This window comes from Panicum virgatum, chromosome 1N (genome assembly GCF_016808335.1).
Source record: "Panicum virgatum strain AP13 chromosome 1N, P.virgatum_v5, whole genome shotgun sequence".
Lineage (NCBI taxonomy): Eukaryota > Viridiplantae > Streptophyta > Magnoliopsida > Poales > Poaceae > Panicum > Panicum virgatum.
Window position 1 is genome coordinate 63441791 of NC_053145.1, and position 68774 is coordinate 63510564.

General features: G+C 46.8%; 5 protein-coding genes across 9 annotated transcripts in view; 4 read left to right on the forward strand and 1 right to left on the reverse strand.

Moving 5' to 3' along the window:
- The first annotated feature begins 4328 nt into the window (after nt 1-4328).
- On the forward strand, nt 4329-11706 carry LOC120657363 (LRR receptor-like serine/threonine-protein kinase ER2). The gene is made up of 27 exons (XM_039935663.1): nt 4329-4560; nt 5177-5318; nt 5405-5476; nt 5571-5642; nt 5858-5929; nt 6022-6093; nt 6160-6231; nt 6448-6519; nt 6604-6675; nt 6756-6824; nt 6914-6985; nt 7090-7161; nt 7315-7386; nt 7474-7545; nt 7626-7697; nt 7775-7846; nt 7989-8060; nt 8142-8213; nt 8289-8360; nt 8452-8523; nt 8675-8743; nt 8829-8900; nt 8971-9062; nt 9149-9277; nt 9491-9856; nt 10165-10538; nt 11079-11706. Exons 1-27 carry the CDS (start codon nt 4494-4496, stop codon nt 11445-11447), a joined length of 2973 nt encoding a protein of 990 aa, XP_039791597.1. The 5' UTR covers nt 4329-4493; the 3' UTR covers nt 11448-11706.
- Nucleotides 11707-17790: 6084 nt separating this feature from the next.
- Nucleotides 17791-48362, forward strand: LOC120657364 (protein OPAQUE1). 3 transcript variants are annotated; one of them, XM_039935665.1, is made up of 39 exons: nt 17791-18204; nt 19451-19600; nt 20250-20395; nt 20482-20638; nt 20784-20842; nt 20989-21145; nt 22508-22657; nt 22789-22925; nt 23375-23521; nt 25889-25990; nt 26408-26465; nt 26551-26652; nt 27867-27904; nt 27994-28120; nt 28192-28365; nt 28533-28664; nt 29332-29441; nt 29750-29810; nt 30334-30511; nt 36879-37084; nt 37172-37291; nt 37605-37703; nt 38331-38552; nt 39090-39229; nt 39309-39420; nt 39614-39664; nt 39756-39845; nt 39995-40165; nt 40264-40413; nt 45917-46093; nt 46185-46322; nt 46437-46507; nt 46877-46976; nt 47131-47187; nt 47281-47337; nt 47418-47498; nt 47570-47652; nt 47768-47913; nt 48072-48362. In XM_039935665.1, the coding sequence occupies exons 1-38, from the start codon at nt 18085-18087 to the stop codon at nt 47904-47906; spliced, it is 4569 nt and encodes a 1522-aa protein (XP_039791599.1). In that variant the 5' UTR covers nt 17791-18084; the 3' UTR covers nt 47907-47913; nt 48072-48362. The 3 variants fall into 3 exon arrangements, 2 of the variants coding, with proteins under 2 accessions (XP_039791599.1, XP_039791598.1); XM_039935664.1 differs by having other exon boundaries at nt 47768-48362; XR_005668145.1 differs by lacking the exons at nt 46437-46507; nt 47131-47187; nt 47281-47337; ... (2 more) ...; nt 47768-47913; nt 48072-48362 and having other exon boundaries at nt 46185-46410.
- A 1235-nt stretch (nt 48363-49597) lies between these two features.
- LOC120657366 (anamorsin homolog) lies at nt 49598-52504 on the forward strand. 3 transcript variants are annotated; one of them, XM_039935669.1, is made up of 8 exons: nt 49598-49739; nt 49866-50007; nt 51133-51293; nt 51367-51429; nt 51476-51635; nt 51728-51864; nt 51970-52044; nt 52173-52499. In XM_039935669.1, the coding sequence occupies exons 2-8, from the start codon at nt 49884-49886 to the stop codon at nt 52209-52211; spliced, it is 759 nt and encodes a 252-aa protein (XP_039791603.1). In that variant the 5' UTR covers nt 49598-49739; nt 49866-49883; the 3' UTR covers nt 52212-52499. The 3 variants fall into 3 exon arrangements, with proteins under 3 accessions (XP_039791603.1, XP_039791601.1, XP_039791602.1); XM_039935667.1 differs by lacking the exon at nt 51367-51429 and having other exon boundaries at nt 52173-52504; XM_039935668.1 differs by lacking the exons at nt 49598-49739; nt 51367-51429 and having other exon boundaries at nt 49746-50007; nt 52173-52504.
- Nucleotides 52464-55855, reverse strand: LOC120657365 (serine/threonine-protein kinase RIPK-like). The gene is made up of 4 exons (XM_039935666.1): nt 55126-55855; nt 54881-55017; nt 53476-53599; nt 52464-53320 (listed from the first exon to the last, which is right to left on the reverse strand). Exons 1-4 carry the CDS (start codon nt 55634-55636, stop codon nt 52800-52802), a joined length of 1293 nt encoding a protein of 430 aa, XP_039791600.1. The 5' UTR covers nt 55637-55855; the 3' UTR covers nt 52464-52799.
- An 8614-nt stretch (nt 55856-64469) lies between these two features.
- Nucleotides 64470-68774, forward strand: part of LOC120657368 (isoleucine--tRNA ligase, chloroplastic/mitochondrial-like) — a 9938-nt gene continuing 5633 nt past the window's right edge. Inside the window, exons 1-11 of the mRNA XM_039935670.1 lie at nt 64470-64729; nt 64831-64990; nt 65591-65745; nt 65835-65936; nt 66020-66089; nt 66242-66354; nt 66584-66652; nt 66955-67062; nt 67618-67762; nt 68290-68521; nt 68621-68774. The exon at nt 68621-68774 is cut by the window's right edge and continues 133 nt beyond it. Of these exons, the coding sequence (XP_039791604.1) occupies nt 64706-64729; nt 64831-64990; nt 65591-65745; nt 65835-65936; nt 66020-66089; nt 66242-66354; nt 66584-66652; nt 66955-67062; nt 67618-67762; nt 68290-68521; nt 68621-68774 (1332 nt within the window). The 5' untranslated portion in view covers nt 64470-64705. The remainder of the gene's footprint in view (nt 64730-64830; nt 64991-65590; nt 65746-65834; nt 65937-66019; nt 66090-66241; nt 66355-66583; nt 66653-66954; nt 67063-67617; nt 67763-68289; nt 68522-68620) is intronic.

Consider the following 68774-nt stretch of genomic DNA (forward strand, 5'->3'; position numbering starts at 1 on the left):
TATAAAGCTAAGTAAGATAGAGCTAAGTTATGATGTCTAGGGTCAAGCACATGAATAAATTACATGAAAGTAAGTGCTTGAATGTAAAAAGTTGGCAAGAGACGACCGGATTTTTCCCCGTGGTGTCGATGTGTTGGCACACACCCCTAATCCACGTTGTGACACTCACTAAGAGTCTTGTCACCTCCCATGTCACCAAGACGAGGGTGCACACTAAGAGTCTCCGTTCACCATCCCGCGCGTGGTGGAGCTCAAGCCACGTATAATTTTCTTCGGGCTCCCACAAGGCCACAATCAACTTGGCAAGCTCCGCAAGAAGCACCTCAATCACCAAGATCGCCTAGGTGATGCCAATCACCAAGAGTAACAAGTTAGGGCCTTCACTTGAGCAAGAACCGATCACCAAGAACGGATGCACACAAGCTTCTCTCTACTCAAGTCCTTAGCCTTGCTTCCTGGATGATTGAATGATCAAATGAATGGAATGTGAAGCTCAAGGTGGTTCTCAACAAGAGAATGAGTGTATGAGTGTTGTCTGGTGTCAAGAGTCTTCAAAATGACCCATTGGAGGAGTATATATAGGCAGCTCACGCGGATAGAGACATTGGAGAAAAACTGCTAGAAAAAGTACTCAACGCCGGTTAATCCGACGGTCCTCCAAAAGTCATCGTCGGTTCAACCGATGAATGTAAACTGCCCATTTGAAATACTAGCCGTTACAGCTCGGGTAATTTAACCGACGTATCATCGGTTTAACCGGTGAGTGTAGTTGTCCACTGATCAACTGAAAAACCAATCTCTGAACAACTGCACCGGCGCTAACTCAAATCCTTCGTCGGTTTAACCGGTGAGTGTAAGCCTGAAAACCCCTGAAAAACCGACTCTCTGGAAAACTGAACCGACGTTAATTTTAAACATCGTCGGTTAATCCGGTGAACACTGTGTCCAGACTTCAGCAACTGCGTTTAACCGACGTATAGAAAATTGGTGTCGTCGGTTAAACCGGTGATAAGACTTTTTCTTAATTTTGCTTTTTCTAATCTGAGTCTTGAGTGAAATCCAAATATTCTCGAGCTATGAGCTGAATAGCAATTGTTTGAGCTTCCAAGAACCTGAGTGACCAATGTGTGCATCCATTTTTTTATGGAAACATATATGGTGAACTTTCTAATTACGCAGCATTACTGTAGCATTACTGTAGCAATTTAGCGTCTAATTATGGTCTAATTAGGTTCATTAGATTCATCTCGCGATTTACAGGCAAACTGTGCAATGCGTTTTTTATTTCGTCTAGATTTAATTCTCCATGTAAGTATCGGAAAAAAATTAGAATTTTAAATTTTCCAACAAAACAAGGATAGGACGACAGAGAATCGGGACCACTGCTACTCGGGGCCTTGATTGATTCCAAAGCTGTGCCTGGCGAGGCAGATCTCTGATGAAGCGTGGAGAATCACAGGTCCGGGCATGGTGGCCTGCCGGACCAGATAGACACTGTTCCGCGCGAGATGAGAGGAGAGAGTGTGTGTGGGTGTGGGTGTGGGTGTGGGCAAGGATTACATTACCGGTGATACAACATTTATCAGTGAGCTCGGTAACGATAATCGATTGAAAATCGGTGAAAAATCGTCAAAACCGATTGGTAAAGGGACCCAAATTCAAAAAATGAAAATCGACAATTTATCGTCGATAATCGATGCAAACCGAACGATTTATCGCTTCGCCTACTGAAAATGTGTTTTGGCAGTGGAAAAAATATAAAGGTTTGATAGCATTTAATTTTTTAGGTTATGTATTATATTATATTAGATAAATTATACATACATGCATAATTTTGCATATGGGATTGTCTAAGAAATAAACATGTTTACATATTTTGCCCATGAAATTGCATAAAGCACATGAATTTGCACATGTATACAAACCACGAAGTGCATAGTTCATATAAATAAACGAGTGCATAGTCCATACAAACTTCATAGTTCACAGGATAACCACTCCCTCCATCATCATTGTCATCATCATCGTCATCGTCATCGTCATCGTCATCATCGGTGTTGCCTTCATCACCACCACCACTAGGCTCAGGTGTTGTCTCATTGCTCGCAAGCTCTTCCTCTTGAGGGCTCCTAATCATTTTTCCCTTCTTTTCTGGTGGCCCAGGTCGGAGAACTTTTGTCTTCCTCTTGCCAAGATGTGTATCACCAACATTCTCACCTGCCCATTGCTCTAAATTTTCATTGTCCTCTGCCAAAGAAGTGAACATTGGATTAGGATGGGGAACATCACTAATATCAGAGTCCTCATCCAATGTTGGAGGGGCATTGGATCTGCCGTGCTCCATCCAATCTTGAATAGCACTTCGTTGGCGATAGAATGAAAGATCCATCATTCTACTCACAGGATCAAAGTCACTAGGCTCAACTGTGCTTCCTGCTCGCTGGATACGAAGTCGAAGGTTGTAGTTCGCAAAAACCAACTGATGCAACTTCTTGTGTCCCAACCGATTTCGCAATTTTGTGTGGATGAAGGCAAAAGTACCCAATTCCTCTCACATCCACTTGATGAGGCACATTGAGAGAGAAGCTTCATTGTAAGGCGTTGAAGTGTTGGAGTATCATTACCAAACATAGACCACCAACTAGCCGGTGAAGTAGCATGATCAGTGGCCATCCTCCTAGCTAGCTCTCCAGCAAAATCTCCTCGCTTTTGCTTAAAAAACACAGCTTCCTGAAGTGCAGCAGCCGTTGTGTTTGTATCACACATCCTTAAAAAAACATTTGCGAAGATTTGTCATTAAGAAATCTGTTGTCCTCAGGGGCGGAGCCAGGATGGCGTTTTTTTCATTGTTAGGGGGGGCCAACCATATAAATTTATCTAAAAATTTAATCAAAATTTAAATTTGTAGTGTAAATTTGAGGATGATAGGGGGCCAGGCCCCTGCCCGCCCCCTGTCTCCGCCCCTGGTTGTCCCCATGGTATAATTCACCATCGGATTCAAAACACAAGCACCTTGCACATAAGTCCGTAGCATGACAGTGGACATCCTCCTATCTATTATCTCCATGATATGTTCAAAACGAGTCGGATTTTTCTGACTTAAGTTGGCAGCATATGTTTGACTTAAGTTAGATAAAAATATTTTTTTCCTGAGCAAACAATTGTTCCTTTCAACATGTGACAACATTCTGGAATCAAGAGAAGGTCTAGTTTTTTTTATAAAAATAAGTTCTCTACTTTTTATGAATTTTTTTAAATTTTTGAATTTTCCATTGAAATCCAGCGAAATTTCAATCGGTTTACGTTTTCAGTTAGCATCGATAACGATAAATTTTACCGATAATCGCGATTATCGAGCGGTTTTGTTTTCCATAGGTGTGGGTGTCAGCTACGCCGCCGAGGCTCTGGGCCCTGCGGCCGTCTGGGCCTTCGTTGCCCTCGGCGTAGTGCCTCTTGAAAATATAGTTAAATGGAGAATATGTATGGAACATTAAATACAGTTGAAAAAATAATTAATTATATAGTCTAACGGATTCCTACGAGATGAATCTAATGATACTAACTAATTCATAATTTGATATTAATTGTCAAATAATAACAAAATGTGCTACAATAGTCAAACCAAAACTTTTTCACCAACTAAACACCCCATGAAGATAAATCCAGATTCCAGAAGACCAAAATCAAAATAGGTAATTGTAGAGGAGAGAGAGGGATAAAGGGAGAGAGAGTGACGACCAATGCGGCAATGAACCACATGGACGTGGCCCCCGGCTCCCCCGCGCCGTGTCTATTTATCACGCGCGCGGGTGGGAGCCGTCGCGTCGCAGAAGGCGCCAGCGCCCCCTGTTCATCTTCTTCCTCGAGCAGGGGGTTGGGGGACGGCCGCCGGCGGGGTTGCAAGTTAGGGAAGGGGGAGGGTTGGCCGGGGAGGGGTGGTAGGTGGGCGGAGCGGCCGCCGGCGTCTGGGGTGCTGTAGGGCGACGGCGGCCTTTAGGTTTCGAGTTGCCGGAGCTCCAATGGCCACCGAATCTAGAGGAGGGGGCCGGGGGTGGCGGCGGCTCGGCGGTGGAGGCGGTTCGGCCAGCGGATGGCGCGGCGGCACTCCTGCGCTGCCGGCCGGGCGGAGCCGGACCTCCGGTGGGCGGTGCCGGTCGCGGGGGCGAAGAGAAGACGACGCAGCGGTGGCTAGGCGGCGCGGTGGCGGGATCGGTTAGCGTGGGTGCGGTGGAGAGCGGCGGCGGGGCGGCGCTCAATTATGCAATTAGACGTCTTCCAATCACAATCACAGAAGTCAACGAATAGACGCCCCTCCCCCGTCTTCACACGAAATCCCCTCCCCCTCGCCTGTCGCCAGCTCGACGCTCCCCTCGAGGAGCGAGCGAGGCGCAACAGAACCCGAGAAACCAACGAAAACCCCGAGCCCATTGAACCACGCCTCCTCGCGAACGCCACTGCTGCTGCCCCAACGCGGCTCAACAGCACCACCGGCCATGAACCGCCTCCTCCGGGCCCTCGCCGCCCTCCTCCTCCTCGCGGCCGTCGCCGTCGCCGACGACGGTTGGTGCCCTGCCTAGCTCCTGTGCTCCATTTCGCGCAGAGGTTTTACCGGCGGAGGGTTTAGCGCTGCTGGAGAGCGGAGAGATTCCGCGGGGGCTGCCGTTGCTTGCTCGTGCGGCGTTGCTATTTTATTATCGCTGCCGCTGATGCTAGGACGCGGCGGCTTTTAGTTTTAGCATCAGGGGAGCGTGGGTCTTTGTTTATAGCTGGTCCTTTTCCTATTTGTAAAGTACTTGATTAATCTAATCCTGGCTCCCTGTTAGTAGTAGCATCTTCTGTTCTCCGCTGTCCTTGGGGATCAGTTGCTGCAGTGCCGTGGTGCGCCAACGCGAACTAGCAAGCACACTACCCCTATCCTAGAATGCGGCCTAGTGTGATTCTGTTTTTTGTTTGGTCTCTGTCTGATTTCCCGTCTGTAAAAATGCGTTCTTACTGCCATTTCTGTAGTTGGAGATTCATTTCTTCATGTTTTGGCCTTTACATCAATTTGTAAGCCATGGTGTTAGCATTTTCTTTCGGAGTTTTTCATTTGTCTTGCATAACTGATCCGGTTTTTCCTTAATCTCTTGTGTTGATTCTTCTTCTTCTGCTGCTGCTGCTGCTTTTACTAATCCAGGGGCAACACTGCTGGAGATCAAGAAGTCCTTCCGCAACGGAGGCAACGCGCTGCACGATTGGTCCGGCGACGGCGCGTCGCTGGGCTACTGCTCTTGGCGCAGCGTGCTATGCGACAACGTCACCTTCGCTGTTCGGGCGCTGTAAGAAGTTTCCTGTAGCCAAACTACTATCCTCTTTTGCTTGTTCCGATGTGCGGTTTCTGACGCCGTTCTTGTATACGATGCAGCAACCTCTCGGGGCTCAATCTCGAGGGTGAAATCTCACCAGCTATTGGGAGCCTGAAACGTGTTGTCTCAATGTATGATGGTGCATTGTACATATCCTGCTATGATGGTGCATTATACGCTGAACTGTGATTGATATTTTTCCCCTGAATGTTGGGTTATGTTTAGAGATTTGAAGTCGAATGGACTTTCCGGGCAGATCCCTGATGAGATTGGCGATTGTTCGTTGCTTGAAACTCTGTGAGTGGGTTCCAGTTTTGGATATGCCATTTTCTTTTTTTTTATAAATGCTTTAGTTCAAATTTCCCCTAAATAGTGGATTTTCCACCTCCTAGCACCCGCTTTTTTTTATACATATTTTTACTTGTTAAATTCACTTTTTTATGCCCTTGATTACCGTTTTATCACCCCTGTTTATGTTTATGATTTCTAACAGCACCCCTCTTTTGATGCAGGGACTTGTCCTCTAACCATCTAGAAGGAGACATACCATTCTCCGTATCTAAGCTGAAGCACCTTGAGAACTTGTAAGTTTTATTCTTTGCTCCGGATCTGGGTAAAATAAAGTGATCCATGGTGCCTGTTTCATTGCGTGTGCTGCTGTTTCCTGTATTTATAGGATCTTGAAGAACAACCAGCTGGTTGGGGTGATACCATCTACACTCTCTCAACTTCCGAATTTGAAGATATTGTAAGTTACAAATAAAGTTTTCTGTTGTTTTAACTGGATTTTAATCAAATGCGATATGCACAATAGGGACTTGGCTCAGAACAAGCTAAGTGGTGAAATTCCAAACCTAATATATTGGAATGAGGTTCTTCAATACTTGTAAGTACTTTGTTTCCTTTGAAAGACAAAATTTGTTTTTGTGTAGTACCTCAGCTGCCTTGTTTAAGAATCTAGTAACTTATTACAATGTAAACTTTTACAGTAAGAGCCTAGTAACTTTTACACCTTGTATGCACATTATGTATAGCTTAGGTCATCTTTTGGTGTTTCAAGCTCACTTGTTTGCATCTAAATTAAATTTCGCATGCGCATCAGGGGATTGCGAAGCAATAATTTAGAAGGAAGCCTCTCTCCCGATATGTGCCAATTGACTGGCCTGTGGTACTTGTGAGTGCATTGCCACCCTTAGGTTATCATTAGTGCTGTAAGTTATGCTCTTTACTATTCACATAGTTACTTTTTTTATCTCAGTGATGTGAAGAACAATAGCTTGGTGGGTACGATACCAGAAACCATAGGGAACTGTATGAGCTTTCAGGTCTTGTATGTATATATATTCTATTCTTTTGAACACACTTAACAAAATTTCAATTGTACAGTATCACTAAACTTTTGTTTTCTAGGGATTTGTCAAACAATCAGCTTACTGGAGAAATCCCATTCAACATTGGCTTCCTGCAAGTGGCTACTTTGTATGTGATACTAATTCTTTATCTCAGAAGAAATACTTTTGGTTTAATTATTGCAAGCAATGACTTGGAACATGTAAACTATGTACCAGGTCTTTGCAAGGGAACAAGTTCTCTGGCCCCATACCATCAGTGATTGGACTTATGCAGGCGCTTGCAGTGCTGTAAGTTATCTAACGTTTCCTGAATTTTGAAAAGAGGCATTGGCACTTAAATGTAAAGAAAAGACAGAGCTGAAATATACTTTTTTTATCATGTAATTATCCAGGGATCTAAGTTTCAACGAGCTATCTGGACCCATACCATCTATACTGGGCAACTTGACATACACTGAGAAACTGTAAGCTCTCTGTTTTTTTCACTTTTTTTTTGCACATTTGTTTCATAGTTGATTGATAAGTGATGCTCTTGATCTTTTTCTGCCAGAAAATTTGAGCTTTCATTTATCTTTTTTCTGATCATAAGGACGACTGACAGTATTTTTTGGTGGTAGATATCTGCAAGGCAATAGGCTAACTGGATCGATACCGCCAGAGCTTGGTAACATGTCGACACTGCATTACCTGTAAGGGTGTATTTTGTATGTTACTTTGCTTCTTGGTCGTTTATTAATTAGAATTCTTCCCAATTTTTACACATCATCTGTTTTCAGGGAACTGAATGACAATCTATTGACTGGGTTCATTCCTCCTGATCTTGGAAAGCTCACAGAATTGTTTGACTTGTAAGTAATTCTGCCCATGATTTGTTATGTATGATGCTTACTGGAATGCTAATCGAGATGGTGATCCATTTCGCTTGCAGGAACCTTGCAAACAACAACCTAGGAGGACCTATCCCTGATAATATAAGTTCATGCATAAATCTCATTAGTTTGTAAGTTCCATCTGTTCTCCTGAAGTTTTATGGCATCTCTGGTGGTCAGATACTTAACCTTCTAGCACTTGTAACAGGAATGCTTATGGCAACAAATTAAATGGAACCATTCCACATTCATTTCACAAGCTCGAGAGTCTGACTTATCTGTAAGGGGTTTGCTGATTCCTATTTTTTGTATCGTTCAGATTGTATTTTTAGTAAGCTGATTCTTCAGCCAGGCTGCTACAATAATAACAGTACACATCTGATCATATTGCCTAATAATTTGTATTTATTCATACCTTTTAGGAATCTGTCATCGAATCATCTCAGTGGAGCACTTCCAATTGAGGTAGCGAGAATGAGAAATTTAGACACACTGTAAGTTCCAGCAGCTCATTGGTAATTGTTTTCAGGTAATTGCTTTGGATGCTACAATATGTTAAACTAAGATATATGTAGGGACTTGTCCTGTAACATGATCACTGGTTTGATTCCCTCAGCTATTGGAAGACTAGAGCATCTTCTGAGGCTGTAAGTCTTATAACCTATCATATTAACATAAATGTTTGTATGATGTCATGATATGATATTACCTTATTCCTGTAGCAACCTGAGCAAAAATGGTCTGGTTGGACACATTCCTGCTGAGTTTGGGAACTTGAGGAGCATCATGGAGATGTAATCACCTTTTGACCTACCATTGCTCAAATCTCTACTATGTTGATCTCTTCTTATGCATGTAGTGTTGACTCATTCCATTTTATTTCAGCGATTTGTCCAATAACCACCTTCGTGGCCTGATCCCACAAGAGGTTGGGATGCTACAAAATCTGATACTGTTGTAAGTATACATGTTTCCTCTTGTATCCTTTCAAAACTGATAAATTGTTAAGGTACAGTTAAAAAGGCATCGGCCAATGGACTGCATATTAATTCTGTATTCTGCATCCAATTACAACAGGCTGATTTGTCTATTTTTTTTGTTCTTTCAGAAAATTAGAAAATAATAGTATTACTGGAGATATCTTGCCACTTACTAACTGCTTCAGTCTCAATATCTTGTAAGTTAACAGCCAAAAAAGCTATTTTAAACTGTTTGTGTCTGGTTTTCACTAATATCGACTTTATTCTTGAGCGCTTTTGCAGAAATGTGTCATACAACGACCTTGCTGGTATTGTACCTACAGACAACAACTTCACCCGATTTTCACCTGACAGGTGGTACTCTCTGGTATTAACTGGTCCCTTCAGAATAATATTCTTACCAATCCTTGTCTTATCTTTCCAGCTTCTTGGGTAACCCTGGACTTTGTGGCTATTGGCCTGGTTCTCGTACTTCATGCTCTCCTTTATCATCCAGTCTTGAACAGAAAAAGAGATGTATGCACAATGTTACCTTCATTAAGTTGTACTCTGGAGCATAATTCATCACTTGATCAACCCTACCCTTTCATATTTGTTTGCAGCCTCTATTTCAAAGGCTGCATTTCTTGGTATTGGTGTCGGTGGGCTTGTTATCCTGCTCGTTATCCTAGTAGCTGCTTGCTGGCCGCACAGCTCACCGGTTCTCAAAGATGTCTCTGTAGGCAAACCAGGTGATACATCTATTAGCTTTCCTCTCTGTTGCTTTAACATATAGATAGCTATTTTGTAACTGTTGTCTTGTCATACTAGTAGTTTGAAATCTATAATTATTTGTCTCAATTAGATTTCCTTTTTGTGTCTCCCCAGTTCATAATTCAAATTTGCTGGTTGTTTATTAACTTGTATAGCTGTAAATTAAATAATATTACTTTTTACTGTGACAGACAACCTTGGTGCAGCGTCAAGCAATGTTCCTCCCAAGCTTGTGATCCTCCACATGAACATGGCTCTCTATGTATACGATGATATAATGAGGATGACTAAAAATTTGAGTGAAAAATACATTATTGGATATGGAGCATCAAGTACTGTCTATAGATGTGATCTGAAGAACTGCAAGTCAGTTGCGATAAAAAAGCTATATGCTCACTACCCACAGAGCTTGAAGGAATTTGAGACCGAACTTGAGACTGTTGGAAGCATCAAGCACCGAAATCTCGTCAGCCTTCAGGGGTACTCCCTGTCACCTGCTGGGAATCTTCTCTTCTATGATTACATGGAAAATGGCAGCCTCTGGGACGTTTTGCATGGTGAGTGCAGATTGCTAGAACCTTCTACACATAATGCATTTGGGAGTTGGGCTAGTGCTATGAACAGTATGGTATAATACTTTTTTTATGCAACATGCATAATATTTAGAATGACTACTCTCATTCACTTGTGTTAGCATTCACCTATTCATCTGTCAGCAAGCACCTACTGGTACCTTTCCTATAAAGAATGTCTGCATGATTTCACTGTTATTTTGGTTAGGGTATTTCCAATTTCCCATAGATTGACAAAAAAATTGTGAACATTCTGTAACCGTTCATAATTTGTGTGTTTCTGTTGATTTTAGTATCATCGTCCAAGAAGAAAAAACTTGATTGGGAAGCTCGCCTCAAGATCGCTCTTGGTGCTGCTCAAGGCCTGGCTTATCTTCACCATGAGTGCAGTCCGCGAATAATTCACAGGGATGTAAAGTCAAAGAATATCCTTCTAGACAAAGACTATGAAGCTCATCTTGCTGACTTTGGTATCGCCAAGAGCTTGTGTGTGTCGAAGACACACACATCAACTTACGTGATGGGTACCATTGGTTACATTGACCCTGAGTATGCACGCACATCCCGGCTCAATGAGAAATCAGATGTATACAGCTATGGCATCGTCTTGCTGGAGTTGCTTACTGGCAAAAAGCCTGTCGACGATGAGTGCAATCTTCATCACTTGGTAACTATTTAGCCTTTTTTTTTCTTGTTTGCATAATTTATTTGATTTTTTTTCCTATTTCCCTTCACTTACACCTTTAGATTTTTTGTATTGATATGTACTCAATCATGTGCGCTAGATCTATGTTCCTTCGAGGGGACCAGCAACATGAAACCCATCATGTGATAGATCTGTGCTCACTGTGGTGGTGCCATTCATTGTATGGCTGGTGAAAGTTCAATTATAACTTGCCAGTGCCCTATAAAGCCTGCCATATTTGTCCCCTACTTTCAATTATGTGTCTAAAACTTTTTACATGCTGCATACTATTGTAAAATCTGGTAGCTGATTTTTTACTTTTCAACAGATCATTGATAGATTGGTTAAATAGCGCTTCTGTGAATGCTTCTGTAAATAGCGCTATTGTGAATCCCAAAGTTGAATTAAACCTGCTGTTCTTGGATGTCCCTGTGCAGGGGCATAGCACTTCTGTGAATGCTTGTATTCATAACTTGCTGATTTGAATCATAGTTGTCCTCATTGGCAATCTGCTACCTGCAGATCCTATCCAAAGCCGCAGACAACACGGTCATGGAGATGGTTGACCCAGACATCACCGACACATGCAAAGATCTCGGCGAGGTCAAGAAGGTTTTCCAGTTGGCACTTCTTTGCAGCAAGAGGCAACCGTCGGATCGACCGACGATGCATGAGGTCGTGCGTGTCCTGGACAGCCTAGTCTGCCCAGACCCACCCCCGATGCAGGCACAGCCACAGGAATCGGGGCAGTCAGCCGCAGCTCCGAGCTACATCAGTGAGTATGTTAGCCTTCGAGGTGGCAGCTCGCTCTCCTGCGCCAATTCATCTAGTGCGTCGGACGCAGAGCTCTTCATGAAGTTTAGCGAGGCAATATCGCGGAACACAGAATAGATCGATCACCTGTCTGTGAGGTCTCAAGAGTCAGTTCAGCCTGCAGTGCAGCATTTTGGTTACAACCTACAAGAGGGTATCTGGCGCCCAGTGAGTCTGTAGATATGTTGGGACATCGCCGGCTATTTTTTTCTCCGTTTTTCCACTTTTTTTCCTTGTGCTTTGGGACAATGCTAAGTGTACTAAATATGTTGGTGGAAAAAACGAAGCTCAACCAAAGGAAAAATGGAGTTTGGTGCAGGCAGCTTTTAGTCTTTTACTGACCTGTTCTGTTGTTCAGCTGGGACAATTCTGCTCTGCTCAATCAGAGCACTGTGTTAATGCTGAAGAATCATTCTGGGCAGTGTTACTGTTACATTATCCCGGGCCTCCTATTACTGGATCATGCTACTGTGATTCCCTGGCGACCGCAGTACTGCTTGTATGGTTAGTTATGTTGCCGGTAACTAGCGCTGCTGTAACCTGCTCGAATTGAAATCCAGGTTGTGTTTAGTTTCGCGAAAAGTTTCCAAAATTTTTCACTAACGCACATCACATTGAATTTTACGATATATGCATGGAATATTAAATGTAGTTAAAAAATATAACTAATTGTACAGTTTGGTTGTAAATGACGAGACGAATCTTTTAAGACTAATTATTTCATAGTTGGACAATAGTTGCCAAATAAAATTGAAACATGCGACATTAACTTTTCGCAAACTAAACATACCCCCAGGCTACCGTTCCTGCCACTGCATGGAGGACGTGTATTTAGATGCCCAAAAACCCCCCAAAATTTAAACTTTCCGTCACATCTCCATCACATCGAAACATTAAATATAGCAAATAACTCATGTATGGAGTACTAAATGTAGGTAAATAAAAAAACTAATTGCATAATTTTGATGTACGTTGTGAGATGAATCTTTTAAGCCTAGTTAGGTCATAGTAAGATAATATTTACCACAAACAAACGAAAAGTACTACAGTATGCTATAGTGCCCGATGCGACTTTTCACATCTCTTTTCCCTCCATCTAAACACAGCGCTTGTCTCTGGAGTGTCGGGATGACTGCAATTTACTCCGTAGGGCTAGGGCCGCCCGTGTCCGTGCCGTGCGAATGATTGATGGGGACAACCGCGCAACAGGGCGGTGATGGCATGTTGGCATGGGCCAAAGCCTCTGCCGACTCGCCTGCCCTGATTGATACGGGAAGATACCTAAAATGATGGTAAAAATAGTTAGATCGGATATTATAATATACTATAATATCTTTTTTGTTTGTTTGTGGTAATTATTGTTTTACCATGATCTAATTAGACTCAAAAAATAAGTTTCGTCGTGTACATCAAAACTATACAATTAATTTTTTTGTTTACCTACATTTAATGCTCTATGTATGAGACAAAAAATTTGACATGATATATGAATAGTGAAGTTTGGAGAGAGAAATTTTGGAAATAAACACAACCAACAGCCAACAGGCGAGCGAGTTCCTCGTGACCCGCGGCGCGGACGCCACGACACGAGGGTGGAGCTGGAGCGGAGGGAGCGCGGGCGAGCGGGGAGCGCTCTGGCGCGCTACGTTCCGCACTCCCCGCCCGTGTCGTGTCGAGGGAAAGGGGCCTGGCGCACGCAGCTTTTCATGCGTTTTCGTGGTGATTTTGATGGTGGTCAGGGTCAGTGGTGAGTGGTGAGTGGTGACCGGTGAGACTTGAGAGAGCGCCAGGCACGAGTGGCCGACGGTGCAGAGGCTTTTGCTTGCTTCCTGCGCGGCGCGGCGCGGCGCGGCGTGCCCCGGTACTGTCGCGTTGCCTTGCCGAGCCGAGGTCCCGGCCACTGGAAAGAGGGCGCTGTTGAACCTTCTGGCTGCCGCCTTCGCTGAGCTCTCTCTTTTGGAGTTTTGTCAAAGACTAAAGAGCTAGGTGAACCGCTGATCAGCTTTAAGCTCTTGGTAAGCGAGCACTAGGCTTATTTCTTCAAAAAGAAAAAGCGAGCACTAGGCTTAGGAATTAGGATACACTTAGACTGAAAATGAAAAAAAAAAAGCGACTGGACATAGACTCCCGGGAGGCCGGGACGTCAGCAGGATCTTTTTTTTTTATTTCGACGTCAGCAGGATCGGGGAAATAGCAAAGTGAAGCACAGAAGCTCACGGCCGGGTAAAAAAATCATTGGCGGGTCCGTTTAGAATTGGCCGTATTTTGAACTGGGCTGCTACAAGAGCCCACTATTGCTGCTGCACAGGCTGTTTTTTTTCTTCTTGGGCTAAAGTTCCGGGCCCGTGTTACAACGTCGCGGATCTCCTCTCTCTCGTTTTCTTTTTTCTGAAGCGTGTCTGTAAATCCGGACGCCCGCTAGGTAAAATCCACTTTTTTTTCTTAGCGTCAGTCTTGACTTTTATGCCACGTATGACGTATCCATCTTCTTATTAGGTTGTGATTATCTCTAGGGACCCACGCTATTTTCGAAGTACACGTCATGATGGTCGGTGCGAAAAAGGACTCGATAGGAAATGTTTACCAGCAAGCGAAGAAATCGCGACGCTAAAAAGATAGTACTAGACTAGTAACAGTCGATGAGAGAGCAACAAGAAAAAAAGCTTTCCGTAGCGTGCACAGCTTCCCCCAATACCCCTCCCCTGCACGTACCCCGCTAGGCGAACGAGTCGACCGCCCGGTCCGCCCGCAAGCCCGCGAGCCCGTGGACCGATCGGCCATGACACCGTCACGGAACGCGACGTGGAGGCCGACATCTGCATGTGGGGCCCGGCCTCAGTGACACGACGCGTCGCAGGAACCAGCCGCGGCCCAGTTCCCTGCGTCCAACGTGGCTCGCGGAGCTCGCCGCCTCGCCGGCCAGGACAAAGTCGCGCCACGTGAGAGGACGCTGCCTTGCTTGGGGATGGCTCTCAAGGGCAAGACCGTAATTGCTGGAACGAGGATAAAAAGAATAAGCGTCGGCCTCCGACGGTCTCGTAAAAGCCGCAGCCCGGTGACTGCTGGAGCGAATCGGCGGCTTTTTTTATTTTTATATTTTTTTAAAATATTTTTAACAGAAATATATTTTCGATTTCATATTTTACAGTTTTATACCCCTACCGTCCGACACCTACCGCCCAGCACGAGGCGGCAAGGACCTACATGTAAATAAACATAATTTTTTTTTGCACGGAGACCCCTAGCAGGAGCCTGCCGATTCGGCAGGGCTTCACCGGTGGAATTACTTCCCTCACCCCTCCTCTCTCCCTCTCCCCTTTCTGGATCTCGTGGACAGAAAATGAGGGTGCGAGGAAAGGGGCTCAGCTTTTATATTTGGGGGGGAGCCTGCCGCCCCCCTGCCGGGCGGGCGGGGAGCCCTGCCGGATTTTGAATCCGAACCGCAAGTAACCAATATTTCTCAATTATTATAGACTTGTTTCTAAAATAATTATAAATTAGAATATATTTAGTTTTTGGATAGTGAAATATAGAATAGTAAACTTAGAATGACAGTATCTTATTGCTATTGCAGCATAAGGCAATGGTTGCCTCCAATTCTGTTGGATTTTCATGGATCGAAGAAAAATCTAGTATAATTCTTGAGATCATGACACATCTTGTAATCAGTAAGAAGTTGGATCCATTAGCGGATGGTACGATAGAGATGGTGTTGTCCAAATTAGTAGAGTTTAAAGATTTCACATTGTTTCGAGGTATTACAACGCAAGATGTAAATGGACACCTGCTAGAACGCCGTAAGATGTATATGAGGGTATGTGAACTAGCTAATCATCCTAATGTTATTGGTTTCGTACAAAGTACTTCTACGATATGGATGCGGTCAGAGGTGTATGAGATGCACATTAAGGAAACTATCGTTCGGATCTAATATCTATAGTCATTTGTAATCCATATTCCGTAAATTTTAAAATTGTTGTGTAATTATATGTAAGGATTACACCGAGGACACGGAGGTGATTAACAAATCAATACCAAATTTTCGTAAATTAGTATGTATCTTCGGTGAACTCATGCCGCAAACAAGACGAAGGAGGCGTGGAAGATCTTCCATCTCTTCATTCCAGTCAGATCTTGTGTGTGTTGACCCTTCACCTAAATTAACAGGCTTCTGGTGAATCTGAATTACCATTGCGAGAGGCCACCCACTTTCAAGAGCTGCGTGCATGTAATATTGCCATTCTTTCGTACTACTTATAAACGTCAATTCCCAGAAATCTCCATTAGTTTCCCAAGAAGTCAAGGTATGAACCGTAAGCAAATGGGTCTTTGGATTCACATTGAACTTCCTATGAAGACATTTCTGTAAGGATTCAAAACTCCTCTCTAGGGGTTTATCTAGACTGCACTGTCTTCTTTCCCATGCTGATAGATTTACTCTATAGGAATCATGAGTAATTCTATAGAAGTCACTGTAATGAACTTGAAACGGCACCTTGCTCGACATATCTGGCCATCCAAAGATTTTATTTTAATTAATCCAATATCTTGAAACATGGTATGTCTTCAATTATAACCACTAATCCGAACCCTAAGTGTTTGCAATAATAAAAATAATAATCATAGAATTAAACATACAAAAAAATTTCAATGAGAAAGTTGAGAAATATTGGTTACCTGCGGTTCGTATCCAAAATCCGGCAGGGCTTCGCCGGTGGAATTACCTCTCTCACCCCTCCTCTCCCCCTCTCCCCTCTCTGGATCTCGTGGGCAGAAAATGAGGGTGCGAAGAAAGGAGCTCAGCTTTTATATTTGGGGGAGCCTGCCGCCCTCCTGCCGGCCGGCCGGGCTACCTGCCGCCCCTCCACCCGGCAGAGGGGCAGCAGGCTCCCGCCAGGGGCCTCCGCGCAAATTTTTTTATATTTATTTACATATAGGTTTCTGCCGCCCCCTGCCGGGCGGTAGGGGTATAAAGATGTAAAATGTGAAACCGAAAATATATTTCTGTAAAAAATATTTTTTAAAAATATAAAAATAAAAAAGCCGCAGCGAATCGCGGCGCGTACGCTGGGCCCTGGTTTTGAACTCGGCCTCTGTCTTTGGCGCATCTGGGCCGACGATCCGTTGTGATCCATAGGACGTGCGAGGCACGTGCTCTTTGCAGCGTAGAAAAAAACAAAACGGGGTGAATTCTTGAGGCATGTGGCACAACATCCTGTTTGAAATTTGAATCAGGAGCACTCGTATATTTATTTCTCCATTGTTACGGGTTTTGATCTGGACCACGTAAATAGATATGCTTTTCCGTGCCTATGGATGGGTTTCTTCTAAAGGAAAAGATATTTTAAAAAAAATGTTAAGCAAAAGATATTTCTAGCTTAGTGGAGGTTAAAGTTCTACTTGGAACAATGTCCATTATCTCTAAGCAAATTCTCACAATATATAATCTCCTAACAGTTTGCTAATGCCATTCTAGTTATTTTGAGATAGAAATCATTGTTCTATACAATGTTGAACTATTGACTCTTCATTCGTATTCTAGTTAGGACATATAAAAATGATAAATGAATACGTATACTCTATATATAAACGACATAACTTATTTCATTTCAATTGGTTGTGGAATTTTACACCCTAGCTTAGACTTTGATCAAGACATCTTCGATTAATCTCTACAAAATGGGAGCTAAAACCAAATGGATTGCCTTGCTTTCCCATTATGTTTGATCGACAACCATATATCAACTACAACCCATGATAGCATGTGTGCCCCTTTCTTTAACCAGGATAATTTTTTTTCTTTTAAGGTGCCATTTTGTCAATGTTTCAAGCAAACCCAAACTCATCATGACAAAGACATTGAAATGTTTTTCTTATGCTATAATTCATTGAGAACCAAAATTTGCGTTTTACATGGTCGGCTACATGCGTACCATAACGCGAAAACATGCTCGCCATCAAATAATTGCTTCGTATTCTTGCCTTTTGTCTTTTGAAAACAACTATTTAGAACAATCCACTCATTACAAGAGTTGGAGCATTTTGGACAAAACTGTCTTTTTAAAAAACGAATTGAAAGAGAGGCTGAGGCTTGCAGAGTTGCAGACTGGGCATTTCCAACGGTCCCATAACAATCCCAAATGGCGGATTTTGAAAATACTGATGACCTTAGGGACCTAACTGAGCAGAGCACCCCATATTCAAACGATTAAAGTAAGCTAGTTCCTCCGATTTGAACAGACCAGACTTCCCGGTGGGGCCACCACAATTCCTCCCCCAAGAAAGACGCCTCTGCCCCAGGCCCAGTCACCTGCGCACCGGCTTGATACTCGCGGGTCCCGTGCCCGCCACGGAGCCTGAAATGACGCATCCACCCCTCGGCCGTTCAAATTCTGGTGCCACCTCTGCGGGAATTTTGCACTCACAACCCTGCACACATCGAGATTTGCCCCTTTGAATCCCCCCACTGGATGCTTTCCGGGCCACTGAAAGGAGCACGGGAGAAGAAGCGCCAAGCCAAAGCAAAAATTTCGCCATGAGTCCACCACGACTTGAACCAGCAGCGGCCGCGCCGCTCTAATCGGAACTCCGATAAGACGCCGCCGCTTCCCCCGCTGAGCGCCTGAATCCGCCGCGCTCGCCCTGCTCGCGGCCACTAGTTTCCGTTGCGGGACTAGGGTTCGGAGAGGCGGCGGGGGGCTAGGGTTTCGGCGGGATGAGCTACCGCAAGGGGTCGAAGGTGTGGGTGGAGGAGAAGGGGGAGGGGTGGGTGGAGGCGGAGGTGACGGAGGCGAAGGAGCGCGCCGTCCTCGTGCTCACGAGCCAGCGGAAGAAGGTTCAGCATTCTATCCTCCCTTCCTGTCGCTGTCGCCTCATTCCGTGCGGTGGTTCGAAGCTTTGAATTTTGATGGATTACAATTTTGATTCTTATATTTGATAACTTTTGAACTCACTCTATGTGTTCTGCAAGTTGCTTTGTACCGCTGCTGAGGAATTTAACGTACAAGCGGTCAAACCGAGAACTCATGTTATTGCTGTCTTCCTGACACTAGTTAGTGTCTCTTTCAAAAAAAAAAAGAGATGTCTTCCTGGACCACTCTGTCAAGTTAGCAATCCTTGTGCCCTTAGTTCACATTCTTACTGTAAACGTTACTTGTGCAATCTAATCATTTTGTTTTATGTTATGATCTTTAATGTTTGAACTTGGGTCTTGTTGAGTTATTCAAGTGCAAGCAACACTCTACTTGAAAGTGTTAGAACTTCTGAGTGGATAGCACAAATAGCACATGATAGAAATTGGCAACCTTTTTTTTCTTCTTGTTACACCCATTGAGATCCTTGGGAGTTGATATTATATTAGATCAATTTACCGACGAAAGCACATTTACAACAACAACATAGCCTTTTTCCCCAAGCAAGTTGGGGTAGGCTAGAGATGAAATCCGAAAGAAATAAGTTCAAGGTTCAGGCACATTGATAGCTAGTTTCCAAGCGCTCCTATCCAAAGCTATCTCTTTAGAGATATTCCAATCCTTAAGGTCTCTCTTAACCGACTCATCCCACGTCAGTTTAGGTCTACCTCTACCCCTCTTTACATTATCGACCCGCTCAAGAACCCCATTACGCACCGGCGCCTCAGGAGGCCTTCGTTGGACATATCCAAACCATCTCAGCCGATGCTGGGTAAGTTTCTCCTCAATTGGTGCCACCCTGACCCTATCCCGAATAACTTCGTTCCGGACTCTATCCCCCCTTGTGTGCCCACAAAACCACCGCAACATCCGCATCTCTGCTACACTCAGTTGCTAGACATGTCGCCTTTTTGTAGGCCAACATTCAGCACCGTATAACGTCGCCGGACGAATTGCTATCATATAGAATTTGCCTTTTAGCTTTTTGTGGCACTCTCTTGTCACAAAGCACATTTGTCCAGCACATTTGTGTTTGACTTTTTTTTTGTATCACGAGTGCTAAATTTGTTTCCCATCATAACCAATTATAACAGGTTTATTAAGACAAAGTTTCATTTGTCATGTTGGAAACCTGATTGATTAGCTGATGCTTTCCCTTGTTGATTTCAGATTACAGTTTCGCCAGAGAAATTATTGCCCAGGGATACAGATGAAGATCTGGGTGGGGGTCATGTCGACGACATGACCAAACTGACGTATCTGAATGAACCAGGTGTTCTTTACAATCTGAAGAAAAGATATGCACTGAATGAGATATATGTAAGTGGTTTACCAGCACTGTTTTGTTTATAATATAGTTGTAGCTATTTTTTAAATTTGATATCTATATTGAATATGGACATAATCAGTGACATATGAGTTAGAACGCCCCACCTAGCCAACCCGACCATAAAACCCAGGTGTTATAGTGGGAGGGGTGGGGGCTTTTATCCTCAGTCCAACATTCCCCCTACGGCGTGCGAGCCCGGCGTAGCCCGCAGCAGGTCTCAGCACACGAGAGACGCAGGGGAAATCGCGCAGCGGAAATTGCGTGGCCGGGAGGGATCGAACCCAGGACCTCGGCTCTGGTACCAAGTTAGAACGCCCCACCTAGCCAACCCGACCATAAAACCCAGGTGTTATAGTGGGAGGGGTGGGGGCTTTTATCCTCAGTCCAACAATATGTAGTATCATGACTGTTCTTTTTGTATTATTGTTTCTTTCGCGTATACTATTACTTTCGAAAATTTGTGTTGTCAATGTGAGTATGGAATGAGTTCTTTTTGTAAGAATTTTAGTAACTCGTTAATAATCATTAATGATCTAATTGCACCATTGAGCGGCATGGCTTAATGGTTACATGTAATTTACTTTTGGCATTTCAGTTCTGTACTGCTTTTTATAATGCCTTTCACCTTTATTGCGACAGACGTACACCGGAAGCATCTTGATTGCTGTTAATCCTTTCACGAGGCTACCTCACCTGTACAACGAGTACATGATGGAGCAATATAAGGGTGTCCGATTGGGGGAGTTGAGTCCACATGTTTTTGCAGTAGCTGATGCATCGTACAGGTAGGGCCGTAGGGGTTATAGATTGAATTGCAAAGCTCTGTTTCTATACAATTTATTTATTTTGTTGGCATTGGCTGAATGATTAGGGCTATGGTGAATGAATCCCGAAGCCAGTCCATCCTTGTTAGTGGTGAAAGTGGTGCTGGCAAAACTGAAACGACTAAGCTTATTATGCAGTATCTCACCTTTGTTGGTGGTAGAGCTGCTCTTGATGATCGAACAGTCGAACAACAGGTTCTAGAAGTAAGTGTCTACCACTGTTTCTCTACTATAATTTATGGAAACTAAGAGTTCTCTCTATATTTTTTTTTGCTGAGTATGCATTTTTTTGTCACTATTGCTGATGATAGCATTATCTTAATATTTCTTAATTTGTTCCCTCCACCAGTCCAACCCTCTTTTGGAGGCATTTGGCAACGCGAAAACAATACGGAATGACAACTCAAGGTGCGCTTTCACTCAGTGTTGATCAGTATTGTGCGATTTTCGCGTGTCTTCTTCATCCAGATATTTCTTCTTTAATTTGTAAAAGCGAACCTTTTTGACCACCTTTTCTTTTTGCATAATTACCCTAAATGCTTTCTTGGTTGCAGCCGATTTGGAAAATTCGTGGAGATACAGTTTGATGCAAGTGGTAGGATATCTGGAGCAGCTATTAGGACCTATCTTTTGGAAAGGTCCCGTGTTGTGCAAATTACTGATCCTGAAAGGAATTTTCATTGCTTCTACCAATTGTGTGCTTCTGGAAAGGTACATCCACCAACTATTACTATTTTGATTGAATTATTTATCATGCGAGTGCACCCCATATGAGTTAGATTACTTCATGACATAATTCGCCTTTTCATGTGAGGTTGATAGTGTCCAAATGAACTTGTGGAGGACATTCTTGAACTTAATTTGAAAGCCATGCTCGTTTTGCAACTTACAGCTCTACAAAATCCCATTTGCAAGCTATTAATTTGACTTGTATGTACTTATAAATGCTTTCTGTTACTATTAAGTTGCTTGCATTTTCTTTGGTATTTGTCCTGAGGTTCTAGTGTTACTGAAATGTGTATACATCTTTCTATCTACTATTGTATTCGTAAAGGAAATCACTGTAGTGTTGTATGCTGCTCAAATGCTCATGATGTGGCATCAATTCCTTAAAAGTACTCGAGCTTATTTATAGCATGATATGATTGTTATCACTAAATAGTCAAAAAGTACCATCAGTAGCATATTTTGAAGCTTAATTTGTTTAGATGCACACAAGCGTAAGCAGCACAAGGGGGACACATCCATTATAAATGTAAATGACTTTATTCTATTACCCTGTGACCCATGCAATTCAAGGGAAGTAGAATGTGACATGAAAGGAAGAAAGGAACAAGCATCTAATACCTATTTATTTCTTCATTTGCTGTAATTACAACAGAGATTAAGTGCATAGGCAAGCTTGCATCAAACATAGGCATGCATGATGAAGAATCAAACAATTTACAATAGGGTTATTTTGTTAGTTGGGAATCATTCAAGACATATTGGTGCATTATTTCTTTTAGCCATTGTTAGATTAGAAGGGCGGGCCTGGTGCAGTGGTAGAGCCTACTATCTGTAACCAGAAGGTCCCTGGTTCGAGCCAGTCTCTGCACATTTGTGCGGGAAAGGCTTGGTGCTTAAAACAACCCTTCCCCACACCCCGCGCAGTGTAGGAAGCCTACGGCACTGGGTACGCCCTTTTTTTTTTTAAGATTTAACTTTGATTCTTTCCTGACATGTTTCAGGCGCATTTCCGACGCATATTGGCATATATGGATACTTGTATCCTGCCTTTCCTAAATCTATGCAAAATTGGAATAATATGAAAACATTTCTAGCCACAACTGATAATTACGTGGCTATTATTTTTTTTTGAAAAAACTACCAGTCAAAATTTCCTTTATTTTATCTTGCATATTAAATTATACTTATTAATGAGGATGCACTATTCCAGGGGTTTGTGTGCGTTAATTAGGGGTGCTGCATTTTATTACCTTCCAATTTAATCTTTTCAACTATATATTTAGCTGTAAAATAAATGATGATGTGGTAAGGTTAATTTTGATATCGCATTGTTTGTCTTTAAAGGATGCAGAGCTGTACAAGCTTGGGCATGCAAGCCATTTTCATTACTTGAACCAAAGCAAGACTTATGATTTGGAAGGGACAAACAATGAAGACGAGTACTGGAAGACGAAAAGAGCAATGGACATTGTTGGGATTAGCAGAAAAGATCAGGTTCTAACAGGATGCTAACACACCTAGATGTATCTTGGAAAATATCTTCCTAGGGAATCATTGCGTTGTACTTTCATGTAGTTCTGTTTCCGTATTTCAGAAAATGAAACTGCATTTTGTATTTTCTTCAGGATGCTATATTTCGGACATTGGCAGCCATTCTTCATCTTGGCAATATTGAGTTTGCTCCAGGAAAAGATTCTGATTCGTCAAAAATTAAGGATTCAACTTCACATTTTCACCTCCAAACAGCAGCTAACTTATTTATGTATGTTTTTCTTTGCTTCATGCATCATGACGTTTTTAGGGGAAATTATCCCCCCCCCCTACATGAATTGGTATTTAATCTGTTCTAGACGAAGACGAGCAAAGGATAACCATATCCACCCAAAAAATAGTTAATTTCCAGACTGCACCTTGAACCTGCACCGTAGAGAATTAAAACTATGGTTCCTATGGTCACTTTTCATGCTGCCTATTTATAGGCAGAGAAGATCAGTGGAACTCTAAATCTGGTGCACATGTTGAAAATGCGCATTAATGATTAATGTACGTGCACCTACAGGCCAAATTGTGTTTCCATGTATAAAGTATCATGGACTGTTGTTAGGACTCCTGTTTTCTTGTAGTTTCCATTTATTGAAACTGAAAGATAATACTGTTCCTTACCTAATTTTATTTTGCTGCTTATAATTTCATTTTTGGTTCTTGAAACAGGTGCGACGCAGATTTATTGGTCTCAACATTGTGTAGTCGGTCTATACATACTCGTGAAGGAATAATTATTAAAGCATTAGACTGTGCTGCTGCCGCAGCTAATCGTGATGCTCTAGCGAAGACTGTATATGCCAGATTATTTGACTGGTATTTTCTTCTTCAATATTATATTTCACATGTGATGCCCTATTTTAAAGGGTTGATTATATCCATTATAGTTTTTCGGTTTTTTAAAAATATCAGTACAAAGGTTGAAATGGGGTCAGTACGATTGTAATTTGCCTCTTGTTTGAAACATGCCATTATGTAAAAATTTGGAAAAGAATGCTCACGACTTTTCTCCAGCACACACATGTTCTCAATCCTTTCCCTCCATTTTTTTTATTGGAAAACTCCAAGGGAAACCCCTGAAGCATAAAGGTGCGGCACCCAGAATTCTGGGCGGGAGCATTTCCGGCCACTGGCCTTTGCCATTGCACCGTCAGCCCCTTAGCATCCTTTCGCTCCTTGGCCGCACCAGCCAAGCTCTTGCTCCAGTAACTCCATCCGCTCAACCCCTCACCCTGTCTTCTCCATACAATCTGCACCGCCTTGAGGTCAGCAACAGCCCGGCAGAGCCCTCATGATAGAGTGTATAGCTGTGTGCGTATACTTGAGGCCCATATTGGGCGTGTAGGCCCATATTGGGCGGCCCATGTCGGGCATGTACATCTTCTTGTATTGCAAGTCACATTGGCTATATAATGAGAGGTCACCCCCCCGCATAGGGTGTGCGGTGTTTTCCTATTCCCTCTATCTCTCTACATGGTATCAAGAGAAGGCAACGATCGGCCTTCCGCTTCCGCTCCCCCCTGCGCTAGGGTTCCCCCCTTGCGCTCCACCTCTCTGCCCTAGGGCGCCGCCTCCTGGCGCCGCATCTCTCCCTTCTCTGCGCCCTACCCTAGGGCGCAGCCCTCCCCTCCCTGCGCGCCCTACCCTAGGGCGCCGCTCCTTCCCTCGCGCCGCGATCCCCTCGCGTCGCGCCCACCAGCAGGCCGCCGCCCCTGGATCAATCTGATCCAGAGCCACCACCATGAGCCTCTCCTCCTCCTCCGGGGCCGCCAGATCGGACGCCTCCGCGCCTGTGCTCCCTACCGCACCAACACAGGCCATCGTCGTCCACCCTTACACCACCGTCAACGTCAAGGCTCACGTTCCCGTGACCCTAGACATGAAGAGCGGCAACTACTCCAAGTGGGCGTTGTTCTTCACGGCGTTGTGCGGCAAGTTCAGCCTCCGCCGCCACATCGACGGCACCGCAGCGCAGCCCGACAACCCAGATTGGGACGTCGCGGAGTGCTGCGTGCGCAGCTGGATCTTCGGCACCGTCGACGACTCCGTCCTCGACCTCGCCATCACCGACGAGAACCAGACCGCGCGCCAACTCTGGGTCGCGATCGAGGCCCTGTTCCGCACCAACACGGCCTCCCGCGCTGTCTTCCTGCTCGAGGAGTTCCACACCCTCAAGCAGGGCGACTCCACCATCGACGAGTACTGCCAGCGCCTCAAGTCGAAGGCTGCTGCCCTTCGACAGGTCGGCAACCCCATCACCGACTCCCAGCTCGTTCTCAGTCTTCTGCGCGGCCTCAACCCTCGCTTCGACTCCACTGCCGACGACATCGCCAACGCCACGGTTCTTCCGCCCTTCACGCGTGCCCTATCTCTCTACACCTCAGTTTGCTGCGTAGGTGACTGATGCCTGGGTAGGCCCTGTTACATAACGCCCATGGGAAGTAGCTGCATCTGGGAACCGCTAAGCTTCCACATGGTCACCACTGAGCTGAGCCTTGAGGAACTAGATCTATAGTGGTGACGGCAACACCATGGCTGCTCAAGTTTGAGCCCTGACGTTTGTCTTATTGTCACCATCGACACGCCAAAGCTCAACTCTGGCTGGAGCGCTATGGACTTAGCCTTCTCGTGAAGTCCACAAGATAGAGCCAGAGCTTGGAATCCTCATCAATAGAGATGATTACACCGAATCTGGCCTCACTCGTGCTGTTTGAGGTGCTGCAAGTTGGGAATGCTTGAATGGACCAAGGATGAAGACAGGATGGAATACACATCTGCAGGTTGAGAGCATGCACATGAGGGGAGCAGAGGCGATGACGGCAGTTGGGTGGGCTATAGCAGCTATGAGCGAGAGATGACTAGGTTGAATATAAGAGCATTTATTTCCAATACATGCAAAGTGCAAGTAAATTATGTATATCAGTGGCTTGTTTCAAACAAGAGGCAAATTGTAACGGCATTGGCCCGATTTCAACCTTTGTGGTGGTATTTTTCTAAAACGAGAAAGTTGTAATGGATGGATCTATGAGTACATAACAGCCCGTGCTCTGGTCCAGGCAGGGCGCCGTTGTTTTTGGACCAATCCTCTCTCTTAATATAAAGATACACAGCTCTCCTGCGTGTTCGAGAAAAAAAAAGTAATGGTATGGATCTATGTGAACCCTGTTTTAAAACTATTTTCAGGCTTGTCGAGAATATTAATAAGTCAATTGGTCAAGATGTTGATTCCAAGGTACAAATTGGTGTCTTGGATATCTACGGCTTTGAAAGCTTCAAAAACAACAGGTATACAGCTAGCCTGTCATTTATTTCATTTCATTTCATTTCATTTATAGCAATGCACTAATGTTTTGTAGCAGTGTGCCTATTAATTCTTTTGTCCAAACTCCGAACGAAGTGTGCCATTAGCAAGTAAAGAGCCTAGTTAACTGTTTACTTACAGCATTCCTTTGGCAATATAACCCCACCCCACCTCCACAACAAAAGCCTTTTGAGTCCCAAGCAAGTTGGGGTAGGCTATTTATTGGTGATATACTTGAATTACTTGAAATATGTCATTGCGCGCAGGCATGCATTTGGCACATTATAACAAAAATTCTGGTGAAACGTTTGTGAATGCTGCTAGTACTAGCCATCACATTGAAATATTAATTTTGCATTTCTAGCTTGTTTTTAACGACACTACTTGATGTACCTGTGCAGCTTTGAGCAGTTCTGCATTAACTTTGCAAATGAAAAACTACAGCAACACTTTAATGAGGCATGTACTATATTTTTCCGTTTGATTTAGAAGGATGTGTTCTTTACTTCTCTTAACACTGGATGCTGCAAATGTCTTCCCTCAGCATGTATTCAAGATGGAACAGGAGGAGTACAAAAGTGAGGAAATTAATTGGAGTTACATTGAGTTCATTGACAACCAGGATGTGCTGGATTTGATTGAAAAGGTTGTTTCTTTAACTTTACTTATTGACATAAGCTGAATGATATGTGATCTGTCTCAGTGACCTTGATTCATTTTAGTGTGGTAACTTGTAAACAACTGTGTTTATCTTTTTATGAACTATGTTCTCATATATGATTATTTTGCAGTATTTATATTACCATCACCTTAAATTTGACGCTTTGCGCATGCATTAAATTGTGCCCAATGTCTTGATTCTTCATTCAAACTTTGAACCTGTATTGGTGCTTGTTGTGGACCAGCAGTGCTGGGATCGGTTGCCACTCTTTAGCCTTGAGCATTACTTGTATGATGGAATCACCACATGTTGAGATTGTTTGGAACACTTTTGCCAGCGCCGATATGACTTTTGCGGTGTCTATTGAAGTATAAGTGAATTGCCCACCACTCCGCATAAGCTTAAGCTTTTGGGCTGAATTGGTTGGTGCATGCAACTCAATATGATATCAAACCCAGAGGTCTCGAATTCGAATCCTGGCAGGTGCGATTAAATAAAATAATTGCAGCCGACTTCTATTTTCAACGTTTGAGGCCTGAGGGAGCTTGCACATGAGGGGGAGTGTTTATATAATTGAATTGCCCACCTCTTCCCACAAGCTTAAGCTTTTGGGCTGAATTGGTTGGTGCATGCAACTCAACACTTCGAGTTCTGTACTTCTGTTTAACCCGACTGATGGTGCATGTGCATCAGTTTTTGGCTTTTGCATAGCTAGAAAGTTCAGGAAATAATCATCTAGCTTGTGGTGTCTCCATTCGTGGTATGGTTTTTGTTTCTTGTGGTCATTTGTGGTATAGGTTTGAACTGTATAGGATGTATTTGCTTGCAAGGCATATATTTTTGATCAAAGTCTACCTTTCTTTTATGATTATAAAACTATACGCTTTAGAACTATTTGTGTGTACAATTGTTGGTAGTACTCTGGTTTCTGTAAGTGGGTGCAACATGTTGCCGTTTCGTTAAAGCAAGGTTCTTAAGGTGGTGAGGCATTCTGTGGCTACTTGGGTATTCCTTAAAAACCTTGCCTAAAAGCGTTTAGAGAATATATGCTTACAGTGGAGACATATGGGCAGGAATTTCATTTCAGCTTGCTGTTAAAATCTGCAATATCAGCACCTGTACTTACCAAGTCTGTTACTTGACGCTATAAAAATTGTTTTGTAGACTGGTATTAATTGTATTCTATGTCCTCGAAACAGAAACCGATTGGAATTATTGCACTGCTGGATGAAGCTTGGTAAGCTGCTGGTTTGTTTCTCCTGGAATATAACATTTATATAGTAATATAGAATGAATCACTGTCAGCTAAGATTTGCTCATTTACAGCATGTTTCCAAAATCTACTCATGAGACCTTCGCAACAAAGATGTTCAGAAACTTCTCTTCCCATCCTAGGCTTGAGAAGACAAAATTCTCAGAAACAGATTTTACCATCTCACACTATGCTGGGAAGGTAAGCCAGGATCGCCAGCTATGCCATTAATTATTACTGTTTTTATACTAATAGCATCCAGCTATCTGCAGGTTACATATCAAACTGATTCTTTTCTGGAAAAGAATCGAGATTATATTGTTGCAGAGCACTGCAATCTTCTATCATCTTCAAGGTGCCCATTTGTTTCTGGACTTTTCACTTCATTGCCGGAAGAATCTATAAGATCCTCCTACAAGTTTTCGTCTGTTGCTTCCAGATTTAAGGTATCAATAAAAAGACCCTTGCCATTTTTCTACAGCTTTGAATATTTATATCTGTTTCATTCTTAGATTGTACATACAACGAAGACACTGATTATTGCCGTTCTAATCATTTTTCTCAATTCTTCTGATTCAATGATTCATATGTCGCTTTATTGCTTTCTTTGAAGCTGCAACTCCAAGCCCTCATGGAAACCCTAAACTCAACGGAACCTCACTATATACGCTGTGTGAAGCCTAACTCTGCTAATCGACCTCAGCTTTTTGAAAATCAAAGCGTCTTGCATCAACTGCGTTGTGGAGTAAGAACTTTCACTGAAGCATGGAATACTAAAGCAATATTATAATTTTTCTCATTGTTTTAGTAGTCAGCAAATCTGCCGACGTAGCAGTTTGTTGCTGACCGTCTTGTTTGCTGCTTGCACTAAGCATTGGATATTGTAATTTATTCTTTTTTTTTCTTCGACTTGTACTTTCGTCATTAGATCAATAGGATTATGTGAAACGATTTGTGGTTCTATGCTGACTTAGCCAAATGTTATTGTTGTAATGTTCAATGTCCTACTGATCTTAAACCACCCCAACATTTGATTGGGGTGGGCAGTTTTGGGAAGTAACTAGACCATATTTATGAGATTGCTTGAGATCTATTTATCATGTTTCCACCATTTGTTCTCTAATACCTATAAATTATTATCAAGCTGTTCATCATATACTCCAGAACTAACATACATAGTTTGACCACTAGTTTCTGCTGTTCAGATTTGTAAAATCAAATAAAATGTGTATTTAGATATTCGTAGAAATATTGTTGTAAAAAAATCAAGCTTCCTAGGTTTATACTTATCTTTTGGCTGGTGAGAATTTGTACTTGACTGATGCTTCATTGTTTCTGGTTCTGCATTTTTGGTACATTCATGTTTTTCTAATTGACATTTTCATTGAAATTTTCAATTGGTGGCATGACAGGGTGTCTTAGAGGCTGTCCGTATTAGTCTTGCTGGCTATCCTACCAGAAGGACTTACGCTGAATTTGTTGATCGGTTTGCTGTTCTAGTTCCAGAGTTGATGATTGGAAGGTATCTCCTATATCCCAAATGAAACTAGTTAAGTAGTTATATAAAGAGATGGAAATTTATATAAGTAGTTTGTGCTTGAAATAAGGCTTTTCTGCTAAAAAACTTATTACACTGCGCAGTGCCGTGCAGTGTGGAAAACTGTTCGCATCATCTGACGATTTGTAAATGTTTAATTGAGCAGCACATCGTAGTAATTTCATTTATGATAATAAGTTTGGAGTCTATAAAGACTGTTTATTAAAAAAAAAGAACGATCGTTTATTAATTGCATCACCTTTCTTGATATCATTTTTGTTTTACTTTTGCAGTTATGACGAAAGAACGCTGACAAAGGGAATTCTCGAAAAGATGAAGCTTGATAATTTTCAAGTAATCTGCTCAGCTGAGATTCTATTGTTTCAATGTACTGTGATGATTAGATGACCTAAATGAATCAAACCTGTTTACACAACTGAATCTTTGTATATATCTCCCAAGCCACTGTATAAGGTTTAGGTCTTTTATTTGGAAAAAAATAGCATTGCTCTATTATATAAAACATCCAATTATCCAGAAACCAGAACATGCTATAATTATATTAGGATTTGTTAGTGCTCCATTACTGCCGCTGCTGGGCTATGAACATGTGGAACCTGTTTGCCAGGAGGTTTAGATCTCTTCGTCCTAGTCTTTCCGTTGGTCGTCTTACTATTTGCACTGTGGCATGTGTTCTAGTACTTTGTGTTTTGTTTTGTTATTTAATTTTATTCTGTTCTTCTTAATGAAATGATGCTCAGCTCTCCTGTATGCTTGTGAATTTTTTTCGAAACTGAAGCAATTGATTTGATAATAAGCTTGAGTTGATTGAGAAAGATATTAAAATCATATATTGACATTTTGTTTTACATGATAGCTTGGTAGAACGAAGGTATTCCTTAGGGCTGGTCAAATTGCCATATTAGATCTGTGTCGTGCTGAGGTTTTGGAAAATGCTGCGCGGCACATTCAAGGCCGTTTCAGAACATTTGTCGCACGAAAAGAATTCGTGAAAACAAGGGAGGCATCAATTTCTGTACAAGCATATTGCAGAGGTGAACAAGTGGGCCTATCATATTGCTTTATTGTTTTGTTCTAAAAGTGACATACACAGTCAAATGATGACAGAGAACACTAAAGAGAGTGATTCTTTGCCCTCCAAATGAACTGGAATGGAATATATCATTTTCAATGTCTCAATATAACTGAAAAAATAATGAATGGCCAAGTATAAAAAATGTTAGACTGCAGGCTTCAACAGTACATAAATACAGTCATCCCTATGTCATCCAAATACGTTATCTTCATGATTCAACGTAACTGGGAAATATTAATGGCCAAGTATCAGAAATTTTGACTGCATGCTTCAAACATAACCTATCTTTTGCCACCAGAGATATTTATTGTTAAATGCGGTTGATGGTTGTTAGATTGTTGTAATTCTTGAGAGGTTTGGTTGCATAGAGTGCCAATTATCCCCAAACCCTTGCTACCAAGATAGAATTTCTTTCTCACTGTGGACAATTAATTTCATTTTGTTACTCATGCGTGCAATTTGCATGACTGGCAAACTTATCCTCTGGTTCTTGTAAGCATCCATCATGAATCACAATGAATTTTATAGCTACCCAAAAACTACCAATCTTTGGCCACTAGTGTAGCTTAAGTTAAATGTTTTTTACTATAGTGTTGACTAAGGATAAAAGCCCCCACCCCTCCCACTATAACACCTGGGTTTTATGGTCGGGTTGGCTAACACCCCCCCTCGCAGTCTGAACAACCGACGCAGCGGTGTTCAAGACTGGACAAGATGAGAGTACAAGTAGAGCACAAAAGGGCTAAAACCCCCCCGCAGCTACAACTAGCCACCGGCTACGTTGAGGCTGGATCGAAACTCCGAGAAGGTCGACGAGGGCAGCCCCTTCGTGAAGATGTCAGCAAACTGGGAGGTAGTCGGGACATGGAGTACCCGAACATCGCCGATGGCGACTCTGTCACGCACGAAGTGTAGGTCGATCTCCACGTGCTTCGTCCGCTGATACTGGACGGGGTTGGTGGAGAGATACACGGCGCTGACGTTGTCACAGTAGACGAGCGTGCTCTTGACGAGCGGGCCGTGGAGCTCCGCCAAGAGCTGTCGCAGCCAGGACGCATCCGCCACGCCGTTAGCGACAGCCCGGTACTCCGCCTCGGCACTGGAGCGGGAGACAACCGGCTGCCGCTTGGACGACCAGGAGACCAGGTTGCCGCCCAGGAAGACGGCGTAGCCGGAGGTGGAGCGACGAGTGTCCGGGCAGCCAGCTCAGTCAGCGTCTGTGTAGACCACCAGCTCAGCAGAGGTCGAGCGGTGAAGTACCAGGCCGAGGTCCACAGTGCCACGGACGTATCGGAGGAGACGCTTCAGCGCAGCAAGGTGTGACTCCCGGGGATCATGCATGTAGAGACAGACCTGCTGAACAGCGTAGGTGAGGTCCGGCCTGGTGAAGGTGAGGTACTGCAAAGCGCCGGCCAGACTCCTGTAGGCTGTAGGGTCAGCCACCGGATCACCCAGATCAGCAGACAGCTTCGCCTGAGTGTCGACTGGAGTGGAGCAGGGCTTGCAATCAGTCATCCCAGCCCGCTCCAGAATATCGAGGGCGTATTGCCGCTGGTGCAGAAGAAGACCAGACGGGCGAGGCTCAACAGTGACGCCCAAGAAGTGGAGCTGACCAAGATCCTTTATAGCAAACTCCTTCTGCAGAGAGGAGATGACACTCTGAAGCAACTGCTGACTGGAAGCTGTGAGCACAATGTCATCGACATATAGCAGCAGGTATGCCGTCTCATCTCCACGGCGGTAGATGAAGAGAGACGTGTCAGACTTGGCCTCGGTGAACCCCAGTGTCAGCAAGAACGTGGCGAACCGAGAGTACCAAGCCCGTGGAGCCTGCTTCAGTCCATAGAGAGACCTGTTGAGCCGGCAAACCATATCCGGACGACTCGAATCCACAAATCCCGCAGGCAGAGAGCAGTAAACAGTCTCTGACAAGGTGCCGTGAAGAAATGCATTCTTCACGTCCAGCTGGTGCACAGGCCAAGTGCGCGAGAGCGCAAGCGAGAGGACCGTGCGCACCGTAGCGGGCTTCACGACCGGGCTGAAAGTCTCATCATAGTCCACACCAGGCCGCTGAGTGAACCCCCAGAGAACCCAGCGAGCCTTGTAGCGCTCCAGTGTGCCGTCAGCCCGACGCTTATGCGTCCAGATCCACTTGCCAGTCACCACATTGCAACCAGACGGACGCGGCACGAGGTCCCACGTCTGGTTGGCAAGAAGAGCTGCATACTCCTCTTCCATCGCGCGACGCCAGTGAGGATCCGCCAAGGCGTCGCGGACAGAGGAGGGTACCGGAGAGACCCGCGGCTCTCCCTCGGTAGCGGAGAGAGTCGCGGCCTGGGACGCCATCTGCCGAGTCACCATGGGATGGATATGCCGAGGATCCCGATGGACGACTGGCAGGTGGTACACCTCCGGCTCTGCTCGAGAGGGAGCCGGAGGAGGCGGTGGCGGCGACGGCTCCGGTGTCGGCGTTGTAGGAGCCTCCGGAGCAGGAGGCGACGCCGGTGTCGACGCGGAACGACGCTGGTACACCTGCAACGGCTCAGCGTACCGCCGCGGCACCGAGGTCGGCGCCGAGCGACGCCGGTACACCTGCACCGGCTGAGCGTACCGCGCAGGGGCAGGGGAAGGCACCGGGGCCGCGCGTGGCGCAGCGGGAGACGCCGGGGCCGCGTGCGGCACGACCGGAGGTCCGGGGGCCGCACGTGGCGCGACCGCGGGTACCGGGGCCGCGCTCGCCGCAGCAGGGATCACCGGAAGTGGTGCCGGTGCGCCGGGAAAACCTGTAGGAAAAGGACAGACAGGTAACGGTGGCTGGACCACCGGGTCAGTCGGAAACAGGGACGCCAGCTCGGGATCAGGAGAAGGTGTGGAAGAGGTGGAGTAGGGGAAATCCGACTCGTCGAAGACAACGTGTCGGGAGATCAGAACGCGGCGAGAGGTGAGGTCAAAGCGACGTGTTAGGGTAACACGCACACCCGAAGACCCGAAGGTGGTCGTAGCGAGGAGGGGTACCGAAAAGAGCGTGGTGTGGAGTGGGAGCAGAAGAAGCAGTGGACAGAAGACGGTTGAGCAGGTAGGTGGCGGTGTGGAGGCTCTCAGCCCAGAAGCGCGGGGGAGAGAAGCCTGGATCAGAAGGGTGCGCACGACGTCGTTCGTCGTGCGAATCATCCGCTCAGCCTTGCCGTTCTGAGGAGAGGTATACGGACAAGACATACGCAGCTGAACACCCCGAGACAGGAAGAAAGACCGGGAGGTAGAGTTATCGAACTCCCGCCCGTTGTCACACTGGACGGCCTTAACGGTGAGGCCGAACGGAGTGGACACCCAGGCAAAGAAGTGGAGGAGGGTAGAGAAAGTCTCAGACTTGGCGTGCAAAGGGAAAGTCCAAGAGTAATGAGAAAAATCAACAATGACCAGGTAATATTTATATCCAGACATGCTGAGTACAGGAGATGTCCACAGGTCACAGTGGATGAGATCAAAAGCATGCGCAACATGCGAAGAAGAAGAAGAAAACGGAAGTCTAACATGACGACCTAGCTGGCACGCATGACAGAGGTGCTCAGCAGGAGCCCTAGTACAAGGAACATCTGTACTACGACTAAGCTGAGCCAAAACGTCGCGGTCGGGGTGTCCAAGCCGGCGGTGCCAGGTAGTGGAAGAAGCCGTCACGGAAAAAGCAGTAGACGAAGAAGAAGCCGAAAGCGGAGGAGCGGAAGCAGGAAGCCGAAGAGTGTAAAGGGGCCCCGGGCTGTCACATCGGAGGAGCGGACGCCGGGAAGCCGAATCCTTCACAGTAAGACCAGAAGAGTCAAATTCAATAGAACAGGAGTTGTCAGTAGTAAACTGGCGAATGGAAAGAAGGTTGTGAACCATCTGAGGAGCAACAAGAACATTAGGAAGACGATGAGCAGAGCCCACGGCGGTGACAGGAAGACAAGACCCATCACCAACCATGATAGAAGAAGGACAAGAGGGGTGTGGGGGTCGGACAGAAGAGAGGATACCAGCATCGGGAGTGGTGTGGAACGAGGCACCCGAGTCGGCGATTCACTCGGTGCTGGTCGGCGGCGACAGTCCCATGGTGCTGAAGGACTGCGCCAGAGCGGCCTGATCCCACCCACCAGGCCAGGTCGGCGGCTGGCTGGGCTGAGCGGGCGGGGTCCAGGACGGCGCGAAGAGAGGAGCAACGCCAGTGAACATGGCCGCCGGCTGGAGCTGAGGACGAGGCGCCCCTCCCGGACCCTGGAACGGCCACATCGAGATGCGCCCTGACCATGGGTTGCTGAAGGATGGCCAGGGCGTACCTCCAGCGGCAGGGGCAGGTATGGGAGCCGGAGCCGGTGTCGGCGTGCCCCGACGGCCCCCACCCGTACCGGTGCTCCCAGAAGCAGGGCCACCAGTGCCACTACCACCACCCCGTCGCCGGCGACGTCCACGGCCCCCCCTCCTCCGGTCTGCCCGGCGGGAGGAGCACCGAGGGAGGTGGCAGGAGCAGCTGAGGAGGCCGGTGGAGCAGCAACGAGCGCGGCTGGGGTGGGCGAGGACGATCCGGGGTGGGTGATCTCCTCGAGGGCGAGGTCGTCCCGGACTTGTAGGAAGGTGGGGAAGGGCCTCTGGCGGGCGATCCAGCCCTTCAGGTGGTCGTAGGTGCTGCTCAGTCCCCGTAGGACATTGAGCACCAAGACCCGATCGGACACTGGATCCCCGAGGTCGTGAAGAGCATCGGCCATGCTCTTCATCCGCCGGCAGTACTCACCGACGGAGAGGTCCCCCTGCACGAAGGTGCGGAAGGTGGCGTCGAGCTGGAGGGCGCGGTACTCGGCGTTGCCGAGGAACTGCCCCTCGAGCGCCACCCAGGCCTGCCGTGCGGTGCCGCCGTGTGTCCTGACGAGGTCCTGAAGATCCAGGACAGGGCGACGCTGTCGAGGCGCAGCCACGCCACGTCCCGCGCCTCGATCGGCGAGTCGACGAGGACGTGGTCGTCGAGGGCGTAGCGGCGGAGGGTGAAGAGGACCTGGTCCCGCCAGCGGCCGTAGGAGGAGGACGCGGGGTCGAGGAGGACGGAGACCAGGGCCCTGATGTTCTGGACGCCGGCTGCCTGGAGGTGGAGCTGGGCGACCATGGGGTCGGTCGGGTCGTACCGAGCTCCAGATCCAGCTGGCAGGGCCTGGTGGGTGGAGGAGGCGCCGTGCTCGGGGTCGGCTGGTTGGCCGGAGGAGATGCGGAGGTAGCGCTCCGCCTCGGCGACCCGGAGAGCGAGGGCATCGGCCGTGGCGCGCTCGCGCTCCCAGGTGAGGGCTGCCACACGGACCCGCTCCTGGGCCGCCGAAGCCTCCGACTTGGCGGCGAGGAGGGCCGCGGCGAGGGCGGCGTCGGCCTGCTGCCCACGGAAAGCGGCGGCGGAGAGCGGCGCATCCGCGGGGGCCATCTCGAGGCCCAACCACGCGGGATCGAGCGCGGCGGCGTCGGCGGTGGCAGCCTGCTTGCCCGCAGCGATCGCGGCGCGGTGGGCCGCAGCGGCCGCGGCCGCGGCGGCCGCATCACCGGCCAGAGGCTGCAGCATGGGCTGCAGGGGGCCTAGAGCACCCCCCACGCCCCCTGCGGCCGTTCCCCCTGTGCCAGCACCAGCAGGGGCGTCGGCGGCGGCAGCAGGGGCGCGCTGGGAAGCAGGGGCGGCGTCCGCGGCTCCCCCGCACCCCCTGCGCCCGCACTCGCAGCGGCGGTGGCAGGGGTCGGCAGGTCGGGATCTGGGCCGGGAGGAGGATGCGGTCCGCCCGCGCCGGGAGGGCCCGCGCCGGCGGCTGCGGCCATCGCGACCGCGGCGTAGGGCGGCCGCGGGCCTCCCAGGGCGCGCAGCGCGGCTGCAGCAGAGGAGGGGAGGGTCCAGGCGGCGGCGGCGGCACCCAGCGCGCCCGGCGCAGCACCCCCCGCGCCCAGAGCAGAGGAGGGAGGGAAGGCCCAGAGCGCCATGAGCCGGCGGCGGCGGGCACCAGGGAGCCGGCGGCTGGAAAAACAGAGGAAGTGTGAAACCCTAACCTAGGCTATTGATACCATAATGACAGGAATTATTAGTGCATTCCTCCAACCCTAGATGGGTGGGTATATATAGATCCTATACATGGGCCTCTAGATGGGCCTCTATACACATGGGCTCAATATACTCCAACATATAGAAAAATATATTGATTGAACTGGAGGTTGATAGTTTATTTGTTGGGGAAGAGTCTATCCTTCACATTTTAGGATTGATCATCTTGAGTTCTCTGTTAAGAATGGATGCTCTTATACTAAATTGCTAATGCAGTCTGTTTGCTAATTAGGCTGTTTGGCAAGGAAGATGTATGCGATCAGACGAGAAACAGCTGCAGCTGTAATTGTTCAGAAGTATGTCCGAAGATGGCTGCTACGCCGAGCTCACCTGCAAGCATGTTTGGCAGCTTTGCTTATTCAGTCTTATGTTCGAGGGTGTATCACTCGCCGCTATTTCTCAGCCATTAGGGAGCATAAGGCTGCCACAGTGATACAGGTGCCCCTCTCTAAATGAAATTGTACCCAACATATGGGATGTTGTAGACTTGTAGTTGGATTTATTTACCATATTGGCACACTGCAGTCTACATGGAGAAGGCGGAAGGTTGTAATGCTTTTCCAGCATTACAGGCAAGCCACAGTGGCAATTCAGTGTGCTTGGAGACAAAAGCTTGCAAGAAGGGAGCTACGGAGACTTAAAATGGTAATACGGTTTCTATCCCATATCTTCTTAGGCTGATTCTATGTGAAGCAATTTAGTCCATATTTTCTTGGCGCTTTCCAAACTTAAAGCTTTTTGCACAGCAAAGCTCTATAAATGAAGGGAACCTGCATTGAGTATTTGCAATCTTTTTCCTATTTTCTTTAGATATTATTGTATATCTTTTCTTTATTCCTCCAAGTTTCTATAGTATTTATTTTCCAACTTTCTATCCTTGTATGCTCTAGTAGCCTGGATGGAATCTCCTCTCCTCTCCTGTGATTGTTCTGTAATGGGAATACTCTTTATGTGATAGGCTGCAAATGAAGCTGGCGCGTTGCGTGAGGCAAAGAATAAGCTTGAGAAAAAGATGGACGATCTTGCTTTAAGACTTACCCTTGAAAGGAGACTGCGGGTAGGTATTATGTGCCACTTCATTGCATTAGTCTTAACATTACATGTTGTATTCTTCTACTGTGTCACGGTATTTGATGGTTGTTCTTGTTTGTGCTGATATTCGGCCAGTTATTTTTTTTATAAGCATTTGAAGCTTGCTACGTCCTGTCAGATACATTAGTAATATGAACTGATGGGAAGGGCTTCTACTTCACCTTGTGAAAATCTGGGAAGTATGTAAAGAGGGAAAGAAACTTGGGAACTGATATAGTGGCAGAAATAAATAGTACAAGGCTTCTAATGGGGTTTTGAAACATCGTTTTTGTCAATTTTATTTCCAAAAATTGTACAAAGTGAAATAAAAATATTGGAGGCAGTATCTGAACCCTGGTTGAAATCAATCCTTGGATTGTATTATAAAATTACGCATCTCTAGATGGCCCAAGTTTATCTACATAAGTATTACCAGTTTCAGGCCTTTAAATTGGTTAGTTTTGCAAATTTTTGGAAAGTTTTTCTTACATTAGATTTGATTTTCTGGTAGAAACGTGAGTTGCTACAGCAATTACTACTGTAATTTTCCTTGATTTGATTTGTTATAATGTTTGTTTTTATATTCATCTGGTGACTGAACTTTCAAATGCAGGCTGCCAGTGAAGAGTCAAAGTCATCAGAAATATTGAAGCGTGACAAAATAATTGAATCATTAAGCGCAGAATGTGCTGCTGCTAAGTCAGCTGCCCAAATTGAACATGACAAAAATTTGTTGCTCCAGAGGCAGTTGGACGATTCTTTGAGAGAGATCACGCTGTTGCAGAGTAAAAGAATTATGACCACAGAAGCAGAAAAAGAAAACTCCAACCTAAAGGTTTTATAATTTCTATCATCTTCACATTCTATAATCAAAAGAATTGCTTCCACCGATCTAGGGCACTACATAGTTGTGGCATTTGCTGAAGCTCGCTGTGAAGCTGACACTTGTCTAAAGGACACTAAAAATTTAGGGTGTGTTAGAGCAAATGCCAGACTTGTGATGTTATAGAGTAAGTTTGCCATGATCATGAATATGCTTGGTTGGCCTCTGTTTTCTATTGTTTTCTTTTGGCATCCTTTCATTCATTTAAGATGGAGTAGATAAACTTTTTGATATAACATAGTAGATAAACTTGCTTGGGTTTCATCTCTAGCCCACCCCAACTTGCTTGGGAAAAAAAAGGCTATGTTGTTGTTGTTGTATAGTAGATAAACTTTATGATATAACATAGTCCCTAAGGAAGTAAGCTGATGCTTGCTGCTGCACTTTTCCAGCGGGCAGCATGCTCTGTTACTTACAGTTATGTCCTTTTGGGCCTGGACATATCCCTTTATTGTACTTTTGCTGAAGCATCTCTTTTACATTTTACAGAATTTAGTCGAATCATTATCTGTGAAAAACTCAATACTGGAGAAAGAACTTAATGTGGCTCGTAAAAGTAGTGATGATACAATGGAGAAATTGAAGGATGTGGAGGGAAAATGCAACCATCTACAGCAAAATTTGGACAAGTATGTATTTGGTGTTCTCATCTGTATCTAAAACTGCAGGATACTCGAAACAATACGTACCATGGTTTTGTGATTTCAGATTGCAGGAGAAACTCACTAATTTGGAAAACGAAAATCATGTCCTAAGACAGAAGGCATTTAATACACCAACAATGAACAATCTAGTTGTAGCTCCAAAGACATTATCTGAGGTGATTTTTTTGTTACCCTTTCCCAGTTAAATGCTTTTGTTGTCGACAACACTGCCTTGAAATACTATTAGAGCTGACATGTGGTGCCTGACTCTACTCATTTTTCTTATTGATATTTTAACCCTCTGTTTGATTTCAAACCTAGCCACGATATCTTTCTTGTTTATTTCACTGACATGATTTTTGGATGCAGAAATTTGCTGCATCAACCGGGCTTCCCAAGTGTGAGTCGAAGAGTACATTTGTAAGTTTATTCATTTGTTTCAGCTTGGATATCACAATCATTCAAATTCTTGTCTGGAAGCTTTAATCTAACAGAAGTAATAAAATTGTAGGAAAGCCCAACACCAACAAAATATCTGGCTCCTCTTACACAGACTTTGACTGGATCGCGGAGATCAAGGTTGCCTGTTGAAAGGCATGAGGTAGATTTGTCTGTGGTAGACTTTCAGATATAGCTGTGCCTTCATATTCTTGTTCAGTTGATGCCTGCTCAGATAATATTTTATTAGGGACCATTGGTGTTATTTAAAGAATCTCAGGTATCTCAATATTTTTCTATTGTTTCATGCAGGAAAATCATGAAATTTTGTTAAGATGCATCAAAGAAAATTTAGGCTTTAAAGATGGCAAACCAGTTGCAGCCTGCATCATTTACAAATGCCTTTTACACTGGCGTGCTTTTGAATCAGAGAGGACTGCTATATTTGATCATGTAATTGAGGCCATAAATGATGTCGTAAAGGTGAAATAATTTGAACCCATATATTTTTCTGTTTGCATGAGGTGGGTGTGGGTTCTCAAGATAACAATTTGGAAATTTCTGTTTTGGTTTTTATGCAGGGGGAGGAAGCTGATGGGAGATTACCTTATTGGTTGTCCAATACTTCTGCATTGCTATGCCTTCTGCAGAGGAATCTGCGGTCAAATGGATTATTTGCTACACCATCTCGTCGGTCTGGAGCTCTAGGGCTAGGCGGGAAGCTAGTGCAAGTAAGGAATCCAAACATGTCTGTTATCATTTCTATTCTTATTGAATCCATCCTGGTCACAGAATGTAATTGTTTTGTACATTGACATAGTCCCCAAAACACAATTCAGACATGAAATATCTATCATAATATAAAGCTATTCAAAACAGTTTCAGATGTTCAATTGTTACATACAAAATTTCACTGATGGCTAGCATTTAGATATGTTGGTGTATATTGAGCCCATGTATAGAGGCCCATCTAGAGGCCCATGTATAGGAACTATATATCCCACCATTCTAGAGTTTGGAGGGATTGAAGCCATTATTCTCTCCTACATGGTATCAATCGCCTAGGTTTCCTCTCTCCAGCCGCCGCCGCCGCCATGGCTGGCTCCCCTCTCCTTCCTCTCCTCTGCTGCTGGATCCGCCGCGCCGGCCCCTGGCGTTGCTCTTCCGCCCCTTGCTCCTCTCCCGGCCGCCGCATCCTTCCGTGCGACGCCGGCCGCCGCCCTGGGCAGTCCTTTGCCGCTCCTGGCGCCCTCGCGTGCCGCCGTCGCCCATGGACGGGGTCAGGAGGGAGCGGATCGCTGCCCGACGCCTGCGGCCGACCCGCATGCGACCGCCCTTCTCCGTGTGACGCCGGCCGCCGCCCTGGGCGGTCCGCCTGCGGCCGACCCGCACGCGGCCGCCCTTCTCCGCGCGACGCCGCCCGCCGCCCTGGGCGGCCCTTCGCCGCTCCTGGCGCACTCGCGCGTCGCCGTCGCGCTGCCCTTCCCTGCGCCCTCTGCCGCCGCCGCCGCCCTGGCCATCCTGGAGCCAGTGGGCGCCGCCGCAGCGGGGGCCTCGGGCGCCGCCGCGGGCAACGCGCTGCAGGCCGTCACCGCCCAGGGCCCCCTGCCCGCCGCCGCCGCAGCAGCCGCAGCCGTCGATCCGGCCGCCCTGCGGGCCGCGGCGCAGCAGCTGCAGGGATTCCCCCTGTGGGCGCCGCCCCTGCTGCTGCCCCTACTGCCGGTGCGGGCGCTCCTCCTCCCTACCGCGGGCTGGGCATGCCCCCCGCGGACGCTCTAGGCGCCGCCGCGGGCTGGAGCTCCTACGGCGCCCGGCGCCGCCCCTGCTACCACGCTTGAGCGCGCGCAGGAGGTGCTGTGGGACCTCGAGGCCAAACTCGTCGCGGCCAAGCTCGTCCAGGCCGTCGCGCACGCCGCGCAGGCCGCCGTCTCCCTCGCCGCCGCGCGCGCCGCACATGCTGCCTCAGGCGCGTGGCTGCAGCCCCGGCCGCCGGATCCGCCTTCCCCGGGGCCCCTGGCGCCGCCCTTGCTGCCAGACCCTCCCGTGCACGCGCCCGCGCTCGCGACGGCCGCGATGGCCATGGCGCGCGTGCCTGTGCCCGTGCCCGCGTGGCCTGCGTTCGGTATGCCTCCCGCGGTCGCGCCGTTCTGGACCCCGCCCGCTCAGCCCAGCCAGCAGCCGACCTGGGGGGGCCCCTGGCGCAGACCTTCAGCGCCATGGGGGCGGACGCCGCTGGTCAGAACCGAGTGGATCACCGACTCGGGTGCCTCTTTCCACACCACCCCAGAAGCCGGTATCCTCTCTTCTGTCCGAATCTCACACCCCTCTTGTCATTCTTCCATCATGGTTGGTGATGAGTCTTGATTTCCTGTCACCGCCGTCGGTTCCGCTCCTGGTTCTTTTCGTCTTCCCAATGTTCTTGTTTCTCCTCTGATGGTTCATAACATTCTTTCCATTCGTCAGTTTACAGCTGACAACTCTTGTTCAATCGAATTTGACTCTTTTTGCCTCACTGTAAAGGATTCGGCCTCCCGGCGTCCGCTCCTCCGGTGTGACAGCACGGGGCCCTTTACACCCTTCGCCTTTCGTCTTCCGCTGCACCACTCTCGCCTTCTTCGTCTACCGCTTTTGCCGCGACGCCGTCTTCCACCACCTGGCACCGTCGTCTTGGTCACCCTGGCCGCGACGTTCTAGCTCAGCTCGGTCGTAGTACCGATGTTCCTGGTACTAGGCCTCCTGCTGAGCACCTCTGCCATGCGTGCCAGCTTGGTCGTCATGTTCGGCTTTCTTTTTCCTCTTCTTCTTCGCATGTGACGCATGCCTTCGATCTTGTTCACTGCGACCTGTGGACCTATCCTGTTCTCAGCCTCTCTGGCTACAAATACTATCTGGTGGTGGTCGATGATTTCTCACACTTACTCTTGGACTTTCCCTTTGCGCGCCAAGTCTGAGATCTTCTCCACCCTCCTCTACTTCTTTGTCTGGGTGTCCACTCAGTTCGGCCTCACCATTAAGGTCGTCCAGTGTGACAACGGGCGTGAGTTTGACAACTCCACCTCCCATTCTTTCTTCCTCTCTCGGGGTGTTCAGCTGCGTATGTCTTGTCCGTATACCTCTCCCCAGAACGGCAAGGCTGAGCGGATGATTCGCACGACGAACGACGTCGTGCGCACCCTTCTGATCCAGGCCTCTCTGCCCCCGCGCTTCTGGGCCGAGGGCCTCCACACCGCCACCTACTTGATTAACCGTCTTCCGTCCACTGCTTCCCCTGCTCCCACTCCACACCACGCTTTCTTCGGTACCCCTCCTCGCTACGACCACCTTCGGGTCTTCGGGTGTGCGTGTTACCCTAACACCTCCGCCATTGCTCCTCACAAGCTGGCGCCCGCTCGACTCGTGTGTTTCTTGGTACTCCCCTGACCACAAGAGGTACCGATGCTTTGATTTCACCTCTCGCCGCGTCCTGATCTCCCGACACGTCGTGTTTGACGAGTCGGACTTCCCCTACTCCACCTCCTCCACGCCTTCCCCTGACTCCGAGTTGGAGTCGCTGTTTCCGACTGACCCGGTGGTTCAGCCACCTTTACCCGTCTGTCCTTTCCCTGCAGGTTTTCCCGATGCACCGGCACTGCTTCCGGTGACCCCTGCTGCGCCCAGCGCAGCCCCGGTGCCCGCCGTCGCGCCACGCGCGGCCCCAGGACCTCCTGTCATGCCGTGCGGCCCCGGGGTCTCCTGATATGCCACGCGCAGCCCCGGTGCCTCCTGCACCTGCGCGGCACGCTCAGCCGGTGCAGGTGTACCAGCGTCGTTCGACGCCGACACCGGCGCCGCCTCCGCTCCGGAGGCTCTTGCGATGCCTACACCAGAGCCGTCGCCGCCGCCGCCAACACCGACTCGCTCTCGAGTCGAGCCGGAGGTGTACCACCCGCCAGTCGTCCATCGGGATCCTCGGCATATCCATCCCATGGTGACTCGTCGGATGGCGTCTCAGGCCGCGACTCTTCGCCACCGAGGGGGAGCCGCGGGTCTCTTCGGTACCCTCCTCTGTCTGCGACGCCTTGGCGGACCCTCACTGGCGTCGCGCGATGTAAGAGGAGTACGCGGCTCTTCTCGCTAACCAGACATGGGACCTCGTGCCGCGTCCGTCTGGTGGTAATGTGGTCACAGGCTGGATCTGAACGCATAAGCGTCGGGCTGACGGCACACTGGAGCGCTACAAGGCTCGCTGGGTTCTCCGGGGTTTCACCCAGCGGCCTGGTGTGGACTATGATGAGACCTTCAGTCCAGTGGGGAAGCCCGCTACGGTGCGCACGGTCCTCTCGCTTGCACTCTCTCGCTCTTGGCCTGTGCACCAGCTGGATGTGAAGAATGCCTTTTTTCATGCCACTCTGTCAGAGACAGTCTACTGCAGTCAGCCAACAGGATTTGTGGACTCGAGTCGTCCGGATATGGTCTGCCGGCTCAACAAGTCCCTCTATGGTCTGAAGCAGGCTCCTCGAGTTTGGTACTCTCGGTTCGCCATGTTCTTGCTGACTATGGGGTTCACTGAGGCCAAGGCTGACACTTCTCTATTCATCTACCGCCGTAGGGATGAGACTGCCTACCTGCTGCTCTATGTTGATGATATTGTGCTCACCGCCTCCAGTCAGCAGTTGCTTGAGCGCGTCATCTCCTCTCTGCAACGGGAGTTTACTATGAAGGATATTGGTCAGCTCCACCACTTCTTGAGCGTTACTGTTGAGACTCGTCCATCTGGCCTGTTCCTTCACCAGCGGCAGTATGCACTCGACATTCTGGAGCGGGCTGGGATGACTGATTGCAAGCCATGCTCCACTCCTGTCGATACTCAGCGAAGCTGTCTGCTAATCTGGGTGAGCCCGTGGCTGATCCTACTGCCTACCGGAGCCTTACCGGTGCCTTGCAGTACCTCACCTTCACCCGGCCGGATCTCACCTATGCCGTTCAGCAGGTCTGTCTTCACATGCATGATCCCCGGGAGTCTCACTTTGCTGCACTGAAGCGTCTCCTCCGCTACGTCCGGGACACTGCTGGCTTCGGTTTGGTTCTTCACCGCTCTCCCACCTCGGAGCTGGTGGTCTACACCGACGCTGACTGGGCTGGCTGCCCGGACACTCGCCGCTCCACTTCCGGCTACGCCGTCTTCCTGGGCGGCAACCTGGTCTCCTGGTCGTCCAAGCGGCAGCCGGTTGTCTCCCGCTCCAGTGCCGAGGCGGAGTACCGGGCTGTCGCTAACGGTGTGGCGGAGGCGTCCTGGCTACGACAGCTCTTGGCGGAGCTCCACAGCCCGCTCGCCAAGAGCACGCTCGTCTACTGCGACAACGTCAGCGCCGTGTATCTCTCCACCAACCCCGTTCAGCATCAGTGGACGAAGCATGTGGAGATCGACTTGCACTTCGTGCGCGACAGGGTCGCCGTCGGCGATGTTCGGGTACTCCATGTCCCGACCATCTCCCAGTTTGCCGACATCTTCACCAAGGGACTACCCTCCTCGATCTTCTCAGAGTTTCGCTCCAGTCTCAACGTAACAGGTGGCTAGTTGTGGCTGCAGGGGGGTGTTTGCCCTTTGTACTTTCTTGTTGTCCAGTCTTGAACACCGCTGCGCCGGTAGTTCAGACTGCAGGGGGGTGTTGGTGTATATTGAGCCCATGTATAGAGGCCCATGTATAGGAATTATATATCCCACCCTTCTAGGGTTTGGAGGGATTGAAGCCATTATTCTCTCCTACAAGATAGTTTGAGTTTGACTACATACAGAAAAAGATGGTTTGACTGCATACAACCTAGTATGTGGTTTTATGACTGAGGGAGTATACCACAATGCTCTTTTGACTGCCATTTTCGTATGAAGGGAGCATACCCAGAGCTTAAAGCTCCCACAGAAGGTGGGTGGGTGTTGGGGGTCTGAGGAAGGCAATTTCTATGTAGCCTTACCCTTGCTCATGCCATACGTAGATTGAGAGTTGCTTTGCTTCCAATTGTTGATGGGAATTTCTTGTCTAGTTGAAAAACCAGAACGACAAATGCTAACATTTATACTTGCTTGAAATATTACCTTTCGTAGCATTTTTTAACTGGTGCACAAACGTAGTTGTATACAGTTTAATTTGAGTACTGGGCAATATTAGTAGCTTGATGATTTTCTACAGAAATTGTGTATGAATAGACTTGATTTTGCTTTCTGACTGGAATAACAACACTTTATGTTTCTTTCAGACGCTGAGGTCTCCTTCAAAGCTTGTAGGCCGCAGTGATTCTCTGCCACAAGTGGATGCGCGGTATCCAGCCATACTATTCAAACAGCAGCTTACTGCATGTGTCGAAAAGATCTTTGGGCAGCTCAGAGATAATCTGAAAAAGGAAATATCACCTCTTCTTAATGTTTGCATCCAGGTATATGATTGTTTCTTCAATTTAGTAATAACAACTGCATTGGTCAATTGTATCTTATCATCTTATGGCAACTCTCTGTGATTACATGCAGGCTCCAAAGTCAACACGTGGGCAACCTGGAAAAGCATCCAAGTCACCTGGGGTTGGTGCCCAGCCGGCATCAAATTCTAACTGGGACAACATTGTCAATTTCCTTGACTTGCTTATGGATTCATTGCGAGAAAATTATGTAAGCCTTATTATTGTCCTCTGAGAAAGGATTGATCTTTCGCAAACGTCATCAAAGAGGCATTGATAGCCTTTATTGCCTTGTCCAAGTGAGTCTAATATCAGTTTGCTGCAGGTGCCATCCTTCTTTATTCGTAAACTTATCACACAATTATTCTCATTCATCAATATACAATTGTTTAACAGGTAATTTCTCCATCTCAGAAACTTGGTAATAGGTATATATGCATTATAACGTGCAAACAGTGTGGCCATGCTAGCCATTGAATGTCTAGGAATGAATTACTGGGAATATCTATATCATTTTACAACAACCAGAATTTTTCAATGAATAATATAATTCTATTTCCATCTTTGTTAAATTTGCAAATTATTGAATATTGGAGAGAAGGGCCTGCTTATTTTTGAAGTAATGTACTACTTGTTGAAGGTTATGGGTCATGGGATGTATACACTGCCGGATACATGCTTGTTCTAATACGGCTGGAATAAAATATGAAGGAAAATAACTACTTCCATTTCATGAATATACTGACAGCGATTTTCTTTTGTCAGTCTTCTTCTCCGGCGTGAATGTTGTACATTCTCCAATGGGGAATACGTGAAAGCTGGGCTATCCTTGTTGGAGAAATGGATTACTGATGTCACAGAGGAGGTAAGTGTCTGTGTCATATTTACATTCTTATCCTTCTGTTATTAAGCCCTGTTGGAACTGGTTTTGCTTGGCATATCCAAACTTAAGATTCTTCTTTACTAAGAGTATTGGATAGCATCGTTCAGTTTTCTTCAAAAGTTTATATCCATTTCAGTTTGCGGGGACATCTTGGCATGAGCTAAATTATATCAGACAAGCTGTTGGTTTTTTGGTAATTCATTCTGCAAGCTGGCTACCCCCCCCCCCCCTCTTATTTGTTGGTTGTTTTATGTCATTGGCTATTCTCACTAATTACATGACGCAGGTTATACACCAAAAAAGAAAAAAGACACTTGAGGAGATCAGACAAGATCTTTGCCCGGTATGAAATGTATATCTATGGCAGACTAGTAATTTCTGAGCGATTGTGTTAACTAGTAATTGCTCTGGTGCTTCATGTAGTCCTTGAGTGTTCGCCAAATCTACAGGATATGCTCGATGTACTGGGATGACAAATACAATACCCAAGGCATATCAAACGAGGTATGTCCTTTTGGCTCAACTTTACACTTTTCTGGGATTCATGCATTTCTGAAAAGATTAAGATTTGGTAGGTGGTTGCTGCAATGCGGGAGATGGTCAACAAGGATACCCAGAATCTTGTGTCAAATTCTTTTTTGTTGGATGATGACTTAAGGTAGGGAAAATATTTCCAAACAGTAGATGCTTTGCTAGGCCAGATATTTGCTAATGTGGAACAGACTAGAGTGGTTTGCTATTTTGCACTAACATCTGATGCTTGCTTGCTACAGTGTACCATTCTCTACCGAGGATCTGTCCATGGCTATCCCGGCAATGGATTATGCTGACGTCGATCTTCCAGAATCTCTTCAGCACTATACAACAGTACAGTTTCTACTCAGACAGCAGGACCCACAGCCTGTCCAATAGAATGAATCACTGCGTTCGGCTGGTCTCTAGCCTCCAGCTCCTACAGTATTTCTCTCTCACATCACTCCAACTCCAGCCTCCAGCCACCAGTCAAGTCACAGTATTTTTATCTCACATCACTCCAGCTCCAGCCTCCAGCTCCAGCCTGCCGAACACGGTGATTTGTTGGTAAGGCTGCCTTGAAGATTTGTTGGTCCCTAGGTTTTTATGGGGTTACATCCATCTGCGATGTTGTATTGTTGTTTAGGTGCCTTGACAGGCTAAGGGGAGTGGATTTTTTCTAAGTTATTAAAAGCAACAATTGTTGCGAGATGCCAAATTATGGGCTTCCACTCCTCTTAGCTATATAGTTTTTTTTAATGGCTCTTAGCTATATAGTTCGTTGTACAGGGATTGTTGTAAGAACTGTTCGCACTGGCCCAAAATGAGTACATCCGGAAAATTGAGCAGTGCGCATGACCGATAGTGCTGACGCGGCCCACCCGGGCAACATTATTTGTTTGATCTAAAGGGATAGTGCTGACTCCCTGAAACGGATATTTATGTAGTTATATCTTAGTTCTCAACTACACAGTAGGACGGCACGATAATCTTCACTTCCCTTTATTCTCCGGTGCATGCCATTAAAAAGTAGGGGAAAAATGACTTTTTTTTCCTTCAAAAACAGAGGGAATACAATTTATTCTCGGTTATTCAGTGTCGGATATAATAACCAGAAAAATGAATCAACGGAATGCCCCTCCCTCCCTCTTCTCCCTGCCGCGGAGACCATGCCGGACGGATGGTTTGCCTGTGCACTTCCCGTACGCGGCCATCGACCCGGAGAAGCACGTGTACATGGGCCCTCGACTCGCGCGGACGGGCGCCGGCAAGACGGCGGCGCTGATATCCTTCATCACCTCCTACAGTCTACTCCCTCGCCAACCCGTCCCGCCAGCTCCGCATCTACTCCACGCGCACCGTGGGGTATGTAGGCACCGCGGTATGGGTTTGGAGAAAATCCGTCCGCAGGCAGTCCATGGGTTGAGGAAAATCCGTCCGTAGGTACATCACTCGGGTTTCGGACGGATTTTGGATGCTCTCGCGAATGTAGCAACAGATATAAAATACACAAATTCATCAATTTAAATAGTCAAGCAACATATTTTCATAAGTAATAAGGGCAAGCTAACTTATTCAAAGTAACACATAACAATTCAGCACAGCAGCAACATCATAATCCACAATTAAGTGTAGACGAGAGTGTGGAGTTATGGTTCCGGTGCTCATTTTACAATTAGGATGTTAGGCTGTGTGGAATCTCAAACCTGCACTCGCACCCGTGGGTTTGAAACCCGCGGATACCTGCATCCGTGGGTGGAATTGTCATACCTAGTCATATGGAGAAGACCCTCGTCGAGCTCCGCCTCCTCCTCCCCAACCTACCCCATTGCGCCTCCCACTTCCTCCTCGTGCTCGGCCTCTCCTCCCGCAGGGACCGAGCGGTTTTCATCATGGGCTGTGCGAGCGAGGCTCGCCGACGGCAGCGGACTCGTCGGCTTCTCCGAGCCGGCCCGGAATATTTGCAGAATGACCCCCTGAACTAGGGATCATTTTGTAAATATTTGGGACTGGTAATTTTCAAAACACCCCCTAAATAGGATTGTGATTAATAATCGCCCAATCTAGGGACTTAGATGTAAAATTCGGATAAATAGGTACATAAACCCAATTTCGCTTCCACCAGGTTTTTTTTTTGAAGATGTGGTGGGACTTCGGCTATGGCCAAAACCCAATTTCGCTTCCACCAGGGTTTTCACCGCCGCTCCCGTCGGATCCGCTCCCTTGTCTCAGGTATGATGACTTGAATCCGCGTCGTGGGCAGCAAAAAATGTGTAGCTGTATTGTTATTCGATCGCGTCTGTCGGAGTGAATTCGTGTTCATCGTCTCCGCTCTGGGTTCTTGGTTGCGGTTTGTAGGTGCCTTAATCTGACTCCATGGCTTCGGCGCTCGCCTTGACGGACGAGGTGGCGGTTCCGATCCGGGCGGTGGGGGATCTGGCCGCAGCCGCCGATGTCTCGCGCGAGGAGGTGGCCGTCATCACCCAGTGCGCTTCGCTCGGTTGGTATCTCGCCCCCCACTTTTTTTTGATAAAGCTCGAAGTTCGTGAGTGGATTGTATGGATTCAGAAACCGATCGATTATCACCCCTCTCCCTGGTCCCTGGATGTTTGAAATAGCGTGCCTTGTTGTATGATTTTGTTGCAAGGGGTGCTCCTTCACCAATCAAATTTGTAATGCACGTTGGGTTCTTAGGATTTCATACATTAATTGCAATTAGGTCATCAGCTATACTTGTGTGAGTATTGTGGAACTGCAGGCAAGAGGCACTGATTTGGGATATATGTAATGACTAGTGATGTGAAGGCGAAGTTAGTTGATCCTATCTTTTTGGTCTGTAATGTTTATTCCAGTGGTATCTCTGCTTTCTATTGCTTAGAAGGGAACTTTTACTCACGTAACAGGGGGACCTGTTATGTAACAGAAAAATGAATTCGTATTTCTGAGGATTGCATTTTTACCCAATTTGGGAATCTGCATCGCTCCCAAAGTTGCAATAATTGAATCCATGGATATCCCTCGGAAACTTGTTCAGAGTTGAAGGTTTCTTTGTAGTTTCTAACCTGATGGCTCATGCATTTTCTATCGATCGTTCACACGCAATGGAAGACAGGAGGGAAATTGAAAAGGAGTTCATATATACAGACCAACCTGTTAGCAAGGCATTGTTTAGCATGTTTGCGTATATTGTGTGGGCCTGCGCCCTGGCTTCTATAGCTGGCGGGCCACTGGTTTGGTTAGAGAGATAGGAGATCAGTTGGGCTCTGTTTCTATAAACCCCGATCTCCTCACCCCTATATATTGTACATCTATCTCTCAATCAATTCAATCCAATATCTCACGCAATCTCCATTGCTTTCACAACCAGACGAGAAATCTGGGGTAATGATATGTGAAAAGGAATCGATTTCTTAGCCACTGATGCTTCACGGCTGTGAATTTGAGCAGGTGTCTTTTTGCATGCATAAGCTAGGCTAGTATCTCAAATTTTGGGAAGCCATATTCAATTATTAATTGATGTTCAGTTTTGATTTGTGTTATGCTTCGGTGTCCTGAACTAATTAATGTATGAACTTTTTTTTTAATCATGAACCTGTTATCTAACTATTGTGTTGACATGGAATAGTTGGGAAGTTGCCTTTTGATGATGGTTCAGTTGGCGCTGTTCTTGCTGTTGTAAAGAATGTGGAAAGCTTGAGGGAACAGTTGGTTGCTGAAATTTGCCGGGTTCTGAAAGCTGGCGGAAGAGTACTGGTGCAGAGCTCTGCACCTTCCTCCAGTCAGAAGGTAACTTATTTGAATATATCTTACTAACAACCTTCCTGTGTTTTATTTCTAATTTTATGTTTGTCTCTGTCAGCCAAACACTGATATTGAACGCAAGCTACTGATGGCCCAAATTTATGCATTACAGCGTGTTAATGTTGTTGTGCAGGATTTAATTTTGACGTAACTTTAACCACTCATAGGTTAAGGCAAAGAAGGCCAGCTGGAGCATGGGTTCTTCTTTCCCCCTTAAGAAAGCAAAAAAGGCCCTTCCTAAGATTCAAATTGATGATGACTCAGAACTTATTGATGAAGACAGCCTCTTGTCTGAGGAGGACCTGAAGAAACCACAACTTCCAGTTGGTACAGTCATAAAACCGTTGGACCTATTTTGACATTTGTCAATATATTCAATTTAAGTTTAGGTTCCAAAAGTCCCTCTTGTGTTTCACCAGTTGGGGATTGTGAAGTGAGGGCATCAAGGAAGGCATGCAAGAACTGTACTTGTGGCAGGGCTGAGGCTGAGGCAAAGGTAGAGAAGCTAGAGCTCACTGCCGAGCAGATCAATAATCCTCAGTCGGCTTGTGGCAGTGTAAGTATTGCTTCTAGAATTACAGTTCCATTAGCGCTTTCTTGTGGAGGATCCATTCCTCATCGTTATATTTCCTCTAGTGATGTCTGTGAATGATTCTTGCAGTGTGGGTTGGGTGATGCATTCCGGTGCGGCACCTGTCCGTACAGAGGTCTGCCCCCATTCAAGCCTGGCGAGAAGGTAACAGTTTATAGTTTTATCCTTCCTTCCCTAAATTCTAGATAATCGAGGACATCAAAGATGTCAATTGTACTCTGGATACTGATTTGTCATGCCGGATGCTCACTACTTATTTCTCTAATTGGCAGGTTTCCTTGTCTGGCAACTTCCTTGCCGCAGACATATGATGGTATCAGATACAACTATACAAGTGAACGTCGGCAAGAACAGGAGAGAAAGATTACCTTTATCAATTTGTCCGCTTGTTTGGACGTCACGTTGGTGGTTAAGTGGTGATTCTCACTGGAAGAACAAATGAATTTGAAGTAGCCCTGTTGGCCTATGTGCGCGTGTGGCAGATTGAGCAATGCGCATCACGGATAATATGCATAACTGAGGCCGGCAGCATTTGTTTGACCTGAAGTGATGAGATACATATCTGCGTAATGATCTTACTTCTCAACTGAACATAGTAACACAATGATCTTATCTTCCTATATTCTCCGGAAGCTAGAGTTGGCAGTGCATGCCAAAAAGGTAAAGGAAAAAAGGACATCCTTTCTTCCTAAAAATAGCTAGAATACAATTTGTTCTCGGTTATCCACAGCAGGATATAACCAAGAAGAAAAAAATGAATCAACGAACAATTTAAGCTTGCACCTTGCTGACACTAACTATATACACTTCACAATTTGATCAGGAAGAAATGCACAGGCTAACACCCATTGCATCCAATCCAAGTAAGTTGATCAGTTGGTGCCTGCTCCGTCGCGCACTCACGCGCCCCTGTCCCTGCTCTGCTTCGGCGAGGAGCTCTTGCGCCCCGCCACCGAGCTCTCGTACCGTTGGTTCCCCGCCGGCAGCTCGCCCTCGGCGTGCACCGCCGACGCGAGGCACTTCTTCCTGGCTGCCGCCGCCACCTCCGCCTCACCGGCCTTCCCGTCGTCGGCCGGGACCGTGTAGACGAAGGGCCCCACGGGCACGTCGGCGCACACGGCGAGCAGCGGCTCGAGCGCGTCCACGACGTCGCGCATGGTGGGGCGCGACTTGGGCACGCTGTGCAGGCAGCGGTAGGCGACCATGGCGGCCTTGTGCGCGGCCTTGCCGGAGTACTGGCCGTCGAGGCTGGGGTCCATCACCCGGTGCAGCCGCTCCGGGTGGCGCAGGTACGGGCGCGCCCAGTCCACCAGGTTCTGCTCCCGCCCGCGCCGCCGCCTGTCCACGCTGCGCCGCCCCGTCAGCAGCTCCAGCAGCACCACGCCGAAGCTGTACACGTCGCTCTTCGCCGTCAGGTGCCCTGCGTATCGTTATCGTAGTAGCACACGCTGTCAGTTTCACTCTGATCGTGATTCGTGGCCAGGTACCCCCACTAATAAGTAGTACAGTGATTAATTAACGACGTGCTCGCCGCACGGTTAATACTAATAATCGATTAATTAACGACGTGCATACCGGTGAGGATGTACTCCGGGGCGGCGTAGCCGTGGGTCCCCATGACGCGGGTGGTGACGTGGGTGTCGTCGCCCTGCGGGCCCTCCTTGGCCAGGCCGAAGTCTGACAGCTTTGCCGTGTAGTCCTGCCAGAGTACAGACATAATCTTGGGTCAGTTCACGCAATGTTCATCCTGACATATTTGCTTCGACCGTTATCCTACTAGATAGATAGTGTACGTGTCAGGTCGACGCGTATCGTGTTTGCTAATTCTAGTACGTTTGGTACGTTGTTTCCGTGTCAAAATTCGATGCTTGCGCGCATTTTACTAGTCTGGGAAAAGTACGCATGGATCGTCTCTCGATTGCCCATTTTTGAGGTTCGTCTCAAGTTTCAAGAGTCGAGAAGAGTGTTAGGTTAGCCAATACTAGCAGTATTGTACGTGGTTGGAGCTAGCTAGTACCATACCAAGGTCTATCCCATCTATCTAGGCTAAGACAAGGCAACAACCAATTTTGTATCGTCGCCCGGCCGGGATGCACCAACTAACCGGAAAAGTACGTTTCTTGCCTGCTTAGAATAATGACCGGGACATTAATGATTTTGTTGTCAGATTCGGTAGGAGAAGTAAACAAATCAGAAAAGAACACCTATTTCTCAATTACTAATTTGATGGGTTCATTCCCAGGTATTTTACTTATGATTTATTTTATTTTAAGTAAGTTGGCGGCCACAACTAATAAGATAATTAATAGCTGTCTCCATGACTTCATAAAGAGTTTCATGGTATTAAATGATATATCACATTATCAATTTTGTTGACGTGGCGAGGAGAGAGAAGAAAGGAGTTTCAGACTAGTTTCATGGCACAGTTACCTTGATGGAGAACTAGGTAACTGGGACAGATAGATTTCATGGTAATGAAACTCTACTCACGTCTCATGAAACTGCCTCATTCTATCTTCTTACCATGTCTGCAAAATTAATTATGTAGCTTAAAATTTAATGTCATGAAACTCTCCATGAAATCTCCATAGAGACTAGAGCCTCATAGAATGAGAGAGGAGTATTACCTAGTCCACAATTTTTTTTAACTGTGGTGGCACGAAAATGTGCACTGAGATTGGTCTAAGAGCATTATCATGGAAGTCCTCTCGCTTAGACAGATGTACAACACATCAACAGAGATTGGCCAACTGGTTGATTGAAAATTAAACGTGGTGGCATGGCATCGTCTAGTACCAGTACTAGTTAGTTCCAGCCTCCAGGTAGCGTCGGCACAGAGACAGGAGGAATTCCTTGGGATTAAACCAAAGCTAATTAACCCGGAGAATTGGTCGTAGTTATTACTAACGAAGAAGAAGAGATTAACCGGAGACTTGCAGTGAGTAAGACCAGGCAGCATCATGCATGTGCACGCACTCACCGCGTCGAGCAGGATGTTGGAGGCCTTGAAGTCGCGGTAGATCACCGGCGTTTCGGCCTCGTGCAGGAACGCCAGCCCCTTGGCCGCGCCCACCGCAATCTTGAGCCGCGTGCACCACGGCAGGCTCGACAGCAGATCTGCACCATCCACAATCACACACTCGTGTCCATCAGCGACATTCATTCCCCAAGGTGCATGTAACAGTAGTTGGCGATCGATCGTGGCAGCAAGTAATGATAGCTTACTCTTGAAGAGGTGGTGCTCGAGGCTGCCCCTGGCCATGTACTCGTAGACGAGCATCCTCTGCTCGTCCTGGCAGCCGTACCCGATGAGCTTCACCAGATGCGGATGGCTCAGCATCCCCAGGTACACCACCTCCGCCAGCCACTCGCGGTGCCCCTGCGGCCCGTCGGCGTCGAGGTACTTGACGGCGACGTGCTGCGGCGGGAGCTCCCCGGGCCGGAGCCGCTCGTCGAGGAAGCCCTTGTACACGGGGCCGAACCCGCCCTCGCCGATGAAGTGGCTGCTGGAGAAGTTGCGCGTCGCGGACCGGAGCTCCGCCAGGGTGAAGGCGTGCAGCCCCGAGGAGGCCAGCGTCCGCGACAGGTCGTCCGGCGACAGCGACCGCAGCCGCGCCGTCGCGCTCCGCATCCGCCGCACCGCCTTCTTCTCCCTCGTCGCCCGCGTCTCGTCGCCGCTCTCGCTCCCGGCCCCCGCCGGCTCCGAGGCCACGAAGCAGCGGAACAGCATCCTCATGGTGACTAGCTAGTTAATGATGATTAGCTTCGCTCGCTCCCTCGCTCGGCCGGCCGCCTTCCTTCTTCTTCTTCCTGCTTCTTCGCCGGCGAGACTGGTGGCGCGCTGCAGTTCTTGACGCGATCGATCGATCGATCGAGTGCAACTGATCACTGCTGCTTCTTCCGGTGCATGCAGTTGAGTTCTTGGCGCGTGCTATCGAGTTGGATCGGATGGTTTGACACGAGGGGTCGGGGGTGCGGGGTTATATAGCAGGTGGGGGACGGCCGGACGGGCGCGGTTCCTGGGGACGGGTGGCCTCGGCTCGGCGCGGCCCGGTTGACCGGATCCGGCGGATGGAGGGTGGCGACGGTGTCACGGTGAAGGACTGGGCTCGGCGACGGTGAGTCCTGAGGAGGTCCGTATGGGTTAGTAGTTAAACGGAGACTGGGACTTGGTACTATTCTTTACGGATGATGAAGGTGAATGCGACTTTGCTATAGGAAAATCGCCATTGCCGACGTGCACACAAGAAAAATCAACGATCTGTTTTTGGCGTCCATTTGAAAAATGATTGTACACACATGTAAAAGGCGAGGAAACATACAATGGGTCGGGGAAGATGCTATTTTTAGACTTCTCCACACCCTCTAAACAACCATCTATCTCAAATTTAGAGGGCCAAACTAAAAAATTACTCCAACAAACCCTCTATTTTAAGCAGGCTGTCAAAATTTAAAATCTCTTCTCCACCCTATATTCCTAGGGATCTTTAGGAAGCCCTCTATAATCAGAAATAAAGGCTATTGTTGGAGTTCGAGCAAATTTAAAGACCCCTAGAAGATTTAGTTTTTTTTAGGGGGTGTGTGTGGGGGGGGGGGGATCCCCACCAATATATGCTGGAGCCTCTTGTAGGCTCATTAAATTAGGAGAGTTCAGCAGCGATTACAAGGGAGAAAAAAATGACAGCAACACCACAAACCGAGCATTCAAATATGCTTTTATCACAAGATCTTTTTGCCCCTGCCGTTTTGACAAAAAAAAAATGAGTCAAACTTCCTTTTGTTTCACAAAGGACCTGGAGTAATGAAACGTTGCCTTGAGAAAGGTTCCATTTATGTATTCATGGGCTAGCACTTAATATTTTTAGAAAACACATTGATCACTTTTGTTCTTTACTCTCTTTTTTTTTAAAAAAAAACAAACTAATGGCAGAGATGGATCAACTAGTATATGCAGATATTGCTAGCTAGAAAAGGTGTGAATTTATATGCTGGTATTTGTAGTACTTTAGGTTAATGTTTTGTGACGTCAAAGGTAGGGGTAAGGGTCATATGCTCTGCTTCTTTGAGAATTTCTAGAGTTTGCCTTGTTTTCTATTAGGTCTTATCAAGGGATTAATGCAAATGTTCCTAAAATGATTTATAATAAGTACTCCCTCTACTTTTAATATAAGGTGATTTTTTGTTATGTTATAGGATAATGTTTTGATTGACAAGGAGCGTAATTATTATAATCAAGTATTATTTAATATGAATACAACTATATCGAATTTGTATAAAAAATTACTAGAGTGTAGTTCTCGATAATAAATTGAAATAAACATTGTAAAAGAACAGAGAGTAATTTGTCTGATGCTGCAGATGCATTCTGAAACTAAACTACAGGAGCTCGTGCTCACTGTGCAATTAGCAACAGCTGGACACGTCGCGCCTATGAGACCTTTTTTGTGTGTGTGTGTGTTCTCAGGAAACGGACACGAAGTTTTCCTACGCGTGTGTGACGTCTCTCGACAGGGTGTTTTGCATCAGGGCTGTGGTTTATTTGTGTCATTCTGTGGGCGACCACGAGACCGTTTTGACCGGCTCGCAAGCTAAGAATGAAGGGACAACAACTCCTGTCCTTTTTGATCGAAAGTCGATGGAGCCTTGTGCTACCTACTAGTCGACGAGTTGGTCCGGTCCAAAAGTTTAGCGTCCGTGCTGTGTTGACTTTTCTTCAGGTTCATGTGTTTGATTTTCCATTTTTATTTCATGCAAATAACTCATCAACTAAAATGGCGGCCACCAGCTTTTGTTCCACTTCCAGCCGGCGACGTTGGTGATCGAGACGATCACAACAAGCAAAAGATCTCGATTTTCCCTTTTCTTCTCAAACATGTTCTGCTCCTGCTACACGCATCCTGAGATATGCGCGGGCGTGCCCTGGTTTTAGCAGCCGCGCGCGCCAAAATGCGGCGCCAAATCAAATGTTAGGTTTACTGTTGACGAGGATATGCATGCGTGCCTTTCCGGCCGGATGGTACAGTTCTTCAACCAGAATCCCCAAACTCCGATCTGCCTTGACGAGAAACTTCGTCCTAGGTCTTCACGATAGGGTCGTTATACCCAGGGGCGGAGCTTCCCATACCGCAGGGTGGGGCAGCTGCCCCAGCTACCAGCGGAGCGGAGCGGAACCCCTCCCCTCAGCCCCTCCCATGGTGTTCCAGGCAGCGGTGATCTGTTTGCTAGAGGAAGAAGATGGTGAGCAGACGTGTGATTTTGTTTTGGTGGCTAGTCGGCCCATTTAGTTTTTGGCCCATTGACCGCTTACCGAAGCCTCTGGCCCAACGCCCCCTCTGAACCTCTCCTCCCTGGTCGTTCCTCCCGAACAGATCGCTGCTGCCGCCATCGGTGGTTGTTCCTCCCGCCGCGTCCTCCTCGCCCTCACCTCTGCCAAGGGCCTCGGCGCGGTTGCCACCTCTGCCGCCGCCGTCTTCCTCCCTATCTTCTCACGCATGCTCCACATCAAGGTCTGCGAGTCTCCCACGCGGCGGTGCTAGAGGAGTCCCAGCTGATCTGGCGCAAGCTAGCGAAGCAGCCTAGGGAGCTGCTGCATGCGAGGAGCGAGCTCAAGGCCGTGATCAGGATGAGGAATGCCGCACGCAGCGCGGTGCGCGACGCCATGGGGAGGCCGATGCACGCCATCGTCACTCGTCAGCTTGCTCTCTGTTCTGCCCCAGCTAAAATTTTGGGCTAGCTACGCCACTGGTTATACCCAAGCTGTATACCAACTTTCCTTTCTCAGGCCCATGCAAATTAAAGGAACACACAACGTGTGCCAGCGGACAGCGGTACACTCTCGCTCTCAATACTTTTTCACAGACAGCACACAAAGGCACAGCAGGTTTTCTCCGTGTGATTATTTTCACATTCGCCGTTCCCCGTGTGATTATTTTCACACGTTTTCTCTGTGGTCAATTCAGAAGGCACAATCGGTTCTTCTTGCTATGTCTCAGAACCCCTCGAGTGTTAGAGCATCTCTAGCAAAACCTTTTCTTCAGCTTTTGCTCAAAAAGTAAGGACTAAGGGTAAAAAAATTCACTCCAGTAGGAGTCCTTAGAATAAGAAAGGAAGGCATCCAAATCATCCTTTCTAGTTCCATCTCCCACAGATCCCAAAGGAGGTTCCTACTTGGCGACTTCTCCTTTCTTTTGCTTTCCCGCTGGCATCTCCATTCTCGCCACACCGCCAGAGCTCGCCACGCCTGCTCCTTCGCGCCGCCGCGCTGGTCGACGTTAGCCCCCCTGCTCTTTCGCACTGCCGCGTTAGCTGCCATCGGCCCCCTGCTCCCTCGTGCGGCCGCACTAACTGCCGTCGGAGCACCACCTCCCTCACGCACGACGCGCTGGCCGCTGTCGGGACCCTTGCTCCCTCGCGCCTCCGTTGGGGGCACCTCGTGCTCCTGCTCCTCCGCGCCGCCGTTGCTCGTCCACCATGGAGCCACACCAGCCGCCGGAACTCCGCCATGGATCCACCGGCGCTGGTCGAGCTCGGGCCGCAAGCTAGCTGCTTTCTCCCAGCATGAGTCGACGGTGGCACGGTGGGCCCGAGCTCCGACGCCTGCTGGAGGGGAGGATCGGAGCTGACGAGGAGGGCTGGAGGGAACGGCGGCGCTGAGCCTGAGCCGCACAAGGAGGAGCTGAGGGAGGCCCGAGAGGGAAGAAAGAAGTAAAAGAAAAAAGAAAATGAAAAGAATAAGGGTAAATTACAGGTGGGCCTCACATGTGATAAATAAAGAAGGGGCTAAGAAGCAGGGGTTGTTGCTGGAGTTGTGAAAAAAATTAGAGCTCCAGAAAGTTGGGGGCAGCTCCTACTTTCTAAATAGAAGCTTTGAAGTAGAGCTTATTACTGGAGTTGCTATCAACTTTATCAACACATGCAGGAGCACCACAAGAGGGTTAGCACAACATTGTCTGCATGCATTTTGTGATTACCATTTCCGTGTAAGTGTGTAAGGTCAGGAAGCCACATCGACCGGGCGACGTCGTGCCACGCGCTGCCCTAGTTTCATGTAACACCCCGGGCGTTAATCATCTTGCATTAAGGCTGAGCATACGATTAATCTCATCATTAGCACTGAGTTAGCATACATAAAAATGTTGGATAAATTTATACCAAAAGTTTTCACATGAGATCCTTTAACAAGTTTTCAAAATGAAATCAAATCGAATTCTAGTTTAAGCATCTAAACACATGAAATGATGAGTTCGAGTTTGGTTAGAATTTATATTTCAATTTTGAAATGATAAGAAGTTGAATTCGCAAAAACTGAAACCAACATTACCAAAAATTTAGTTTAGCTCGGTCAGGACCGGTCTGACCGGTGTGACTGACCGGTCTGACCGGTTGCTCCGAATGTTCTATATTACAGGGACCCCACAAGCCTATAAACTAAAATCTCTCTCTCCCTCACAGCTCACTCCCTCTTCCTCACGTCACCCCCTCTCTCCCTCTCTCACTCACGAGTCACCCCCTCTCTCCCTCTCTCACTCACGAGTCAGGATGGATTCGGATGTTTATTCGAATGTCAGATTTTTTGTCATTTTTCTTCGATTATAGACAAACAAGATATAGAATTTACTATGTAAATTCATAGCATTGTATTTAACATTGATCTTGTAAAGATTCATAAAAACTAAACCTCAAATTTATCATATATATTCTCAAATAACAGATATAAAAATTCGAATACGGATCGGATACGGATTCGAATCTTTTTTCACTTTTTTAATTGTAGGGAGCAAATAATACATAAAAAAATCTATACAAAATTTTATTCTTATGTGTAATAATATGCTTGATAATATAAAAAAAGATTAGCATAAAATTTTAAGCATATCTATTTTGAAATATCAAATTTGTTCTAAGAATTCGGATGCCTAGATCCATCCTTCACGAGCTCCCCCTCTCCCTCATGAACTCCCTCTCTCTCTAGTGCCCTAGGGTGCAAATCCCCCATCCCAAATCCATCTCAAGGCCAAGGAGACTTCAAGATGGCGTGGAGCACCTTCTCCTTCACATGCTCCTCCCCGGGGAGCCTTGGATTTCAAGTTCTTTGCGCGGAGGAAAAGCTCGTTCAAGGTACTCCAACTTGTGCCGGCCCGATCTATCTTTCTAGGAGGTTCTAAGTTATTTCCTTTGGTCAATCATCTCCTTATGCATCCTTGAACTAGGATTCAAGAGGGTTTCAATTTTGGTGGGCTAGTTTTTCCACCATGAGAATTTCTGTTCTTGGTAGAAAAAATGCTGTCGGGCCCGGAGACTCCTGGTATAAGCCCGGATACTCCGGACTTGGAACACTCTGGGGGAATCTCCGGGTATAAGCCCGGATACTCCGGACTTGGAACACTCCGGGGGAAACTCCGGGTATAGTCCTGGAAACTCCGGATTTGGGAGTCCGGATACTCTGAGATGGTGCTCGGATACTCCGGAAATGTTGTCCCGGATACTCCGGGTATATGCCCGGATACTCCGGATTTTTGGTCTCGAATCTGAACGGTGGTGAATGTAAAACTAGATTTATTAGCTTTATATTTTCATGCTCGGTAGGATAGAACTATAAAGTGTGTTGTTTGACAATTTTTACATGTAATTTTTAATGGTGCTAGATAAAATGTTTTTATAGTTTATAAATGCATAGTTGGAGTTAGGAGAATTCTAAAAATACAAAACCAGTTGGGTTAACTTTGTGTAGACTCATGTAAGGTTTAATTAACCTCCGCCGGTGTAGTTGTTTATAGTTAGACAATATCGACCTTGTGCTTGTATTGCTCCACTTTTTATTGTATTATCCATGCATTCATACATATGCATCGTTGCACCTCACTTAGGTACACAAGATGTACGACATGTGGACGTGAAGCACGCGGTGTGGATCGAACCACAAGACGGTGTTTGGTGGATATCTCCAGAAAAAGGAAGGACCCTAAGAAGCAACCAAAGACTCGGCCCAAGGTCGGAAGGGCCCAAGGCCTTGATAGCTTTAATACTAACTTAGTGTTACCCTCAGGCAAGCCCCGGTGCATACCCTATTATTTCAAATTTATGACACCTATATATGTTTCTATTACTTGTGCATTAGGTTTAGGAATTGTTTGGAACTCTAGTTGCATGATCCCTATGTTCCCTGGAGTTATACTAGTATGTATAGGACGATAGAAATGCTATGCTTAATAAGATCTCGGTAGAAGTCGAGTGATTTCTTGTCACTCGCGAGATATAGGATATCTCATTATTTTGAGTATATGGAATATTGGAATAGGTTGGAGAAGGAAAAAAATGGAGACCGGGCGGGGAAAGGCTAGCCCCGTCTATGTCGGTTAAGGACCGTCGTTGTCTGGCCCTGTGATCGAGTTTGAATTGTACTAGCCGCATGCCGGGAGTAGGAGGTAGTCAAAACCGGTAAGCCGAGTACTGCCTTGCTTCGAAAGTATAGGAACCCGCACCCATCTCCTGGGGTGGTCGAGTAGTTGCGGAGAATTGGGGATTCATATATTTACTTTTGGTGGTCTCACGTTGAGCTCGGCTGACCATATGTCGTTGGGCTGGTTCCTGTAGTTCGAGGCGGGGAGGGGAATGGTTGGTGCGTGTGGTTCGACGGGGCATACGCGTACCGTGTTGGTTAGGTTCACCTTGCAAGGTTAAAGCGGATCGATTCGCCGTCAGTCGCTCTCGGATATGAACACCTTGATCGCAGCACCGCATCGTAGTAATGCTATATGGAATTTTAGTGATGATTGGAAATGATTATCATGAATTATTATTCTATGTTTGTTACGATTGCTTAGCAGGTGCAAATACTAGTTGATGATTTTAGCATATAGAATTTGGAGCTAAAAATGAGAAAAAAATAAAGACTCATTTTAGAAGCTTTTTCTGCAAAATTAACCACCAGCCAGAAAGCCTTGCATGTCTAGATATGTGGGCTAAGTTATACCCACTGGTCGGGTAAGTCTTGCTGAGTATTAGTTGCTCAGGGTTTATTGTTTACCCTATTTCAGGTATAGGAGCTAACTGGGTTTCACATCGGCGGGCTCGATGTAGCATCTTGTCTTCTCGTCTCGGTAGTCCTCAACTTATTTAGTTTGTTTCATTTATTCTCTAGTAAAAATGCTCTGTAAGTTAGATTCTTCTCCGCTGCTATCTTTTCTTTTGTAAATTTTAAATTTAAAGCGGTTTTGTAAAAGCCTTGATATTATTTACTATTTTTGTAAGTTTTTATCATGCTGGTACCTTCTGTGCTCGCCTTCGTGCGAGACTTTTGGTGTGTTTCGATCGGTCTGTGGGTTGGATACAGCCTGTCAAGTTACATTTAATTAAGCTAATGCGCCTGATGTGTTCAAATGATGGCGGTTACGTTTAATTAAACATTTTAACTCTTCGGGTCTGTCACATTTCCTCCCTGAAGTCAGGGCCGGGCTTGGTCGCATGGATTATCTTATCTCCGCCGCACGTGTAAGCTAGCTTCGCGTGGATCGGAGGAAGGCGACGAGGGAGGGAGAGGAAAGCGACGGTAAATGAATTGCCCCCGCGAGGCGAAAGCGAAGCGCCAACTGATCGACCCTCACCTCTCACCTACACGCGTGTCGATCTGCAGGTACACACTGCTGCTGGCTTCAATAGTGTTCACCACACCTGGAGGACGGCAGCCGGCGACGACGACGAGGTTCCGTGGCCCATCCCTGGACACGGCACCCCTTTTCGTCGTGTGGAAAACGTTAGCCGCGCGCGCATGATCTGATCCATGCAAGGGAGATCGAGATCATGACAGCGGCGCGATCAATGTGGGTGGCACGGCACGATCAATCGATCGATCGATGGATCACGGGATCGCCTCCGATCGCCGGGTTAACCGCGACCGCTGATCTCAGGTGGTGGCTGGCCTGTCGTCGCCGAGACACGTACTCGCTCGCTGCGGCAAAAGTTGATGGTCCACGAATTCGTTTCACATCTAGCTCGAGCAATTCGTTTCACGATGAGAGCTGAGACTCATCGGCTGAGAAAAGAAATCAAGCAGCATCCAGGCACTGGGAAAAACACACGCGACGCACGTGAAAAAGAAAAACACGGGAGCGGCGCTGAATCCACACGAACTACACGTCGTTGCTGCCTTGCAGGAACCAGGAGCGGCGGTTTGGACGTAGCAGTCGATCGGGCTATACATGCATTGCACAATCCATTGCAGAAGTTGGGCCAAAACATAAGCGCTTGCAATAAAAGCCCGGAAAGAGACCGGGCTAACAGCCCAACCCATCTCGTCGAGACATAAGCCCCGCCCACTGGGAAACATAAGCGCCGCAGCCCATTTACTCTCCCGCTGCCAGCAGAATCCGATTCGGCAGCCCAATAATTTTGGACCGAAATAAGCGACAACATAATTTCTCAGGGCAGGCCCGTGGCCCGCAAGCCTGGGTACACACGGATTCGACAAGTGTTCGCAGGCCAGCCGTGAGGGTTTCCACCATCACTGGACAACCGGCCCCTCCTGCGGATGGGATGACACCGGCCCCACTGTGCAGCCTCCCTGCTGGTGGGCCAACGTTAAGGCGTGCAGCGGTGCAGGCCTCCGCCTCCGCCTCCGCGCCCCTCCCTTCTTCTCCGGCCACCCTCGCTTCTCCCGCGGCAATCTCCTTATCCCCCGTTGGCCGGTGGGCGGTGGCCGCCTGCCCACCTCCCTCCGCCGCTTGCTATAAAACCCCCTCGCCGCTGACTGGGCGGGACCCTCATCTGCCTTCTCCACTCCGCTCCTCGCGCTCGCGGCGGGCGCAGAATGGACGCCGCCTCATGCTGCCGCGTAAGCGCCCGCCGCCCGGCTGCACCCTCCCCTTCCATTCTAGAACCTTCTAGAGGCTTGACTTCACGTATTCATTAGGTTCTCCCCTTCGTCTCTCGCAGGTCTTCTCCACGCAGCGGTGCCGGTTCCCGCTGCGCAGGCTGGCAGCGCCGCCGTGGTCGCAGCCGTTTGGCACCGAGTCGAGCGGCGGCCTCTCCGCCGCGTCGATCTCGAAGCGGAGGTCCAGGGGGCCCGTCATGGCGGCGAAGAAGGCTCAGCAGGGTGAGGGTCGCCTCTCCCTCGTTGTTTTGCCATTGGTGTTTAGGTGGAGGTTTGCTCGGTGAGGATTTTGGTTGGGGTAATCTATGCCCGTTTGTCTGGTATCGCGGTGCTTGAATTCTGCCGGAGAAGTAGCAGAACATAGGGATCGGTGACTTGGGAGTAGGATTTGGTCTAGAGAATTGGGACTGGGGGTCACATTGCGACGCTTATGCGATTACAAAAATGAGGAGTGCCTGGAACTTAAGTTCAATCTGGTTGGTCCACATTGAAACATGTTATAATTGTGATAAATTTTCCAACCAGCACGGCTTTGTTTTTGTGGAGTGACTTGTTTCTTCATAGCTAGTATGATCGTGATGAGTGATTGATAGTAGACTACTGTTACTTTTTAACTTAAGCTCCCTCTGCCTTGACCTTGGTCACAGTATCTCAGTGTGTCGTTGCTTGGTTATTCCCATGAGCTTGATCTAACTTCTTTCGAATAAAAAGAAGCAGTTGGCTGATATTTGACTGTTTGAGCTCCACTTTAGCAATCAGCCCTGCTTCCAGTGTCAGAAGCAAAGAAGTCGTAATTAAGTTCGGCTTGTTTGCTCGTGCTAGGTGCAAAGCAAGAGGATGGTAAGTACAAGCACACAGTGGATCTCCCGAAAACAACATTTGGGTTGAGAGCGAATTCTGTTGTAAGGGAACCAGAACTCCAGAAATTATGGGAGGAGAATCAAGTTCTGAAAAGGGTATCTGAAAGGAACACTGGGGTGAGTCGGTTACTTGATGTATACCTGAAATATTGAAATGAATCTGTTTATCTGATTTAGTTGGTTCTTCTGTTTGTCTGAATGATTAGGCTACATTTGTTCTTCATGATGGCCCTCCTTATGCTAATGGCGACCTTCATATGGGCCATGCGCTCAATAAAATCCTCAAAGATATTATAAATCGTTACAAGGTATTAACTGCTGTTCATATGACTGTTGCTGTAGATTAATGTTTCAGAATCACAGCTTTGCTAATGCTCTCTTCTTTGCACAGCTGCTTCAGAATCATAAAGTGTCTTTTGTTCCTGGGTGGGATTGCCATGGCCTTCCAATAGAACTAAAAGGTGAATTCACTTATAAAAAAGTCTATGGAAATGCTCAAGTTCCTATAATTTGGTGTAGTCATGATCATATATTAGATTTTTGGAATAACTACTACAAATTTGTATGCCTACTCGAGACTGACCAAGTGCTGATTGCTAATTATTTTCTGCAGTTTTGAAGTCAATGGATAAGGAAACTTTGGGTGCTCTTACACCCATAAAATTAAGGCAAAAAGCTGCAAAATTTGCTAAAGCAACAGTCGAAGCACAAATGAAATCTTTCAAGGTATCCTTTCATCCTGTTTAACGGAAAGTGATCCAGCTGGTGAGAATTTGCTATTATCCATGTTGGTGATTGGTGATATTTTATGGAGTGTTTGCAGTTTTGATCTTTCTAAACAAAAGCCAAATTCATGTTATGGCTCTTGTCCTGTTAATTGCCGCAGGCCTTTCAATTTTTTAGCCTCTTTTTGTCTTGTATTGACAAATACATCTTTTTTCTTTTCTTGGGGCAGCGGTATGGTGTATGGGCTGATTGGGGCAATCCTTACCTAACTCTGTCACCAGAATATGAAGCTGCTCAGGTACCTGCTTTTACTAAATATATCAATAATAAATATGCAATATTGTGTATGTGATATAAATAAGAACCTGAAGATTTTCCACGCTTTAGTATTCTTGTCAACATCTCTATCTTCTTGATAATGTTAGATCAGTGCTTTTTTTTTTGCAATTTGTCTGCGTGGCCAGCAATATCCATCAACAGTATGATGTAGACATGTAGTGTAACTGTAAATTTGGTGTTCTGATAATGAACATGTTTCATTCCAATCTGAACCTCTTAACAAAAGTAGTTACATTTTTCACATCCATTTTCTTGTGCTAGTTGGAAGTATTTGGTCAAATGGTTATGAAAGGATATATCTACAGAGGACGAAAGCCCGTCCATTGGAGTCCATCATCGCGTACAGCTTTGGCAGAAGCTGAACTGGAGGTATGCTTAATATACACCATTATAGTTCATCAAATATGTAGGAAAATTGCTTAATTGTTCTGATTCTATCATTATGCCAAAGCTGAACTAAAGGTATTAGGATTTGTCAAATATGCAGGAAAATACATAATAGTTCTGATTTTATCAATATAAGTATTCACATCGATGGTGGATATTTCTGGTAACAGTTGTTTAAACCAAGTAAACAGAGCATTAAAGCTATTGCATAGCTCTGTTCCAGTTCTTTAGAAAAAAGACATTTGATTAACATCGGCAATGTGAAATCTAAAATGTTTAGGGCCTGTTTTGATACGGATAGGGGGAATTCAGATTCATATTAGTCTCCAAATCCTAAATATTTGTACAACAACCCACCCTCCCAATCACTCCTAAATCTGCATTCGACTCTTTGTTGTGGATAAAATGAAAACGAACTACCTAAACATTCTTTTCTTGTATATCTGATATTCTTGGAGTAAATATGTACATGTGCTTTGTGGGTATATCGATCCATTGTTTTCGCTTCCTCATGTATGCCCCCTTTATCTTCTTCAGTATTCCGAGAATCATGTTTCCAGAAGCATATATGCTGCATTCAAGATTACAAATCCATCTAAATCTGGGATGCTGGACGAATTTCTTCCAAATGTATCTTTGGTCATATGGACCACCACTCCATGGACTATTCCGGCTAATGCTGGTGAGGTGATGCCTTGTTTGCTTTACTGTACGGGAAACATCTAGTGAGAGCCACCCTTTAAACAAGGCCTCGTGAGAGCTACCCCAAGTTATTTCTAAAATTTAAACTTGGTGGTAGGTATGACAACAGAGTATTGCCATTTAATTTTCAATCTGCATGTATTTGTATATGGATAAAAAAAATGAGATTTAACATAAAAGGAGTAAATGCCATAGCCCTTAATTGCTTAAGTTTTTCCCAATGTGAATTTTGTTCTAGTTCAGTTCAATAAAGAAGCTCCCCATCTACATTTTTGTTTAGTAAAACGCATGAAATATGAATATGTCAGATACTCAGATGAAAGCAAAATGCATGGGAAGTCACAATATGTAGATCTGCTTATCCTGCTACCGAAGGAAAAACATGCTCATTGTTCTAAGTTGCAGTTTGATTCTGCCTGTTCATGCTAACTTCTCATCTGTTAAATTCCTTTGATTAAACTTTAGACTCCCAACAAGTCTAAAATTGTCTCTACCTTCCTTCACCAGCTGTTGCTGTGAACCCTGAGCTTGCTTACGCAGTAGCTGAGGTACAATCTGTATTCTTAAGTGAATCAACATCTGGTGGCAAACAAAAAAGAGTTGGGAGTGTGTTGAGCTCTGAAAAAGGAAAATTGTTTGTTATTGTGGCTTCTGATCTTGTCACAACTCTTGAGTCAAAATGGGGTGTGAAGCTTGTAGTACAGAAATCATTTCCTGGATCTGCCTTGGAGCACTGCAGGTCTGTTTGTTGTGCTGCACCTCTCACTTCATAATGATTGCTAAAGCTTTTGTTTGAACTATATATGTGCATATTTCATGCTATGCTTTGTGCCTTTAGGTATGTCCATCCTGTGAATGGCAATGAATGTTCTGTAGTTCTTGGAGGAGATTACATTACAACTGAATCTGGAACTGGCCTTGTTCATACTGCCCCTGGCCATGGCCAGGAAGACTACATAACAGGTCTGAAGTATGGGCTTCCTATTATTTCT

Coding starts and splice junctions, on each gene's coding strand:
- LOC120657363 (XM_039935663.1), top strand. CDS start 4,494: ATGAACCGCCTCCTCCGGGCCCTCGCCGCCCTCCTCCTCCTCGCGGCC. Junction 5,319..5,404: donor ACCTTCGCTGTTCGGGCGCT/GTAAGAAGTTTC, acceptor TATACGATGCAG/CAACCTCTCGGGGCTCAATC. Junction 8,901..8,970: donor ACCCGATTTTCACCTGACAG/GTGGTACTCTCT, acceptor TTATCTTTCCAG/CTTCTTGGGTAACCCTGGAC.
- LOC120657365 (XM_039935666.1), bottom strand. CDS start 55,636: ATGAGGATGCTGTTCCGCTGCTTCGTGGCCTCGGAGCCGGCGGGGGCC. Junction 55,018..55,125: donor CGAGCACCACCTCTTCAAGA/GTAAGCTATCAT, acceptor TGGATGGTGCAG/ATCTGCTGTCGAGCCTGCCG. Junction 53,600..54,880: donor CCAACATCCTGCTCGACGCG/GTGAGTGCGTGC, acceptor GTACTCTGGCAG/GACTACACGGCAAAGCTGTC.
- LOC120657364 (XM_039935664.1), top strand. CDS start 18,085: ATGAGCTACCGCAAGGGGTCGAAGGTGTGGGTGGAGGAGAAGGGGGAG. Junction 46,323..46,436: donor ATTCATTGCGAGAAAATTAT/GTAAGCCTTATT, acceptor AGTTTGCTGCAG/GTGCCATCCTTCTTTATTCG. Junction 47,188..47,280: donor GACAAGCTGTTGGTTTTTTG/GTAATTCATTCT, acceptor TACATGACGCAG/GTTATACACCAAAAAAGAAA.
- LOC120657366 (XM_039935669.1), top strand. CDS start 49,884: ATGGCTTCGGCGCTCGCCTTGACGGACGAGGTGGCGGTTCCGATCCGG. Junction 51,636..51,727: donor GAAACCACAACTTCCAGTTG/GTACAGTCATAA, acceptor GTGTTTCACCAG/TTGGGGATTGTGAAGTGAGG. Junction 51,865..51,969: donor CTCAGTCGGCTTGTGGCAGT/GTAAGTATTGCT, acceptor TGATTCTTGCAG/TGTGGGTTGGGTGATGCATT.